General features: G+C 46.6%; 1 protein-coding gene across 2 annotated transcripts; it reads left to right on the top strand.

Annotated features, from left to right (window-relative positions):
- The first annotated feature begins 17,678 nt into the window (after positions 1 to 17,678).
- On the top strand, positions 17,679 to 46,920 carry PMP22 (peripheral myelin protein 22). Of its 2 annotated transcripts, none has more exons than XM_079798936.1 (5): positions 17,679 to 17,812; positions 22,064 to 22,175; positions 23,375 to 23,474; positions 37,244 to 37,384; positions 45,621 to 46,920. In XM_079798936.1, the coding sequence occupies exons 2-5, from the start codon at positions 22,098 to 22,100 to the stop codon at positions 45,785 to 45,787; spliced, it is 486 nt and encodes a 161-aa protein (XP_079655062.1). In that variant the 5' UTR covers positions 17,679 to 17,812; positions 22,064 to 22,097; the 3' UTR covers positions 45,788 to 46,920. The 2 variants fall into 2 exon arrangements, with proteins under 2 accessions (XP_079655062.1, XP_079655061.1); XM_079798935.1 differs by lacking the exon at positions 17,679 to 17,812 and adding an exon at positions 20,236 to 20,402.
- Positions 46,921 to 71,812: the final 24,892 nt, after the last annotated feature.

Raw genomic sequence — 71,812 nt, 5'->3', positions numbered from 1 at the left:
CAAACCTGGGACCCTTCAGTCCACAGGCCGATGTTCTATCCACTGAACGAAACCTGTTTTCCACTTTCATTTCTCTGTTTGAAGCAGGTCACATGGCTGTGCCTAGCCCCACAGGCAGCAAAGAGATGTCACACTGCCACGCACAGGGAAGGTAAAGAACTGGAAATTGGTAGAGAACCATTCTAACCATTTCCACATGCTTATTCTACTTTCTCCCTGAGCATGAATGTGTCAAAAACTATGAAACTGGTTTTACAAACATTGGGAAAATATTTGGACTCAAACCTGTTTATCCTTTTGAGAAGGCTTTGATGGTTTAGACTCTTAGATAAACATATTTAACTTAAAACTGGAAAGCAATATGTTGTACTTGTTCTTAAAAAGCATTCTCAGTAGGTATATTAAAAAGGTCATTGTGGGAAAATCGTGCAAAATTTTCATATTTTTATTTAAGTTTCTAAACAGACAAATCATTGCAGAATAGAGACAAGTACGTTCCTAGGTCTAATGAAATCTGAAAGCTCCATTGTCAGACTTCCCTTGGACTTTCCCATTGGGAAACCTACTTGCCTATCTATCACTTGTTCTACTACATGTAGATTATGGCCTATATTTGAACACAACTGAAGTCTTCGTTCCTATTTATATTTATAATGTTACTTTGAACTGTAGTATTTATGTCACTACTTACATTACACTCATACTTTGACAAACCACTTTAAAGTCATGATTATTTTTTGTGATCTGGGATTTAACACAAAAGAATGGTGACAATAAAAATGTATAAATTTTTAAAAATAATAATTTGCAAATAAAATAAAACTAAATGAATCAGGTTGGCTACATTGTACAGGATGAATATATTTAATAAACATTGACTGTAAAATATGTCCCATTTCCTACAGTCTTCAACAGGAAATGTTTTCCATTAGGTGGATGGGTCAGGAAGGTAATCTACCAGCAACTTAGGTATAGGCTATTTCTGAGGGGAGTAATCACATGGGAGGTAGTTCATATGCCCTGGAGACCCTGTATTTGGGTGACTTGGGGAAACAATATAAGCAGAACTCTGTATCCCTAGGGACAGGTAATATAAAAAACCTTACCTCTTTGATTCTCAGAAAAAGGGGGACAATCTGGAAAGGTCAAAGCTTATGATCTTCAGGAATCTGATTTTCCCTCCATGCAACCAGACAACTTCCCTCTCTATATTCTATTTCACCATGGCAGGAATAGTGGTTTGCAGGGTCATTCTCTCCTCCTCTTGGTGGTTTATATATAGGTTTTACTAAGCAACAGAGAAAGATTTTGAGGTTCATGCTTTCTTTTCAATGGGATATAGATATGTCAATTAAGAACCCACTAGTAGACATAATGAACTTCAAGTTGTCAAGAGCCCAGTGCTCACCACCCCTTTGTGAGGGGGCCCTTGAAGTGGGTAGAGAAAGGCCAGCCTGTTCTCTCGTGCAATATGCAGATGATATCTAGAGAGAAGGAGGGTTCTGAAGCTCGGGACAAGGTGGTGGTCTCTTACTTCTTGACTCTTACCCCAGAATTGAAATCTGGGAGCCCCCATTCTGAGATGCCAATGTAGATAGAGAGATAGGGCCTCGAGAAAATCCCTGACCCCACTTACTGACTAAGGATAACCAGCCAGCTTCAGGTAGCCACTGAAAATACCAGAAAGAGTATGTGGCAATGAGCACTGGTTCTAGCCCAGTGCCCTGCCCACTAGTAGACATAATGGATTTCAAATTGTCAAGAGCCAGTGCCCATTGCCCCTTTGTGAGGAGGCCCCTTGAAGTGGGTAGAAAAAGGCCAGCATCTTCTCTTCGGCACTCTTCCACAGGGAGAAAAGAGCGAAGTCTATTTGTCTATGAGTCAAAATATGAAAAGGTAGAGAAAAATACTCCTTCTGTCAGCCACCAGTATGGTTGACTGCTATGGGTTGAATGTTTGTGTCCCCAAAAGTCAAATGTTGAAACCTAACCCCCAAGAGGTATGAGGAAGTGGGACCTTTGGGAGATAATTAAGACATGATGGTAGGGCCCTCAGGAATGGGATGAGGGCCTTTAGAAATAAGGCCAGAGAGCAGCTTTGCCTCTTCCACCAAGTGAGGACATCAGGAAGCGACAGCCATCTATGAACAGTGACTGATTCTCACAGGACCCTTGGAATGTTTCACATTTCCAACCTAATGGCTCACCTAGCCTCTATTCTGTCACTTAGATGTCAAGAAGGTTAAAAAACAAGAGAAGGTGGCCCAGTAGCAGTAGGATCACCGAGTACCTCTGGAATGCTTGATGCAGTGATAAGCACCTATTGGAAGGGCCTTGGGGCAATGTTGTGTCACCACACCCCCTATGACACTTTGAATGCTTATTGTGCTTAGGGACTTTGAGAACTTTTCTAGGGCAAAGTTGAGTCTTTTTTGCTTTTCAATCTGATTATAAAACTTATTAACCATGCACGTGAAGACATACTTTTATTATTATTTCCACTTTAAACATAAGGGAAATGAGTTTGGGGTATAAAGAAGCTTCCCAAACCCTGGACCTCCTACAGGAGTTAATGCTGTGCCATCAGGTCACCCTAAAATGTGAACTTTCTCACCAGTTCACTGTCTCTGAGGATCCTCACTTCACAGTGCTTGGTCCCCGAACAGAGGATCAGCCCCGTCTGGAGCAGGATGAGGATCTGGTGTGCTCTGTTGAAAGGCTGTGCAGGACAAACACTCATTCATGGTCAAACATCTGAGTGTTTGTGTATCCAGACCTGGCCATTCCTGTGTTTGGTTCTATGAACCAAAGTATGAAAAGGTAGAGAAAAATCCTCCTTCTGTCAGGCACCAGTATGGTTGATTGCTTTGGTGTGAATGTTTGTGTCCCGCAAATTCATATGTTGAAACCTAACCCCCAAGAGGATGGTTCTGTGGGAGCACTTGAGGGCCAGTCTGTGCCAGAGAATGTGGGCCAGGGTTGCTCTCTAGTTGGTGGAAGCACCACTCCTGCTGTAAGCGCTGGAGGGCAGCTGCCCTCAGGGCAGGTCCCCAGGTGCCAGGACACAACACTCAGCTGCAGCTCACAACACGTCATCTACTGCAAGCCTCCCAGCACCTGCATGGCACCAGGGCCATTCAGCGTCCCAGGGTGTCCAGATTGGTTTGTGGAGAAGCCTGGGGTGTGACACCAGGTCCTACTGCTCTTTTCTTGGCCACAAACTCCAGCCACAGGCCACTTGTGGTCTGAGTCCTAACCCCACTCTGGGCTCATGTGAGCGAGGCTCCGTGACAAAATGATGGGGCTGCACTGGAGCCCCACCTCCGGATGGAGCAGCAGTAGAAGACCCAGCGGCAGTGATCCCGGGACAGACCATTTCACAAATGAGAGCGGTCATTAGAGTCTTAAAAAGCAAGCCGCTTATTATAAGCTTGAACTTTATCTTAGTTTGCCAGCTTGCTTACCTTTTGCTGCCTCCCAAATTTTATGAAAGCCAAATGTCTTCTCTCAGCTGTGCAATAAGATAGCAAAAGAACTCATCTTCCATACGCCTGCATTCGTTTGCAGAGAGGACACAGCAAAGTCCCACAGGCTGAGTGGCTTGAACAACAGATCTTGATTTTCTCACAGTTCTGGAGGCTGCAATCTGAGATCAAAATGTGAGCAGGGTGCTCTCCTCTGAGACCTTTCTCCATGGCTGCGGACGCTGCATTTGTCCCTGTCCTAACCTCCTCTTCTGATGAGAATAGTCGCTCTGGATGAGGGCCCAGGCTAGTGACCTCATGTTAGCTTGACCACCTCTTCACGGACCCTGTGTTCAGATCCAGCACATTCTGAAAGCCTGGGTGTTAGGACTTGAACATATGAATTTTAGGTGGACACAATTCAGTCCTAACATCCCTCCACAGAGCAGTGTGGTGGGGCTCAGCAATGAGTGAGGGAACTCCAAAGGGAAGAAACCTTGGCAGCTTCAAGTCTGGTCTCCCCTCCCCCACAAGAGAGTCTCCTTCCAGAGCAGCCTAGCAATTTCTGGCTAGAGAATTATATTTCTTTGTAGCTTATCTCTTAGACAAACTCACTTTCTTCCAAACCTTATGCCTCCCATCTCTAATTCTACCACCCCCAGCCCTCCCTCCTTTCATAGACTTCACAGCCATGGGAGAAAGCATCTTCCCAAACACAGCTCAAACCTAGTCCTCATGGCCAGTCAGCAAAGTTCAAGTTACTCCCCCACGTGGCCCCAACATGCCTTCCCATGCTTGTCTTCCACTACTCTTCTCTGGGAGCCCTCTGTTCCAGCCAACCAGAAAGCCTCCACCTCTGTCTATACCTTTATTCATAACAACCCCCTTCTTCTGTCACAATTCATCCTATTCATATGTCCCCACCATTAAATTCCACCTCCTGTATTAAGCTCTCCCTAATCAAAAAAATAAAAGCCCTCACCCTTCAGTCCCATTATCACTTGTCACTTTGTCTTTCTTGAACTACACTGATCTTGCTTTATCTTCTACTCCCATGACCCCTTGAGCACAAGGCAGCCCCGTTTCTTCACATCACTGTGAGCGCCCACTGAGCGACCTGGCCTAGAAGATCCAGTGCGAATTTAATTGAACCAGAGCTGCTGCCCCATGTCCGTGAGCCCTGACATCACTTTCAGCCTCTATACTGCTACTGCCCTCCTCTTTCGAGTCAATGTCTCCGTCCGTCCGGGCTGCTGTCACAGAATATCATAAGCTGAGTGTCTTATGAACAACAGAAACTTATTTCTCACATAAGTTTCCAACAGATTTGGAAACTTAAGGTGCCAACGGATTTGGAAATTTAAAATGTCTGAAGAAACATAAATAAATGAGTTGCAAAACAGCTGGAGGCAATGTTCCACAGCCACAGTGTGGTGCCTGTAACACAGGTCACCACGTGCTGGCGTCCTGGTAGTGCACGGAGGTTTGGAGAGTTGTTTGTCTTCCTAACCACACTTTCATTCATCAGTTCAGCTAATACCAATAAAGTGCCTATTTCATGCCAGGGACTGTACTTAGCCATAGGAATTGGAAAATAGTAAGACAAGTCCTAAGCTTCCACAGGCTTATAACCTAGGAGGAGGCACCCAATAAACAAATAAATGCAATAAAGTATAATTAGATCTATAACAACTGGGTGTGATATTCATGGTGTCCCAGTCTCTGAGAAGTCACACAGGTCTGTTACATGCAGTGATTTATTTCCAAGCATTTATTTTTAGATCAGTTTTAGGTTTACATAAAAATTGAGAAGTAACAGATTTCCCACATACTCCCTGTCCTCACACAGGCACAGCCCCTCCTCCCCCACTATCAACATCTCCCACCAGAATGGGACCTTTGTTACAATCCATAAACCTACACTGACTCATCATAATCACCCAAAGTTCATAGTTGACCCTTGGGGTTCATTCCGTGCTGTTCATTCTATGGGTTTAGACCAGTGGTCGGCAAACTCATTAGTCAACAGAGCTAAATATCAACAGTACAACGATTGAAATTTCTTTTGAGAGACAAATTTTTTAAACTTAAACTATATAGGTAGGTACATTGTTATTAACTTAATTAGGGTACTCCTAAGCTGGTCTTTGCTAAAAACTCAAGGGGCCAAAGAGCCGCATGTGGCTCGCGAGCCGCAGTTTGCCGACTACTGGTTTAGACAAATATGCGATGATGTGTATCCATCATGATAGTACCATACAGAATAGTTTCAATGTCCTAAAAATCCTCTGTGCTCTTCCTATTCATCCTCATCTCTCCCAAACCCCTGGCAACCACTCATCTTTTTATTGACTCCATAGTTCTGCCTTTTCAGAAATTGCAATCATGCAGTGTGTAGCCTTTACAGACTGGCTTCTTTCACTTATCAACATGCATTTGAGATTTTTCCATGTCATTTCATGGCTTCATAGCTCAGTTCTTTTCGTGTGCTAATTAACACCGCATGGTGTAGATGTGCTACAGTTTATTTATACATGTAGTGATTTTAATTTTGCTGAGGCACAGAATAAAATGGTTGGCTGAGAGCACGGTGTGAAATGTATGGGCAGGAACAAGTCACCAAACTGGTGAGGAGATGGCTGACTGCCCATCTTCCACATCCCAGAGAGGCTTGTTCTCTGTAGGGGCCACCAGCACAGCTGCCTTCACCATGTGATAAAATCCTGTTTCCGTTTTGTTGAGAGAAATAATCTTGAAACAAAATCCAGCTTATAGTGACAATGGTGAAAATGAGGGGACATGAAAGACCTCTAAAGAAACAATTGTCCTTCCCAGAAATCAGAAGCTTCTGAGAGAAAGGGTATATACTGTATGGGTGGACCCGATGTGGAGGACATGCTCAGAACATATCCCTGATGAACAGGAAGGCTCTGTTCCACATGAAGCATAGGCTGGTAGGGAGAAAGTCTCAGGAGAAGTTTAGGAAGATTTTGTAGCTGATTCTTGGAAGATGTCATATAATTACCATGTGATTAACGTCAAGTGATGAGAAAGACCATACTTAGTCTATGAGGGAAATACTAGTCAAAAATGAAACAAAGAGACTTCTGTTTCTGGCCAAGAAGGAATGCTAGGGACTATTTACCTCTGATCAGAAAAAGAAAAAAACAAAAAGAAAAACAAACAACAAAAAATACAGGCAAAATATACGGAAAGTGGACACTGGACATCAGACAACAAGCAGCAGTAATCTCGAGAGACAAGAAACAAATTAGGGCCCTGGCCAGTTTGGCTCAGTGGATAGTGTCGACCTGCAGACTGAAGGATGCCAGGTTCGATTCCGGTCAAGGGCACATGCCTGGGTTTTGGGCTTGATCCCCAGTGTGGGACTTGCAGGAGGCAGCCGATCAATGATTCTCTCTCATCATTGATGTCTATATCTCTCTCTCCCTCTCTGATATATATATCTACATATATGTATGAAACAAATTAGGTGAACCTTGTGTTAGCACCCAGTTTACAACGCTCAAAGAGTTTTCAGGCTCCAGGATGCAAGGAGGAACGTGGAGCCAGTCGAAGGAGACATCCCCCGAGGGGTCCTGGACTGCCAGAAGGCATAGGCTGGGCTGAGGGACCCACCCCCATCCAGTGCATGGATTTTGTGCACCAGGCCACTAGTCTATATATAAAAGAAAAAGAACATTGTAATGCTTCAAGACCCTCCCTCAGGAAGATGCTTCAAGGGACAATCCTTAAAGTACTCTGCAGTTTTTCCTGGAAATTATACCCTTTGTACTCCTAGTGTGTGCAGGTCGTTAAGAAAGTGTAGCTCAATGGAGGGGAAACAGTTGCCTGGGGCGTGGGTGCATCGTCCCACACTGGAGTGCTGTCCCACAGCCCCGGGAGCACTGCCCAGCAGCGCCTGCACCACGTCCAGGGCAGGGCTGGCCCTCAGCTCAGTGCTACCATCAGGACTGTGGCTCCCAGGTGGTTGCAGAACAATGCTTCTTACTACAACTACTTTTTCTAACCAACGAGGTGCTAAATGTTGAGTTATTATTTTTATTATTCAGCGTCTTTCCCAAGATAGGGTTCTTTTCCTGTTATTTGATATTACATTGGGGTTTGAAGAAATGCCATTCGGTTCAGCGTTCAAAGGAAAATGGTAATAGTCAGGCTCCTGCCACAGAGGAGAGTCTGGTTCCAGGCCAGGGACTGTGGGTGCCATAGGGCCAGTCTCAGCCCTCTGACAGCGGTGCTGCTTTAAGTGTGCTCCACACACGTGGCCAGAGCCAGCTCACAGCCTGTTCCCGGCTGCCGTGAGCTAAGCACAGACATTGAGAACCAGAACTTCGAAACTCTTCTAACAGGTTTATGTTTCACAAGGTCCTAGTGCAGGATCAGTGGGTGTGTGCATCTCGCATGTCTAGCAGGATCCTGTAATTGGTTGATAGATTAGGAAGAAAGACAAAAAGCAAGAAAGGGAGGGAGGGAGAGAAGGAGTGGGGAAGGGAGGAAGAGGAGGAGAGAGGGAGAGAGGGAGGGAGGGGGAAGAAAAAAGAAAGAATGATGGCATTTCACCTCTGTTAGTTTGAGAAGCCCTGCTCTGTGCTGCACCTCACACTCCATGGGTACCCAGGGCTCTTGGAGACCCACAGGCTTCTCCCTAGAACCACAAGATTCTCAGAAATACCTGAAAGTCTCCACTTGGAAGCAATTCCCACAGAACCTCAGGAATCTTCTCAGTCTCTTTCACCTCACCACTCTCCTTCCTCCAAGACGCTGCTGAGCCAATGACTGCAGTCCATCGTCCAGGCTGCCGAGCAGCAGGAGCCAGTGGAGCCAGGCTGCTGCCGCAGGGACACTGCCTTTACCCCTGGCAGAGTCCTGCCCCTGAGTATAGCGTGTTTGGTACCTAAGCCCGACTTCTAGGATTCTTAGTGTACCAGTTTCTTTTGCTGTATAACAAATCACCACAGAACATAGTGGCTTAAAAAGACAAATTATTGGTTTTCCAAATTCTGAGGGCTGGCTTAGCCTTATTTGGTGTCCCTTCTGGTCTGAGCAAGGACCAGCTGTCTAGGGGTGGTTCATGTGTCTAGTGCCTCAGCTGGGTTGGCTGGGATGGCTGAGATTGCTCTCCAGGTGGTCTGTCGGTATCCAGCAGGCCTCCCTCAGGCCTCCCTGGGCCTGTTCAGATGATGGGGCCACAAAATCCAGCAGTAAGCGGACAAGCACCAATGAGCAAGCACCATTTAAGTCTCTGCCTATGTCATACTGTTTATGTTCCATTGGCCAAAGCAGGTCACTGGGCCTGGTCCAGAGTCAAGGAGTGGAGGAATAGACTGCACCTTTTCATGAAGGAACATGAACGCTACATTGCAAAGAGGCATGCATATAGGAATAAGAAGTTTTTGTGACTATTTTTGCTTTTAATAAAGATTGAAGAGGCCAAGTGACTTTGTTTGCTCTTGGCCTACAGTAGCTGCTCAATAAATAGCTATTGAATAAATACTGTTTTAAGAGCCTTTGGTTTTTCTTCTCTTCACCTAGTTGAGGTTAAGATGTTCAAAATACCCTTCTCCCAGAGTCTGGTGTTGACTGTGGATGGCCTGGGATGCCAAAAACACTTAGTCATCTTTTGCCTACTCTGTCATCATGAAAGAAGCCAGCTAAGTCCAGGGACCTTAGTAAGACTGACTGTATGGCTTTTATAGAAGCAACCACTGGTGTAGACTGGGAACTGATGCCTCAGTGTGCAGTAGCTAACAGCCAGTTTTAGCTCTACTGTAGTATTCACACATAACACTGTGTATAGAGTAAGGGTTAGGGACCAGCTGCTGGAATTGTTGCATGAAAAACAGCTCCACCAGGCACCTGAGGGGGACATATGCACTGAGTGTTGGGCTCTGGTGGACAACCAAGTCTATGCACAGGTTAATGTGCAGGTTATTATTTTCCTTAGCTGAGCAGCCCATCATCCAGCCTCATAACCGATCTTCTCCCTCACCCTGATGGTCTGACAGTGCTTTTCCAGTTGGGGGCCCACTGGCGCTTCATGTCTATGACTTTCACCCTGGGTTCTCTGGAGGAAACTCTTCATTTGGATTATTTGAGGAAGCTGGGATGGGCAGTGTGATGATAGCTACAGAGTGCTTCTGCTTCTCTGGGGGATTGCCCATCCTCCTCTGCAGCATGAATCCCAGTAGCATCGCTGGGTCTCTGTGTACCAGCTCCAGTGCTCCTCTATGTCTTACCTCTCTCTATGGGTTTGTCAGAGGGTCTTGGGGGTGATCTAGGAAAAAAAATTGACCATAAGAAGCAGTAACAGGCAGCAAGCTTTATCAGGACACTTGGACAGGGTTGCATGAGAGGCAAGGTCCCACACAGAATGAGACTGTTCAATGGCTATGGTGAGCAGAGGGCCTACCACCCAGAAAGGAGGAAACAGAACTCCTGGAAAGAAGGGGGCCTGAGAGGGGACTACCTGTTTAGGTGATGTTGCTCAGCTGCATGGTGGGAGTCTCTGGGTCCGAGAATTCTGAAAGACTGGAGCAACTAGGGGTCTTATAACCACAAGGCTCTCTTTCATCAATGGCCAGCAGATGTGAGGTGAGGCTTGATGGGGTATGCAAAGCATACAGATTATAAATGGCTAAAAAACTTGTTTGGGCTATTTTTAAAATAATGAGATGTGTAACACTTTGAGTTAGATCCCAATGGGCTTTGACATAATGGATCTCAGCCTGCAGTGAAGAAATTAACAACATAGGGACCAATACACAGAGGCCACCTGTGAATCACTCATATAGCATTATAATTATACTAGAGGCCCGGTGCACGAAATTCGTGCATGGAGGGGGGTTGTCCCTCAGCCCAGCCTGTACCCTCTCCAATATGGGACCCCTCAAGGGATGTCCGACTGCCCGTTTAGGCCCGATCCCGGGCCTAAACGGGCAGTCGGACATCCCTCTCACAATCCAGGACTGCTGGCTCCCAACTGCTTGCCTGCCTGCCTTCCTGATTGCCCCTAACCGCTTCTGCCTGCCAGCCTGATCACGCCCTAACCACTCTGCTGCCAGCCTGTTTGCCCCCAACTTCTCTCCTCTGCTGGCCTGGTCACCCCTAACTGCCCTCTCCTACAGGGTTGATCACCTCCAACTGTCCTCCCTTGCAGGCCTGGTCCTTCTCAACTGCCCTCCCTTGCAGGCTGGGTGCCTCCCAATTGCCCTCTCCTGCTGGCCATCTTGTGGTGGCCATCTTGTGTCCACATGGGGGCAGGATCTTTGACCACATGGGGGCAGCTATATTGTGTGTTGCAGTGATGATCAATCTGTATATTACTCTTTTATTAGATAGGATAGAGGCCTGGTACAGGGGTGGGGGCCAGCTGGTTTGCCCTGAAGGGTGTCCCGGATCAGGTGGGGGTTCCCTTGGGGCATGGGGCGGCCTGAGCGAGGGGCCTGTGGTGGTTTGCAGGCCGGCCACGCCCCCTGGCAACCCAAGCGGAGGCCCTGGTATTTAGAATTTATTTTCCTTCTACAATTGAAACTTTGTAGCCTGGAGCGGAGCCAAGCCTGGGGCTCCCTCCGGCTCCCTCCGAGGCTGGCAGCCATTTCTGTTGGGGTTATAATTGAAACTTTGTTGCCTTAAAGCGGGTGGGCCCAGCTAGGGTGTGCAGAAAGCTTTGCTTCCCCTGTTTTGGGGGCAACCCTGGCCTGCTCTCTCAAGCTCCATTCTGCCGCCATTTGTTTGAATTTCTTTACCTTCTATAATTGAAACTTTGTAGCTTGAGTGGAGGCTTAGGCCTGGCAAGGGCAGGCAGAAAGCTTGGCTTCCTCAGTTACCTAGGAAACCTTGCTCTCTGTGGCTGTAGCCATCTTGGTTTGGGTTAATTTGCATGCTCGCTCTGATTGGATGGTGGGCGTGGCTTGTGGGTGTGTCGGAGGTATGGTCAATTTGCATATTTGTCTATTATTAGGTAGGATGGTCTTCAAAGACCAGGATGAGGCCACCCCCTGAGATGAATCATGGTGGTTCTCCCAAAAGGGGGATGAACATATAACAAGGGAGAGCCTGAGTAGCCATTGGGAAGGACATGGCAGAGGTGGCCTCAGACCACACCTATTCAGTTCCTTACTTAGGATCACAGTGATGACTCTCTGGCCTCTGTGGATGCTTCTCTTCCCTGCCTGGGAAACATTGCCATTTCCTCCATTTGGCTTCACCAATAGAGACCAGACTGTCAGAGCGGGAGAGGTCATGGGGAACTCCCATGTTTCCCAGGAGTTTCATGGAAATGAAGTCTTAGAGAGAATCTGAGAACAAACGCTCCAGGGTATGATAAATTTAGGAAATACTTCATAAATATGCCCCTCCTACAGGTCCACAAGCAGGTGCATGTCAATGATTTGTGGTTATATAAGAGTGAGGCCTGAAGCCATGGCAAGTAGGCCACCCTTGAGAAGGCTGTTGAAAATATCTTGCTGGGAAGGAAAATTCAAAAAAAGTCTTGAGGTCTCCCAATCATTGAGGATCTTGCAAAGTAGTGAAATTCAAATATTATAGGTATTTTGATTTCATTATGGTTGCACATTGTAATGGATGAATGAGGTGAGAAAGAGAGAGAAAGAGATTGATTATGAGAATAATGTGGTAGGTGACAGACCACTGACAATCATGTAGGGTGTTTCCCTTTGGTCAAATGGACCATAATTTTCAGTGCACTTTTACTCATCTGAACCATGTCTGATGCTCTTGGTGTGGGTTGTAGGGATTCTCAGGTTCAAAGTCACATAACTTAAATCAATGAACTGTTGGCTTATTCGGGATTCCTCAAGATCAGTAAAGGTCCAGGCCACTCCCTACCCTAAGTTTTACAGGGTATTTAAATAAGTACAAATAAACTTACCAAACTCATGGTCCATATAAATGATTACATTTTACCAGCAATATTGTAGGATGCGCAACTTAACTCCACCCTGACATGACACCTCTGTGCCTGGATGTATGACTCCATTTGGAGATGGCACAGAAGAAGAATCAGGGCCTGCCTGTGGCTCCCCATTCCACCGCCCGCCCCCCCACCCCATGCCCCAGCCATCCCTGAGGCAGACCCCATGCTTGTTCCCTCCACTTAAGCCAGAAAGCCACAGATTCGTCATGATGAAGGCATGAGGCTAAGATGTGGGGTTATTAATCACTATTATCCCCGTGATATGCTCACTTCTGTGTGAATTTATTTTCCCCCTTTTATGTTAGAACTTGAAAACACAGTGTTAAAAGAATTATTTTATACTGCATCCTCCAAGCTGTACAGCATTTCAGGGTTTGCTTTCATTTTTATCCCTGTGGAACTTGGGGTACATCTAAGACTACACATGTGATGAAGTTCAGTGGTTAAGAATGCAGGATCTTGGCCTCTGGTGTCAACGTTTACATTTGGCTACCCCACCTGCTGGCTGTGTGCCCCTGGGCACTGCATTCACCCCTTGGTGTCCTGGGGTCATGGCAGGCCACTCCTCCTGGGGTTGCTGTCTGTAACAAATGAGAGGTGTAGCACAGTGCCTGGAAGTGTCCAACAGATTACAGGTATAGGAACTTGAAACATTTTCCCAACTAACCCCATTGTAGTTCCTCATTTCACTAAATAATCGCCCTCACGTTATTTTTAATATCTACATAACATTACATCTTTCCACTGTACCAATATCTGCCCAATCATTTTCCTATTGTTTGAGAGTTAGAATGTTCATATTTTCCTTCATCAGAAAGAGTGCTACAATAAATACCTCGAGAGCCACATTTTTGCATACCCTTGACTATTTTAAGATACATTTCTACAATTTTAATTCTGAATCAAAATTCTAAGGTGATTGTGCCATGAGGCATGGGATTACCACTGGAGTTTCCTAGATTGGCTATTTCCTAGTCTTTAACAACAAAGTAAGAATACTTGACACTGGGCCCAGTGTTGGCTTGAACCTCTCAGAAGGATTTGGCCTTTGTCAGTGACCTTCCCTGGTGTTAGCTGAGGGGTCACACTTGGTAAGTGGTTCAGGGACTCAGAGATGAAGAAACATCTGCTCTCAAGTTTTATGTTAAACCACTGTTTCTCCAGGTCAGAGGGGGGTTGAGGGCTCATGGGTACAATGGTGCATTGTGGGAATTGTTCTCCCAGGTTCCCTTTCAGAATATTCATGTGGGTCTCCTCTTTGAGGGAGATTTCTGTCTCACAGCTTGGTGTGGCCTTGTCTGCCTGAATCAAGCATTTCCTTGGCTTATAGTTGCCTTTCCTGTCCTCCTCCCACAATGAGTCCAACCACTGACATTAAGCCCAGGCTGCCTTCCACAGCATTGTTGTGCCTGCTCTGAGACGCCCAGAAAATCCATCCCTTGCTGTGTGGCCAGACGGCTCACATTCCCTGCCTCAGTGAGCTTATCCCTGGCTGGAGTAGAAAAATGTCCCTTAGGAGGAAGAGTCTTAGAAGAGCTTCAGAATTTTCAATTCCAAGTACAAATGAGTTTCAGAAGCTCTCTCGCTTAAATGGTTCTTGAATCCTTCCTCTGCTAGCTCATGACGTGTCAGAGAAAGGACCGCTTTCCCCCTCCACTTGCATCTGTGGAATCTGGCTTTCCCAAGTGACACTGCATTTGGGAACAAAGAATTCTTTGTACTTCGTATTGTTCCAATGGCACAACATAACCATTCTGTGCTGGTTCTCCCCAACAGGTGAAGGAGCAAAGATGCAGTGTATCCGCAAAGGAATTTATTCATCCATGTAATGTAGGGACTGGCCAGTGCCGCGTGAGTTTGGGTGTCTCTGCTGCTCTCCACCTGTTTCTGCATTGCTCCTTGAGGACACCTTCTAGGGACTTGGAGGTCACATAACTTCAAACATGACTTTATAGAGGGACCTGCTCTTGGAAGGTAAACTGGCTCGTTCAGGTTCTTCCTTCCTCCCTTCACATCCCCTTCCCTCTCTTTCTTTTTTTCTCTCTCCTCTCTCCCTCCCTTCCTTCCTCTTTGCCATTTTTTTCCAGTTTGCTTGCTCTTTTAATAATCAGCTACTCTAACCCGAGGTCAGAAGAGTCTAGATGAGACTAGATGAGGCAATAACCTGACTTTTGAGGACCCTTCAGGCCAGCGGTGGGTGCCCCGGCTTCGCCAAGCACACCCACACCCGCTGTGGCTGCCAGGAAACAGGAAAGGCTTTGCTAGTGTAAACACTCCCAGATGCTGACCGCATGCGGTGCGCAGACGCTCCACAGACAACTGCATCCCCTGGCCAGAGGCCCAGCGGAGCCTCCCTCCGCGTGCTGGGTGGGGCCTCTGCGTCTGGAACGTTCACCGGTTTGGGAAGCAGAGAACTGGCTGCAGGTCCAGCGCTCAGTTTCTCCACATAGAAAATGGCCGCAAGGAGTCCCCGCTGAGGGAGACACCCCATGAAACGGGATTAGTAGCTGCAAATGCATTCAGAAAGGGCCGCCCCCCACTTCCCCAGTCTGCTTGGTTCCACTCCCCAAGGACAGAGGCAGCCTTGGGAAATGAAACTCACCTCTGTGCAGGACCCACGGGCACTGAGGGACACAGAGGCCTCGTGGGGCAGGATGAGGCAGGATGCGTACAAGGGGACTCACAGGACTGATGCAGTTGTGGGGGGGGGGGGTGGTTGGGACACTTCCTTGGTTTATTAACAGGAAAAGAAACGTGAATGTGTAAGTAGGTGTAATGTGTCTGGATCTTCGGTAAAAAGGAAATTAGATGGTACGGTGTCTATGGCAGCAGCATGAAAAGGGCATGGATGTGTATGACTGCATGGTGGGCTGCAAAACTTCACAGATGCCTGGTTCGAATCTGTCATTCTTTTGTCTTGAGAAACTCACTCGATGTCATGCTGTGCCTCAGTTTCCCCTTGTATAAAACAGGCCGCGGGGTATTTCATAAGGTTGTTGTGAGGATCAAATGATTGGATTCGTGCAAGAGGCTCAGCATGGCGCCTGGCACACGGTGAGTCCCAGGTAGCTGTGAGCCACTGTGGTTGTCATCACTGTCAGCTCTGACTTCGGGGTGACTTGTCGCTAACAAGCTGAAGTAGCACGGGCGGCGGAAAAGCTGGGGCGTGGGAATTCGCCAGTCTGGCTTTCCTCAAGACGTTTGCCTAATTCTCACTTTCCCCATCTAGAAGATAGGGAAGGAATGATAAGTGTGATTTGGTAAATAGCCTATTCATTATTATGGCAAGTGGCCTCGTGGGATATTCTCCATGACCCTGAGGACAGACACATTGCTCAACGCAGATGCCTTGGGTGCGGGTCCGCTGGAGGACCAGGAAGGCACTGCCTTGGTTGACTGTGGGGAGGCCTGCGTGAGTGACGACAAGGGCACCAGACCAGGTGGACGGGGCCGTGGAGTGCAGTGACCAGCTCTGGTCCTTGCAGCCTCAAGGGCGTGTCTCACAGGTCACGGCCATGCCGGCAGGCTCTCCAGGGCTTCACTCAGGAGATGGGGCAGCAAAGGAGACCCAAGGCCAGGAGAGCAGGTCCTGAAACCTGGAGCCCTGGCAGCGTGAGGAGCTCACCGGACTGGCTCTGCCTCCTCAGAAGCAAAATGCAGGTGCTTCTTCCCCTGAGCAGAGCTGTCCTTTCAGAGGTCTCCAGGCTTAATCCCATCCTGAAGGGCAGCGGCCTTCAGAGTCTCGCTGTGCAAGGCACCCTAGGAAGGGGGCTGTCTGGGAGGCCTGAAAACCATGCTCACAGGTCCCCCCAGGAGGGATTGAGTGAGGTCTTCCCCCGTCTCTCTCTCTCTCTCTCTCTCTCTCTCTCTCACACACACACACACACACACACACACACACACACAGAGCCTGATCTGTCTGGCAGGACTGTGAGCTATAACTTGCAGAACACTGCAGCCCACACTGGGCCTTGCCTCCAATGGGGCTCCACAGCAGAAGGCAGCTGGAGGGAAACCAGGAGCAGTTCAGGACTGGGAACCACAGCTGGGGAAAATAGAAATGAGTTGCCCAAAGGAAAAGGCTACCTTATTTCCTGGGGACTGGAAAGGCAGGCTGGGAGCAGATCAGGGGAGAGAGCAGCTTGGTCCCCCCACTCTTCCAGACCACCTGCACAGCCCAATACACAAAGTATCTGTGCTGAGAGCACTTCCCCAAACTCTGTGGGGTGCTCCAGACTCCGAGTCCCTAACTTAAGAGGTAGGGAGCCCTGGCCGGGCGGTTCACTTGGTTGACACGTCATCCCATACACCAAAGGTGGTGGGTTTGATTCCCAGTCAGGGTACATAACTAGGTAGCAGTTCGATCCCCAGTTGGGTCATATTCTCTGTCTCTGTCCCTGTCTCTGTCTCTGTCCCTCTCTCTCTTCCCCTTCCTCTCTCTAAACAAAAAACAATAAAACATATCCTTTAAAAAAAAAAGTGAGGAAATTGCCAGAATTTCAGGAAACTCATTCAATGAAACCAACTCCCCTTGTCCTGGAGTTTCCAACCAGGAGACCTTGCAAGAGATGGCGGGCTCTTTGGGGGCGCACAGAGGCGCAGAAGCCACAGAGAGCCTGCGAACACCATGCCTTCAGCGTGCGCCTCTTCACAGCTTTCTGATTGCTCCTCTGGCCTGTGCTGCCTGCCTGACAGGTTAGAATGTTTTCAGTAGAGGGTTGTTGCTTTTTTTCTTGAATTATCTCATGAAGGTCAACACTTTATAACAAATGACATGGAGACATTTGGTTCCTTGAGGTGATGCTATGAGAGGTGATCTGTGTAATGTCTCAGCTCCTTAAAATGATAGTTGATTAAAAATGAAATCTGTCTGCACACATATACCACTATGGACATGAGCCTTCACACAGTGTATTTCATTTTTACAGGATTCACTGGGAGGTGGGGTGGGCACTGAAAACCCAGGAGACCTTTGCTATTACACAAGCTGGCACTTCCAGTGAGAATAGCCTTGGCATCCCAGGTTTTGGGCATACAAAGAGCTCATCTTGTTGATTTCAGGTTCTGCAGGGCCTCTTAGGATCACCATGTTCTGCAAAGCACACAAAGCTGGGCACTGTCTCTTTAAATAGTAGAGGCTGAGATGCTCTCAGGCCACCATGACATATCCCAGCATTGGACCAGCCCCTGAATAACTGGAAGGACGCCTGGTTCGGCTCTCAGTGACAGGGAACACCACCAGGGAGCATCTTGGGAGCCTGGTCAGAAGCAGCGGGCTTGGTCTGCCAGCTGCAGGCCTCTCTGCTGCCCTGTGGGAGGGCCTTGCCTCTGCACCCTTAGCATTTGACTGCAAAGGAAGCCGCGTGGAGGAAGGGGTTACCCTGTTTGGCCGGGTGAGTTTTATTGCAAACTGTGCCTCTGGGTGGCGTGTACTTATTATGCTTTACAGAGTGTTTGTTGCCCAATCCCCCAGTCCCTGCAGAACGCAAATGGAAAGGATTGCAGTGGGGGGCTGCATTTGTGTTGGAATTGACTGGGGAGTCAGAGAATTTTTTAATCCTAGATTAAGAGCTGGACGTACACTCTGGCTGGGGTGGTGAGAGTGACCATCCTAGGGCATCTAGAAAGCCCAGTACATCGGTTTGAAGGGACCAGGGGGGTCCAGATGGTCTTTTCCTGATGGGAACCAGTTCTGCCTAGACACTGGCAGGTGATGTGGCATTGGTAAGCAGGTCGGAGAGAAGCTTCCACCTGTAGCTGAGCCCTGGCCCGCCCTGGGTGTGGCAGAGCTCGCTCACCCTGCACTGAGCCTCGTCCACCACTGGGAGCCCAATAGGCAGAGGACAGGAGAGGCCGTGAGGGCAGCTGGGTTCAGGTTCCACAGCCCACAGCGCGGCTGCGACCTGGTACTGATTAAAATATTGGGTTCAAAAGAAAGGAAGGTCTGAGCTGTGCCTTACAATGTGTACATTTTCTAGATGTATATTTCATTTAACAGTTTACTTGTGGGGAAAAGGGAAGAGAAAAAAATCCTGAGTTAAATATACTAATATTTGTAAAGTGCTTAGAATTGTACTGGGTACATAGTGATTGCATAAATGTTGGTTAAATAATAAGTTAAATAAAAGTCTAAGTGGCATAAAGCAAAGCAATAACTCCTAGGGCAAGCCTGAATGTAAAATGACCCGGGGAGAAAAAAAAAAAAAAAACCAACCCACACACTTCGTTTTCTTTAGTTAGTCATTCTCCTTACATATGCATTTTCAGTGGATGGGAGTTAAGAGCTATTTTAGTTCAGGGCAGTCAGACTTGCCCCTGAACTTGTTGTGAGCGTTACATGTGATGTCATAATAAGAATGGTGACAATGTGCCCTTATTATGCTTCAGATATTACGCTTGCTGCTTCACGTTTTACTATTAGTCCTGTTTGCAGAGAGAAAACAGATGCTCAGTGGACTTCAGCTGATTCCCCAAATTCACGAACCCTGAGAAAGCAGGGGAATCAGGTGTGGCTGAGCCCAGAGCCACAGTGCCTAAACATTGGACCATACCACCTCTCACAGACAAGTGTAAAGTCCTGCTAAAGTGCCTGCCATATGATGGACATTGGATACAATTTTTACTATGATTCTTTTTAAAAATCTGATAATATAACAATTTTTAAAAGATATTGCTTGAAGAATTTTTCAAATAACTTATTTTCGCATAAGAATGCATATACAATTAGCTACAATAAGCAGCTACTTTCAAATAGTAAAATAATGTGGAATGATTTGAATCATTTAAAGTGATGAGATTTTATGACAGTTCACTAGTAGGTAGGTGTGTGTGTGTGTGCGTGTGTACTGCATTATTAGGCAAAGACGCTTAACATCCACACTGGGGCTCTCTGTTCATACACCAAGGCTGGACTGCAGGAGTGTCTATTTGAGCGCATCTTTGCCACGCCCGCCCGGAAGGGCTAGTCTCTAGGCGGACCAAGTTCAGGCAGCTATGAATCAGCTGATTTCCCTGGCTGCTCTTCCCCCACCTCAAATGGCCAACTCCCCACCTCGTGGCAGGGACGCCAGCCGAGCCTGGGAGCTAAGCCAGGCAAACTTCGCTTGGAGCATACTCGGTTGTGTTCTGGTTTGCCCAGGCTAGTGGGGGGGCTGGACCCCAGGACTGGCTGTCTCATAGTTGCCAGGACTCTCCCTCAGCCCCTCTCATCCAAGCGGGGCCCATTAGATTGGTCCACTCCGATCCTAGCGCGGCCCGCGGGCAGACAGGGATAGCTCGGGAGCGCGCGGTGCAGATGTGCCCAGTTAAGACCACAGAGCAGGCCAGGTGCGCCAGGAACTGAGAGGATTGGGCATCTTCCAACGCTGAAGTGGCAGCCGCCGTCCCCCCGCGTCCCCCCCCTCCCCCCCCCCCACACACACGCCCCCGAGAGTAATCCAGCCTCGGTCCCTACGTGAACTCAGCCTGCGTGAGTGAGCCCCCCGAAACCCAGCGCTGGGCACCCGCGGGGGCGAACTCTGGCTGGCTTTTCCCACGTGGGCTGAGGGGGTGGAGGGGCCAGTTTATTGGTCAGCGCTTGGGTTCCATGAACTCGGCGGAGTGAGGGGAAGCGGAGGTGAGAAAGCTCCGCTGTCTCCTGGTTTCCAGTCAAAGTCGCAGCGGTTTTGCAGTGATTGACTTTCTCCGGAGGCGCACGGAAGACGAATAACTGTCTCTTGCCCCCACCCGCCACTTTCTGCCCTTTCTCCTCCCCGAGTCCCGCCCTCCCGCACACGCTGACCCAGGGACACACCCCACTGCGGCGACGCAGACAGGGCGTTGTTCCCGTTAAAGGGAAGGCCGGGAGCCTCCCGCCCGCCCCTGCTCGGCGCGCGAAGCCCCGCAGCGCAGCTGTCTTCGGGGACGCCCGCCGCCGGCGAGAGAACTCAGCGAGTCCGTGCCTGAGGCTGCTCTGAGGATCGGGGACCGCTATCCCTTTGGGCTGTAAGTGCTTTGGTAGGGAAAGTGGAGGAGACGGAGGAGAAACGTGGGCATCTCCCGTCGATGGTGCCAGGGAGCGCGGAGCCCGCGCAGGCTTCCGCTGGCCAGGTCCCCGAGCTTTCCGTATCGGGCGCGGGCAGACAGACCAGGGCCTGTCCCTTACGGTTCCTACGGGGTTTTTAAGGATACAGAGTGGGGTGCTGCTGACCTGTAAACCTAAGGGGCGCGGGTGTTGGGGTCGGGATATTGGGGAGGGGCGGAACAGTTTTCGCCTCGCTGGAAGGGAGCCTACGCGGGACTCATTGGCACGGCAGTGCCTGCGGTGGACATCCCGGGGTGCTGTGGTTCCCCACTTTCTAGCTGTATGCCTGAGCCTCCTCCTCTTGCCCCTCCCCGGCACTAGGAGCCACGGGATTTATTTAAACCTTCTGGGAGACATCAGAAAACCGCTCATTTCTCCCTGTACAATCCTGGGTTTCTTTCAGGGTGTTGCTTATGGAGGATGACGAAGGGGCCCGGGATTGGGTACTTTAAAACCGAGTTAGGAAACATCTCCCTGGCCCGCGACTCCGTCCTGAAATAGTCCCCAAAGACTCAACTGGTCTCCCAACTTCACCTATCCTCTAACAGGTCACCCCGCTCTCCAGTCCCCCAGGGTCCCTAAAATGAGGGGCGAGGACAGCACCGCGCGGTGGCCGCTGCAGTTCTCCTGGGACTCGACCCTTTCCCTCCGCCTCTCCTTCCCACCGACATTTGCTCCGCTCCATTAGATGGGTGGCTTAGTTCACAAAACACCCTTCAGGGTTTAAAATCGGGAAGTTAAAATTGGCTTTTTTCAGAAAAGGTTTCCCAGTCCCAGGTCTGCGTTCCCGGCTCCGCGCGCTTAGGGCCCCGAGGCGCGCAGGGCGGGCCTGCGGGGCGCCGGCCGCTGGAGGCCCCGCCCAGGGACTGCGGGGTGGGAGGGGGCGCGCGCGGCTGGCGGGAAGCGCCGGGTCCGGGGCTCGCTCCGCCTTTCTTCCCTCCCCACGCCACCCAGCTCCTCTCCCCGAACCGCCAGTGTCTCTGGCTGCTGAGCTGGGGCCAGGACGGCTCCGGGCGCGCTGGCAGAACTGAGTGGAAACTTGGAGACCAACGGAATGCGGAGCGCGCCTGGATCTGGGAAAGCGACTCCCTGCCAGGCGCTCTCCCGCCCAGCCTGCCCCTGCTGCCCCCAGGCCTCTCTCAGAAATCTGGGCGCCTAGCCCCTCGCCCCCACCTTCACTCCAAAAGGGAGCGTTGCTCTCCACTTTCTGACCCCTTCCCCAAGTCGGGCTGCCCCGGGAGGCGCCGGGGTGGGTGGAGGCGGGCTCTGGCCTCTGCTTGTCATTTTGGAAAAACCTCTCCTCCTGGACTGACTTAGCACATGTTTTTTCCAAAAGCAGAATATGTTCTGTGGAGCGGGACCCCCTCCCTGCTGAGGTTGGGCAGACATCCTACGGTCCGCTGCTGCCCCCTCTCGGCGGCCGCCGGGCATGCAGGGCCCCCATCCCGGAGGCGGCGCGGGCGCAGCGCCAGGCCCGGCATTCCGCGGCCGGGGAACCTCCCTCGCACCCCTCCCGCCCTCGCTAGAGCTCTCTGGGGCCAGTCTGCTGGGCCTCACGTCCAGCTTGTGCTCTCTCCCGCAGGCAGAAACTCCGCTGATCACAACTTGCCGCCAAAATGCTCCTCCTGCTGCTGGGTATCATTGTCCTCCACGTCGCAGTGCTCGTGCTGCTGTTCGTCTCCACGATCGTCAGTGTGAGTGCCCGGCGGGCTGGCTGGTGGGGCAGGGGCTGAGGGCATCCAGTCCTCACCCAAAGCTAGGGCCTCCTGAGGCCAGGATTTCGCCTGTGCTCCCCCACCCCCACCCCCCTAGTTCAGGACTGCTTGATTATTTGCAAGGAGAAGTCCCAGAAGTTCCCTAGCGTTTTGCAGTTTCTGGCAATCTGCGCCTCTTGGGTTGTTTTGAGAAATCCAGAGCAGATGAAGGGGTGGGAAGGAAGCAATCACTGGACTAGGTTAGCTGCCAGGCCTCTCTCTCTAAGCCCAGTAATTTCAGGGCAGATCCAGGGCCCCAGACCTTTACTTGGTAAAGTTGTTTAGCTTTTTTCCCTGATGCAGGTTTGTTGAGGATGTGGAATAATTATGAAGGTTTGCTTTTTTTCCCACATGTCATAGGTCAGATGGACAGCTTAGTTCACAGAACACCCATTAGGACTTAAAATTGGGAAGTTAAAATTGGCTTTTTTAAAAGAGTTCACAGTCCCAGGTCTGCTTTATGATGTGAACATAGCACCTTCTTAGTAAAAGAGCCCCTGTCTGAACAGGCCATCAGGGCAACGTGGGTTACAAAACCACTGAGCTCAAGTAGATAAGCTCTACACTCATTCCCTGGCTGGGAAGGTGGGCACAGACCCGGGCATCGAGGTGCTGTGGCTCTCACTTCTTCATATAAGGCAGGTCCCAGGCAGGATCTTCTTGTCTGTTTCAAAGGTTGAGAAATAATTATGTTCCGGATTTGTGAATTTTATAAGCATTTTAAAATTATTGTGCTTGATAGTCTTGTCAGGTTGGTAGGAGTTATAAATAAATAAGGAAACAGCAGAAGGTCCAGTGGAGAGGAGGCTTGAAGGCAGGTGGGCCCGGGTTGAGCCCAGGCTCCTTCTACCATAGTACACAGCTCTGCACATCATAACTTATGTGTGTGCCACTTGTCCATTTACCAAGTGCTTTTCACTGCCGCACCCTGGCCTTCCCCCTGACAGTGTCTGAGCCAGACACGCACCTCTCCCCTCTCCAGCATGACAGTGGCCTCTGGCTGGGCAGCACCGGGCAGGGCAAGGGCAGGCCAGGGGGCAGGTTGATGAGGCACCCCTTTGCTTTCCCAGGGTCTTCTCCCTCCCCTTTCTGTCACTCCTCACTGCCTCGCCTGACTTAGGATGTCCGGTTCTTTCTAGCAATGGATCGTGGCCAACGGACACACGATGGACCTCTGGCAGAACTGCAGCACGTCCTCTCTGGGCAGCGTCCGCCACTGTTTATTATCATCAACTAACGGTGAGACCGGCATTTTGCTCCCGCAAGCTTGTCTGTGGCATGTTTCCTTGTCCGGACCTGGAAGCCCTTGTTTTGGGAAAACGCAGGCTTGAAAGTTGTTGCTGGGGTTGGGTGGAATGTGACAGGGGGCCGTGAATGAAGGCAAAAGGAGAGGGGCAGTCGCTTCCCTGGCTAAGCTCCTGTCCTGACTATCATTGTACATTCTCTGTACCCACAGAATGCCCTTGAGCTCCCCGTCATCACTAAGTGTAATGCTTCTTGTGAATAAAGATCGTCCCAAGGACAGTTGGGCCAGCGTTGGTCCCCCAGTTACAAACTGTCTTGCCAAGTTTTGGGACCCGGTGATGCCATGTAGTATAAAAACCTTGGAGTGTTTCCTTGTGCAAGATGGGGTCTTGAAGCTATTTGCAAAAGCCTCAGCTGAACTCGGGAGGGTCCTTCATCAGGGAGTTTGTGTTTCTCCTCTGTTCTCAGCATCCTGGCGTGTGAGATAGAGAGTCAGGCTCACTTAGATTCAGGTTAAGGGGATAATGGCCATAGAAGCACCTGCCAGATAGCTCAAGTCCTCGGAGGCGGCAGTGCTCAGCAGGGGCTGTGTCTGGGTGTGGGAAGGCTGAGGGGAATGGATGCATTCTTTTTGGTGTCTGGGTGATGTTTAGTGGCTACGTGGACCCTGGAAGGAGCTTGTTGTTGAGGATACAGTGAGCCCGGCTCAGCATACACGTGTGTTCCATATAGAGGGAAGTAGATATAGGTATGACAGGGTGTTGCTGACACCCTGGGTTTAAATGACCAATAACATACAGGCTTCCTAGTGGCTGCCGTGACCCATAAATCCAGTATTTCTGTTGAAGACGTTATACCCGATGGAAGAAACCAGATCAGAGCAGGCAGTGAAGTAGCCAGTTTCTTGGCTGCGTTTTGTCTCCATACCCAATGGCACCTAAGCTGCCGCTGACGCCTTACAAATGCAACATCTGGAGCCTCAGTATACAGAGAAACTGCTAGAATAGTCACTTGGTGGTTTCTAGGGGGAGAACTGGCAAGGAGTAGAAACCCTGCTTTGTGCCTCCACTTTCCTGGGGGAAGAAGACCAAGGCCCCAGTCCTTGCTGAAGCGGGCAGTCCTTCCCCTTTTGTCTAAGTGTCTGAAGGATATTGGGTTAAAACCATCCTAGAAGTTGTGCAGTGAGGTTGCGTGGTGAATTGCAAGTAAATGAAATGCTCCTGCGTGCCTAAGAATCTGAGCTAGTGCCGCTTGTCCCGGAGCCACAGCGTGGGTGTGCCCGGCTCCAGGGCCGGCTGAAGTGCCCTGAAAACTCAGGATGGGCGTCTCCTCGCTCGCCACTGACACCTGGTGGTCACTGTGGAGACTCAGTCCAGAAGGCAGGCTTTCCCTGGGGCCCGGCCATGTCCCCAAGCACCGGTCCCAAGTGGCATCTGGCCATGCGGGGTTGGCATGGAATTCTGGACTCCAAGGCCCGGAAGGAGGCAGTTTGGGCAGGCCTGGGGAAACCAGCTGGGTTTCAAAAGAAGTGAGGCTGTGTAAACGGCTCACACGTCTGCAGGAAAGAGCAGTATTAGCCTCGTGGCCTGTTATTGCCCTGCGCTTGGCATCTTCTGCAGTTTGGAATGGCTGTTGTTCCACGCCAGATGCAGGTCTCAGAGAGGCACTGTCATTGCAACCAGCAAACTTCTCTCTGAACTGGCCCTTCGGTGCCAAGCTCATCCTGCGGGGTTTATGTATGACCACCGGGGTTTGCGTGTGTTTATTTATGCTGACTTTGGGGTTTCCGTGTAGTCCCGGAGCGTGGCTTCTCTGCATTCTCACCTCTCACTCGGGCATTTGGAGGAAATCTGGACACGCCCTTAAACAGACCCTGTTATTCGGACCTGGGCTGACCCACTGCATGGGGAGTTTCCCTTTCAGCCTCCCCAGTCATTGTCTCTGGTGACATCTTCCTGACTGGTCAGCTTGTGTGACAGATCCAGCTCTGACGTGGCTGAATTCTCTGGGCCTTTGCTGCTTTTTCAATTGATTTTAACAATTTCTGTGGCAGACAATATGGCAAAAAGGTATATAATTTAAAAAAAATTAGACTGTTTTCACAAATGAACTATATCCGTTGTGTCTGAACTTGCTCTTAGAATGTTTGGAACATAATTTTTATTTTACTCAAATCAAAAGTAATTTGTTACTGATAACAATTTATGCAGAATATGTTGCGTGTGTTGTCTATGAAAATACATTGGTTAACACGACTTTTTTTTTTTTTTTTTTGGAAGGGGCTCAGTTTTATGTGTGTGGGGCTGCAGCACTAACCTCTCCGGGTTGCCACTCATTTTGTTTCTTATATGAATCATGCCTCTTGCCAGGTTAACTGTATGGCGGTCAAACATCTGTGTTATATAGTTTGAAGGAGGCGTATCAGATCTTTCCCCCAAGTTGCCTCTGCATATTAGAAGTAGTTTCAGATATCTTACAAACTTCCCTCACTCCTGCCTGACTTTCCACTTTTAGAATTTATTTACATACTTTCTGACCCCACCCTGCCCCTGGCTGCAGGTAGAGGTGAGAGAGGCTTATTGGGGGCATATTCATGGTGACCTTGTAGGCAATCCAAGGCCTATGCCCTTGATGGTCCTGAGCCTCTTTGAGGAGTCAGGAGGTCAGTGTGGAGGGACGAACCACTGTGAAGGCAGCTTAGGCCAGATGCCCAAGGAGTAGGGGTTGGCAGGCAGTGCCAGGGTTCAGGGAGGAAGTGGAAGGGAAGTCTCCTGTGGGAGGTGGAATTTGATCCACCCTCCAAAGCACGGGCAGGATTTAAATAAATACAGGCAAAGAGGAGGATATTCCCTATCAAGGCAAGGACGTGACCTACAGCAAGGGGAAAGCAATGCAGGGGACGCAATTAACCAGCCGGCTCGTGTTCCCTTTAGGATTAGGATCCACAGCATACAACAGAACGGGTTCAAAGGACAGTGGATTAAATGAGATAGTGTAGTTCTCTCTCTTTTACAAAAAGTCTGAAAGCAGGCAATCCCAGGAAGAGGTTTGGCAGTTTCTTGAAGTTTTCAGGCACTCTCTTGCTTATTTCTTTGCCACCTTCTGGCTTTGGCCCTCATCCTCATGGACCTACAGGCTGCTAGAGCTCCAGCCATTTCATCCATGCTTCATGCAATAGGGTGGAGAAAGGAGAAGGAGACCGTGTCCCCTTCTGTTTTGCTGAAACATCCCGGATAGATCACATACTTGTTTCTATCTTCATTGGAACTTAGTCACACAGCCACGCCTAGTGATAAGGGAGGCTGAGAATGTAGTCATTTGGCCTTGGGAGATGCATGACTTCTCCATTCAAACACATTTTATAGCCAGCACCTCCCAGTAAGCCCCTTGAAACACTTCTCTCCTAGGCTTTGCCTGCCCCTCTCCATATCCACTCAGCCTTTTGTACAGTAGCTCTGCTGGGCCCAGGCAATTTCAGAGCAGATGTGGGATTCTTCAAATGTCCATCTCTGCTATATCTGGGGCTTCGTCAGGAGCACCCCCTTTCCGCAGGACCCCTATCAGGAACGTAGAATCCTTCCACTTCCCTCTCTCTCACCTCCCTGGTCATTAACGCAGTCTTATTCATGGTGTCTTTTGAACCTTTGTTTCCTTCCAGTCCGGACCTGTTTCCTGAACCCCAGGCCCTCATAGCCAGCTACCTACTGGGCAGCTCCTGAACCCCAGGCCCTCGTATCCAGCTACCTACTAGGCAGCTCCCCGGGAGACCTCAGAGGCAGCCCAGCCAGGCAGTGTTCACCGTCCTCCACCCCATTTACCCTTTGACATGTCTAGTATTTTGGTGGATGCTGCCCCTCTGCCAGCAAGCTGAGCATTGAGTCCGCCTTGACTCTGTTCTCAGTCATCATAGGAGCCATGGCCACTCACCCTCCCATGTGTGTGGCCCCCTCACCTGTCAGAGTTGCTGTCACAGCCTCTGAACTCCTAACCTTTCTTGCTCCCTTGTAACTCATTTTTCATATTGAATCCAGGGTGATATTAAAAAACCAAACCTAATCATAGCATCCTCGAGTTAAACCCTGTCAGAGTCCCCTTATTGGTCCTAACCTCCCGGGGACAGTCCGTGCCGAGGCCTGTAGAAACCTGACCTGTTCCTGTTTCCCATGAAAGCTCGTCGGCCGTCTTCCCTCCACTCCCCTTGGAATTCCAGCCTTCTCTGAGGTCCTTGTCATGAACTCGCTGCCTCAGGAGCCCCTTCCTCTGTTCTTTCGTTCAGAACGACTCATTGAATACCTACCATGCTCCGGTACCACTGTAGACACTGAGGATATGAGAGTAAGAACTCATGTTTTCCTGGGTGAAACAGTAAACAAACATGGGTAATTGTGGGCCCTGGTAGGAACTACAAAGAGAATGAGAGAGGGCAATGTGGTCAGGAGGAGTGGGTGGAGAGGGGGCCTCCTGGAGGAGTGACCCCTTGAGGATGACCAGGAGTTGGCCATATGGACATCTCAGAGAAGTTCCAGGTGGAGGGACCATCAAGGGCAAGGTCACTGGGAGGGAAGGAGCCTGGCAGGGTTGAGGAACAGAGGCAGAATGGCGGGAACAGAGCGAGGAGAAGGGTAGCGGGCCAGCCCCTCGGTCCTTAGACCCAAGTCAGGAGTCTGGTGCATATGGATCCATTTCTAGTTTCTACGATTTCATGTGACCTGCTCTGTCTTATATGTATTCTATCGATGTCTGTTTTATTCCAACTTAGAATAACAGTCCAGAACATTTATAAGGCAGAATGTGTCAGAAGTCTTACAAAATAGAATCATGAAACAAAAGCATTAGTTCCCTCATTCAGGGCAAGGCCAGCAAGTGTTAAACTCCCTGTCTGTCTCAGTCCAGTTCTGTGATTATTCCAGGTCAGTTTTGTGGTTTTCCTTTCCTCTGCTTCCTTACTCACTTCGAGACCTTTCATTTCATGATCAGAAAATAACTGAGGACAATATTTTACGTTAGGAAATTCGATTGAATACCAAACAGGTTCGCTCTGCCTTGATGAAGAAGTGGCGCACAGGGCGTGGCGGGCGGGCCTGTTGGGTAGCGTGTGCACAGTGGGCGGGCCTGTTGGGTAGCGTGTGCACAGTGGGCCGCCATCTAGAGACAGATGAGGCCAGTCCCTGGAGCCCCGGTTTTCAAACTGATAAGACCTGAGCAGCTGTGGCTGGGGCCTGGGATGGGGGTGCACCAAGCCTCCTCCCCAAGTCCCGAAGGTGCCCATCTTCCTGGGGTCCTCATACCACAGGTGAGTTTAAAATTTACTGGCCAGAGGTTAGCAAAGCATTTGTCTAGCATTGAGTGAACTGATGCTTTTTGTTTCGAAATCTCAGGATTATCCAGATTTTAAGTCCCAGGTATGCACGAGTGTTCTCCCGCTCTGTCTTTGGCCGTGTGGACCTGGTGTGTGGCAGCAAGGGCTGGGGGGCTGGAGTCTGGCTCCCGGCTCTGCGACTGCAAGGCACAGCCCTGGCCATGCCTGCCCCTGGCCATGCCTGCCCCTGGCCGTGCCTGCCCCTGGCCTGCCTTCGTCAGCGTCAGAGGGTCACATGGAGGCAGGACGCAGGCAGAGCTTGTCTTTAGTAAAACCCGCCTTCCATGCCCTGTCCCCACTTTCCAAGGACCCGCTTGCCTCAGAAGAGAGTTAACAAACTTTCTCATCCTGCGTTATTAGGCACATAAAATGTATTCATTCTTGAAGCATTTTCATTCTTACTAAAGAGGAGGCCTGTGCTCAACACAAAAGCATGGAGGAAAGAATTGGGCCTTCCTCCAGGGTGTCCCTGCCCCTTGCCACCTCTTGTGTACAAAGGCAGCCGCACACATGCACCCCTTTTCCCAGTGACCCCCCCCCCCCCCAGGCAGCTCTGCTCTGCCCAGAGTGTGGCCTGGGCCAGGCTCAGAAGCCGGGAGAGTGGGCCCCGTGCCTCTCCTTCCTTTCTGAGCGACAGTGACCAGCCCCTGGCCCTCGGCAGTTGTGGGCAGCAGTGGTCCGGTGCTGTGGATGGAAAATTAGGAAAAGAGAGGTCTCGCCAGTGTCGGCGCTCCCCCTCCGGGGCGCAGTGGTCTCCTGTGGTCCGTGTCCACAGCCCCGGGTCCTCTCGCTCACCCCGCCAGTGGCCTTGTCGTTCCGTCAAGGGCATTAGACCATTTCCTCGTCTGTGGCTCAGCTTTCGGTCAGAGTTTAGAAAACACGGAGGCCCTCTGCATTTATGGGTCCATGTTTGGCAATTTAACATCTTTGTGGCTCCCTGGGCCAACCCACAACCTCTGTCCAAGTAATTTTACAGGCCCTTGTGGGCTGCCGAAGCCGGCAGCAGAGGCCCAGGGGTGGGATGTGGCGTCATCATGCTGACGTTCCCACCCTCCCCGTTGCTCCTCAGGTGCCAGCAGCCAGGAGCTAATTTGGAATGTTCTCACAGAGTTTGCTTTAGAAAAAATTCAGATTGCATGCCTAGGATGTCACCCGAGTCCAGAAAGCATCCCTGTCCTATTTCAGGAGCAGGGATGGGCCGGGTGCGGCCTGAGGTGGCCGGTGTTGATTTTCGGTGAGAGAAGGTGCCTGGGAGGAAGCCTCCCGAGTGGGCAGTCGTTGGCACACACAGAAGCCCAGCGTTGGCAGGGCCCCGGGAAGTCACAGGGCCCATCCCTTCGCCCTGTCCCACCTCGCTCAGACCCCTCTGCCGCGTGCCTGTGGTGTTCATCCTACCAGTGATGGGGAACTCACTACCTGTCAAGAGAGCCCCTTTCATTTGAAGAGCTGACAATGTGGCCTACCCACTTATTCTTTGAACTGGGCACACAGAGCTGAAAGACCCTGTTCTTGGGGAGCTCACCGTTAGTTGGGGGAGACGGAGAAGTAAATAACTGTGATGGTGAGAGTGCTCTGTGTGAGACAAAGCGGGTGTGAAACAGAAAGTCGCCCCTGGGGAGAAAGCCTCCTCCTCTCCTGGTCCTGTGGACTGAGACTTAAAGCCAGAGGGACAGTCCCCTAAGGACACAGAGGGAACTGCAGGAGGTCGTGGAAAGGGCCCAGGGCCTGGGCAGGAACGGCGATGTGTCCACCAACGATGGGCTGGCCGGGGGCTGCGTGTGCTGGTGGAGGAAGGCGAGAGGGCTGGTCGCTGGGGCTTCAAGGCCGTGTTACTGAGCACAGCCGGACACCGCTGAAGGGCTTTAAACAGAACAGTGGCGGGATGTGATTGAGTTTCAAAAGCTCATTCGGACTATTACGCAGACCGTGTGGAATGTGAGCAAAGCACTTGGATTTAGACATCCTTAGCTCATGGCAGCGGTCTGGGCTGGACATTCAGATGTGGGGGCTCTTAGTCCACACGGGTGCTCCCCGTCACGGTGGGGAATAAAATTACCGGGGAGAACAGGAGAGCAGGAGCAGAGAGAGCGGGGTCCAGGAAGGGGTTGGCAGACGAGATTGGGAAGATGTGGCGGTGATGTGGGAGGAATGCCATGCGATGTGTCAATTAAGAAATTACTTGGTTGTCCAGCCGGTTCTGGTGGTCTCTGTTCCTGCGTGATGTGCTAGGTTTGGGTTTTACTCAGTTGCAGGGCTTGTCCTTAATGAGTCTAAATCCCTTTAGGGTCCCTGGACTGTTTCTGCAATTATTTGGAGACCACGGTTTTATCTCCTGGGGCCTTCCTTTCTCTAGATGATGCCTCACTCGGTCAGGGGCTCTCTGGTGCTGGGGAGATGGAGTCCCGCTGTGTGAGGATAGGATCGCCTCCGATCCCAGATCGCTCTGATCTCAGATCACTTCTGCTCTGAGGCTAGATGGGGGTTGGCTTGTGGATGCCTAGAGGATCCCAGAAATCTCTTTCCCTTTGCCGTACCCTTCCCCCCACTCCCCCCCCGCCCCCCGCCATCCTCTCTATCTTTTGTGGATTCTAAATGTAAAGAAAGGCAGTAGCATCATTTATGCACTCATTTTCAGATAGATCGTTGCACTTCTCAGCACCTCCAGTGTGTTGTCCTGGGAAACCCAGTAGCCTGGGCATCGGGAGTCCTTGCTTTAACTGCTCTACCCGACTGGACGCTGGGGCAGGGCCCTGGAGGCCTGATGGAGTGGGCTCAGAGGAGGAGGACCTGGGGTGGGTGCCACATCACATGCAGCCCAGCACCTCTTCACATGCAGGATGCAGTGGTGACGTGGGGGGATCCTGAGTGGGGCAGCCTTTGAGCTGGGCCTTGGACACGGAGTAGAACTGGAGGAGGCGTGCAGAGGAGAGCAGGGAGAGTGCTGGGGACGAGCATGTCAATGGCACACTGTGACGTGGGCAAGGGCCATATTGGGTCTAGCTCTTAATGTGCACAATGCTTGGCCCTTTTTTTATACTTTAGGACTAAAAAGGAGAGGGGGCTTAGATTATTTTTACATGGAGAATGCCTTTTAAACCCAAAGATCTTGAAAAGAACTCAGTCATTCTCTAAGTACATTCTCCTTTAAAACCTCTCATGGTCAGGCAATTAAAAGTGTCTTTCTTCTCTTCGCCATCATTTTCGATGGCCAAACCCAGCATTTCCAAGTGAGCTCTTCTTAAAAAAAAGTCTCTGATAACTAAAATTTGAAAGTTAAGCAGTCCCTCCCCCAACACTGCTTTACATTTCATTGTTCATTGTCATGTCCAAGGAGGGAGGCTAAATATTTGACCATGGAACCCACTTCCTCATTTTTTTTTTTTAATCAACTGGTGGGTAAGTCTTCCCACCACAATTCTTTGGGAAATACAGCCTAAGTGGATCCTTCTGCAGCTAGAGTTTTCCAACCAGGGAGTAAAAGGGGCCTTGACTTTCAGGTACTTCAGGTACCTGAGTGGCTGTATTGTGTTTCCTATAAATTAGATGCTGGAAAATAGTTAGTGTGCCTGTTTAGTTCCAGGGAGCCTCTTGCCTGGGAATGCAGTTAATTGAATGGTTGCGTCAGGTTTAGCCGAAACCCCTGCCTGAGCAGTTGGTGCTCACTAGCTGCCAGCCGTAGGTTCTGCCCTAGTTAACATGCCCCGTGCTCATGTGGCTTCCTCCTCGCTCTGAGCTCCAGGTCCACGTCTGTGGGCTGAAGGCCACGTAGCTTTCCACTGGGGCTCACCATCTGCAGGGGCCGCAGCAAAGCTGGCTGGAGGTCTGAACCCTATTTCAAAGCCAGCAGCTGGTCCGGATTGGGGGGGGGCTGCTGGGGTCCTGGGGGAGGACCTGCTGGGCCCCGCATGTTCCAGCGGGTGGGCGAAGCCAAGCGCAAAGGCCACATTGTTTAGGATGGAGGCCTCTTGGCAACTCAACTATTTCTGGAATGACATTCTCTCCGAGAAGTAAGGAAAAGGGAGACTTGTGTGACGGCCGTGGGCTGGGAGGTGTGAGGGTGGCGGCCAAGCCTTGTGAGTCCCGTGCCTTTGAGAACAGCCGAGCATCATGCTGATGTGTGGTGCTGCCTCTTGCAGTTGCGTTCATCCCCTCCGATGGCCTCTATCCCCACAGCTTGTTTCTCCCGTGGCCTCTTCAATTTATGTTCCAACTGTTCTCCTAACTGAGTCAGAGAGCTTTTCTGAATTGACCAGAAGGGGACTCGAGGGGAGTCGGGACAAGACGGGGTGGCTCCGTGCTGGCAATGAGAGTGCAGGACCCAGGTGCTTCATCCACCCTGGATGATGGCTCAGTTGGTTGGAGTGCCATCCCATGTACCAAAAGGCTGTGGGTTCCATTCCTGGTCAGGGCACATATCCAGGTTGTGGGTTCAACCCTGGGTCAGGGCGCGTAGGAGAAACAACCAATCCATGTTTCTGTTTCACATCGATGATTCTCTCTCTCTCTCTCTCTCTCTCTATCTCTCAAATCAATAAACATATCCTCGGGTAAGGATAAAAAAATAAATAAATAAAATGAAAGGGCTTCATCCTTTCTGGGCCCATAACTTACTGGACTGCAGGGCCCAGGCTAAGAATACAGCTGAGGGGGCAGATGTACTTCCTTCACTGCTTAGCTGCCCGTGGCAGGAATCTGACCTTGAAGTGAGCTTTGATCATGGAGCCACTCGCCCTTCCCCATGTCTCCTGGGGAGCTGGGTCTGCCTGCAGCCGTGGCCCATGCCCAGAGGCCTAAGTGCTCTTTCACCTGGCCCTCGCATGAGAACAGTAGGTCTGCAAAGCGTTTTAGGGCTTTTCATTCCTGTGCTCAGCACCAAGGATGGAGAGAAAAGGCTGCCACTGGGAATCCCACCATGTTTACGAGGCCCTGGGGAGGCTGGGAGGGTGGCGGTGGGCACTGGCTGCGTCTCTGGTAGTGACTGCGAACTTGTCCTGGGGCTTGGGTAGGTGTCTGCCCCGTGGAATTGGCCTCACAGTAGGTTTGCTCCGTATAAAACAGGTTTGCCATTGGCAGCTGTTCCATTGCATCCAACTAATAGTTATCTTCTGTACATCTGATCTGTTGGGCTATGGCAGAGGTTGGCACATGGTAGCCTGCAAATTAAAAATGTGGTCAGCGGAGCTAAGTAACAGCGCCATCCCTGTTCTAACCAGAGCACGTGAACGCCCGGGAGAGTCGGGGCTCCCATATCCTCACCTGGGACCAGGCCCCTGCGTGCCTGGAGCGTGTGGCGTCAGCTCTTCATCGCTGCCACGCTGGTCTGGGCCAGTTCCCCTGAGAGGTTCAGGCTGTGGAGCAAAGTCCTATAGACCTCGGAATCACCTTGGGGCGTCATGGGCTTCTCTTCGGGACAGTACCAACCGGGCTTTGGGATCTTTACCCAGCCTCCTGGGCGGATTGGCTGCGCTTCCTCCTGGCTCTCTGTTTACCCCTCTGCCCATCAGCAGCTTGAATGGTCAGCGGGTGAGGAAGGGAAAGTCCCTTCACTCCTCGCAGGTGGACCCAGTCCTGCCCAGGGCTCCACTAGCGCTTTGAGTTTTGGAATTCTAACTTCTTATTGACTGCCATGTCTTCTCTACCGTGTCACCTTTTAAATTGGTTTTAATTGTTTACGTATTACATGAAAATAATCTCCTCATTAAAAATAAATCAAATGATATAGGTCAAATGAAAGGCCTTCTAAACCAAATTGTCCTTCATTCTAGCTCCAGTTCCTGGGGATAACCATTGATAGGAGTTTAGCACGTCATTGCTTCCTTTTCCAATGAACACACACACATTCATGCATGTGTACCTATGTATACACATGTAGTTTTTTGGTGTGTATTTACATAATGACATAATGTTGTGTGTACACCTTATTCTTTTTTGTTAATATATTTTTATTGATTTCGGAGAAGAAGGGAGAGGGAGAGAGAGATAGAAACATCAATGATGAGAGAGAATCATTAATCAGCTGCCTCCTGAACGCCCCGCACTGGGGATCAAGCCCACAACCCAGGCATGTGCCCTTGGCCGGAATCAAACCCCGGACTCTTTAGTCCTCAGGCTGATGCTCTATCCACTGAGCCAATTAGCTAGGGCTACCTAGTTTCTTTTTGTTAATATTTTCCTGGTGCTTCTTTTGAAAATCTTTGATTTTTGACTTGTTTGATTTAGGTGTACCTCATAAGACTATACATAAGAATGATGTAATTCAAAATGAAATTCTACATCGTATAACGAATTACTTGTATCCGCTCACATATATTGTAATTGATGATGTAATTGGACATACTATCTTTATGTATGTGTTTTGCTTATTATGATTCTGGTTGAAAATCTTCCTCTTTAACTTTAGTCCCCAGGGGGTTAACCAACCAAATGGCCTGACTCAAAACAGTAGGTGTTCAACAAATGCTCATTGAATAAAAACTTCCTGATCTACTCATTCGGATCTGATTTGAGAAACAACTGTTGACAAAATATCTCAGTTGTAATGGAGATGGGACTAAAGTTCAAATTATTGGTAAACGAAGTTTCAAGAAGGATTTAGTTACATTATTTAGTCTAATAAGGGATCTTCCCTATTTATGTAGATTTAACAAAACCATGTAGGAGATTTTGAGTTTTCTCTCAATATGAGGTCTGGTAGAAGTTCCCGTTGTCATGGCAGTGGGGGTAAAGACTAAGGTGAGATCTCAGACCTGGAGAGGAAAACCAGACACCTACCACACTCCTGCGGGTGCGCATGAGGAACCCCCCCAGCAAAGCTGAGTCACAGTCTGTTTTAGTTGTGAATCTTCATTCCGTCTCAGATTTCTTTAGGTTTCTAGCTTCACCTACTGGAATGCTGGGTAATTAGTTTACTTAAAAATAATAAAGTGATGGCAACATTAGCTTTATTGCCGACGGTTCGTCAGGAGAACCACTGTGCTGGATACAGACAAACTTTTCGTTAGGGATATATAAAAATGAAGCCAGAATGGCTCAGAACCCATTCCACATCAGTTTCTTACCTTACTGGACAAAGAAATTGAAAAAATGAAAAAGCACATGTTCTGTCACAGTGAAAAGAAGGCCAATCTGCAGTCAGGCCCTCAGGGTTTGGCTGTGCCAATGGGCTCATCCAGACGTCCCCGGACATCTCTGTCTTTCAGGACAAAGGAGCTGAAGTAGTCGACCTCTCCTGTTCCTTCCAACTCTAAAGCTTCTCCTGTGCCTGGAAAATCTCATGGGAAGCTCCAGTAACAGTTAATCTATCCAGCACCTTTAAAATTCACCATGAGCTATGACTTGTAACCTAAACCAGGTTTATATCCAGTTAGGATTATAAACCCTCCACATCTCATAGCTGTGGATGCTGTGTTGCACATCAGTGTATTTTTTTCTGAGCCGCTGCACACTAGCCGGTTACTGAGCAGAGAGGATAAACCCAGGCCTCCTCCAGTTGCGTTTGCTTGGTTAGAGCCGTGATGCCCCAGCGCGTCTTTGGCACTTGGACGGAAGGACACAGGCGACAGGTGGGTGAGGCCCAGAGCAGCTCTGCTAGGTGGACGCCCTGGGTTTCCCTCTGGAGTGCAGAGCCCAGGTATGTCCACTCCTCGGTTGCTGAGATGACATTATTTGCAGTAGATGGTGAACTCCAGACCTCTTTCTTGCCTGAATTTCAGATGGAAGCCTGGAGATTTGATCTAAGGCGAGGGGGTTCCATAAAGATGCGGAAGTGTAATTCATGACCCCTGTACACATGATTTGAGCACAAACTGCTCTGTGCTGAGATTAATGATGAGGGTCAAGATTGGCCAAGAACAGATACAGCTTGGCTGAGCAAATGGGTCTTCATAGCTCTTCTCCATCAGCGTTTTCTTCCAATTTTCAACCATTTCCTTATTCCCATTCATCCCCAAGATACCTATATTCTTTGGGGAATGCTGACATTTTAAACAGTGGTTTTAAGCTATTCTTGTAATGTAGGGATTCCAGTAAGCCCTTCAAAAACCTCTGAAGTCGAGAAGAGAAAAGGCAGTGGGTGGGGCTCAGACCCTCTTTAATACTTACATACATATATGTGAGTAATACATTTGGCAGAAAGACTGGAAGGCAACTTAATACATTTTTATTTGAATTTAACTGCTAGTGGTAGGACTGTAGATATTGTCTTACAGCCCTTTCCTAAAATGTCCACAATTGACTTTTAAGAGGACAAAAGTGAATTGTCCAATTTTGCTCATAAAAGAGGGCTTGTGCAGCCTGGGAGGACTGTGCCTCTCAAGGGTCATGGTGCACCAGGCCCCATGCTCCTCGTGACAAGGCCCTCCCTTGGCCATGCTGGTGGTGCTAACCCCGTGTCTCTTCCCTCCAGAATGGCTGCAGTCTGTCCAGGCCACCATGATCCTGTCCATCATCTTCAGTGTGCTGTCCCTCTTCCTGTTCTTCTACCAGCTCTTCACCATCACCAAAGGGGGCCGATTTTACCTCACTGGGATCTTCCAGATTCTTGCTGGTAAGTGGTGACGATGAAGTGCATGCAGGAGTTGGGTCTGATCAGTTAGTAGGAGGGTGTGGCCCCGGAGTGACTGATGTTTCCTGACTCTGCTCATGGAATGGTTTTCATAAAGTACACATGTGTGTGCGTGTGTTTGTGTGTGTGCACACCTGTGCATATTCCTTAGAATCAGGGAACTACCCACTTCTTCATGGAATGGTGTGCATAGAAAATAGGAGTTAGGGTTCTGGAAGGAAGGTTTCTGATCCAACCCGACCTGTCACCAGGAAGAAAGCTGCAATATGGACCCATGATCAGAGTCCAATGCTGAGGGTATCAGTACAGCAGAGGCCAGTCCTGAGGATGGGTTCCTAGAGATTAGCTTATGCCCCAGGGAGCTCTCCGGCCTCAGCCTAGAGAATGGCCCTGACGCGCTGTTGAGAACAGCCAAGGCGTTCTCGGGTGTGTCTCTTACTCTGCGCAGCGATGAAGCCACACTAACAAACTCCTGCTCTCCTTCACTCCAGCTTCTCGGTTCCCCTGGGCTTGATTTCCTGTTGTCATTTCAGGTGTTTTCATTTTGTCACCATTGTATAACCTGCCATCATTTCCCTAACAGGGGTCCCTGACAACACACAAGATCTTTATCTCCTCCCTAAACTGCCTTCAAGTTCCCCTACTGGACAGGTTGTCCTATGCAAGAGTCCTAGAAGCCTCTAGTGTGGAGGGCGAATCTTCCGACTTTGTCTCTCTCTTCTGAACAGTGTCTTACTCTACCAATTCATCCTTTTGTCCAGTGACTGCCAATTGACTGAGTCAGCGGGACAGTGAGAGGAATAAGAGACAAATGTGGTGGGTTCTATAGCCCAAGTTAATAAATCACAGACTCCAGATGGACCAGAGGACATCTGGCTGCTGTGAGATGTTCTAGATTTTGGCCATCCGAGTAGGCAAATGGCATCTTGTTCTGGTTGGTTGTGAGAATGTCCCGGGTGCTGAGTCACCAGCTTGTGCTCAGGAGCAGCCATGTGGAGGGTTGAAAACAGCCCAGGCATTCTGGGTGGATGGATGGATGGGTGGATATAACGGCTTGCACAGGGCTGTATGGACGGACACAGCCTGAGGTTGAATGTTGATGACCTTTACTAAAAGCCAGAGAGTTACTGGAAAAAGCAAGTAACCTGGAGATCCACTTCCCATTAAATACTTAAATATAATGTTTCAATATGCACAGTATTAGGGTTTCAAAACCAAATCGTGCTTTGCACTTGCACAGTTTTATTATACCAAACCAAGCTCCTGGATTGTCACCAGCTTGGTGAAATTACTAACTACGCAGTAAGATCATCTGTAGGCATGCTAGCAGCAGAGTTATCATTACTCACTCTGTTTCCAGAGGCGATTTGCGACTTCATGGTCTGGGATTTCTTCGATTCACCATTTAAGTTTGATGGGCATTCAAACGATGATTATACCCACTGTACCAATGGATGTGTCCTCAAGATAAAGTAATATAGACCTAGGAAGCAGAAGTTTCAAAAATATTTATATTTGATCTGTACAAGCTTGTGACTCTACTGATGAATAAAGCTGGCCTTGGGGGGAGAATCACCTGAATGCTTCCACTCCCTCAGACCACAGGGACTGACTGCAGGTAGGCGCCCCTTTACATTTAGAGATGCACAATATACCAACATTGCCAAGGAGCACAAAGTCCAAGGTAGAAACTCTGCTTCCTGCATTATTTTCCCTTGGCCAATTTACAGTAGAAAATCCATGCAAATTTGCATCATTTATTATTCTTAAGGCCCCACTTATCTGTGATGAGTAAGAGCCTGCACCTTCAGAACTACTTAGACCAGTGATGGCGAACCTATGAGACGCATGTCAGCACTGACACGCGTAGCCATTTCTGATGACACGCGGCCGCATGCCGAGGATGAAACATTTGCTGCTCCTGAGGATGAAACATTTGCGACTAGAGTCTTGGAGTTACTTTTTTCCTCAAGGTGACACACTACCCGAGTTATGCTCAGTTTTTTGGCGAAGTTTGACACACCAAGCTCAAAAGGTTGCCCATCACTGACTTAGACTGAAAGCACTGGCTGAGAAGAGCCCCATCGCTGTTGCGGGGGCCCCTCCGAGCAGGCAGCCTGTCCTCTCCCGCTGAGCTAGCTCGGCTTTAAATCCTGTGACGCTGCCTCTGCAGCCACGTACTGATAAGGCCAGAGTTAACGACCATGAAGTTGCACATGCTGGCCCTGCACTGTTTTAAAGTATTTCGTTCAGCAAAAAGCTCTTAGGAGTTGAGGTTTTCTCATCTTCCGAAGTGTATTTACTGTCCATACTTGCTTCACTGCTTTGATTCACCTCTGAACCCAATGCAAGCCTTGTTAGAGCTCTATTAAAACCCCTGAATTTAAAAGCACTAAGTTGTTCTTCCTTTATCTCCTTCAAATCTGGCTGCTTATCTCTCACAAGACCCGGTTTTCAGTTATGAGTTTGTCAGTTAAGCTGTCCATATCTTGAATTAGAAATGTTGAGCCAAAATAGCAGTTGTAAGTTGTAAGTCCTATGAATGCTCTGTTCTTAACTGTTAACTCCAGCCAACAGGACCTGGAAGTTTGTCTTCTAGGAACCTCGGGTCTCTGGAATGTTGCATTTGAACCTGATGTAGGGTCTTTCCATTAAAATTGAGAACTAAACGGGTTAGAGATTTGACAGAGACTTCCTGACTCTTAATGTATGGCAACTTTAAATCAACATCACATGTCTTTCCCAATTCACAACCCATTAAGAAATCAGCAACTAGGGAGAAAAGTAGGGAAGGTTGTTGGAGTTGAGAACTGGGGACAGGCTGAGAAGTTACAGCTTAATGTTGAGGAACAGATCAGGAAAGCTGAAACAGACAAAAAACAAAAAGGGGAAAGGGGGAAGGAGGGGGAAGCAAGTAGCCCACAATCATGGAATGTAAATCGAAGTGTTCCTGCCACAGTAAGTGGGGTCCACGTAGGGCAGATGCATCCTCAAAGCCAAAAGCATTTTTAAGTGGAAGCCAGCAGACTCCCAGGTGACAGGTGCAGGCTGGATTGTCTCTGCATAGCTTCTCTTGGCGGCGGGGAGGTGGGGGCGGGAGAGGGCTAGCTGAGATCTTTACAGATCGGGCACCTTAGTGAATGGTGTGAGGAGCTCTTGGGCTGACTCAGGATTCAGGAGCTGTGTCTGCCTTGCTCCAGATTACAGCTCCGCGTGTGGTTATAGGTCTACCTGCTTTGCTGCATCATCCTTTCTCCATTTCATAATAAGCCACACGTCTCACATTTAAGAGCTGTCTTTCCTTGATTACATACTGCTTAGGTTGGCTGCTTCCTAAAGACATATCAAGCAGCGTCTTCACCTAGTTAAGTGCTTTTCGAGCTTAGCTGCACAACAGATTTGCCTTTTAGAAGAGGGGGTACTTTTTTTAAAAATCCCCGTGCTCAGATTTCATCCCTGGAGAGTCCTACGTAAGAACTCTTGGGTGGGGCCGTTCCCTGGGTGACTCTGAGGTTCCTCCAGGGTCTGAACCACAGTGTGTAGCCTTTCAACAGCCCCTAATCCCACTGCCATTTCTTCAGGGACAATTCTTCACAGACAGCTCCTCCTGTTCACAAGCCATGGATTCTTCTCTACCTCCTTCTTAGAGAAAGGCCATGCTGATCCTGTGTCTGGGTTTTGGTGTCATTCTCATTTGCAGAACCTGGAGCCACCTGGTCCCAGATAGTAGTTACCCTTGCCCTAGCTCGGTTGTGTTGGGTTGCGCTAGATGAGAAAAACATCAAGAAAGTCCTATAGGTACAGACCTGAAAAGGAGCTATGCATGTTTTTATTGACTTCACTCCTTACACCAGCCATAAGCTCTGTGCACGCCACATAAAAGAAGGCCCCGGATAACCTACTCGCTGGATGACTCATGACTGTGTTCCGTAGGCAGAATCAAACTCAGGTCACATGTGTAGTTACTGTTCATTGTCATTAAAAGGAACAGAAAACATGGGAGAAGGAGACGCCTGAGTGGGTTTTACTTGCTGCTTGTTTTGTTTCCTGTCAGGCTGATATAGGTACAGGTATAGGGCTTTAGGATGAAATGATTTGAAAGATGAATAAGAGCACAGGGCTTCCCCTGTTGTGCATGGATCAAAGGCAGCTTCAGTTGGGTACCACATTCAGCACCCTCCTTATGAGAGAGTCATTCCAGATGCTGCACTGGCTGTGCCCAAAATCTAGAATGCCGGGGGCAATGTCCTAGGCTGCAGGGCTCACGTGACTGCTGAAATGGCAACTGGGCCAGCTGCGCAGAGAAGACTTGTGTAGAGTCAAAGCTTTCAGCACGACAGACCACCCAGCCTCTTCCTGCCCCACCTTATCACCCTGAGGATGGGGCTGGGGAGACAGAGGCCCTCACTCACTCATCACACCACCACCACGAGGTGCCTTCCCCACTGGCTCCGGGTCTCACGGGCGTTCACTCTCCAGCCGGTCTCACTCTGGCTTCTGCTGCAGGCTCTCAAACGAGCTGCTTTGCAAAGGTTACCAAGGCTCACTTTTAAGTCATTGGCTGAATTCTTCCAATCCTTTCTGTACTGTTTTCTATTCACTATTTGAAACTGTTTATTCCCTTGGCTTTCACGCCATTACTGTTTTCCCAATTACCTAAGTTAACCCACCAGTCATGCCAGAACCCCCTCTCCCTCCTCCATACCCAGTTCACCCGATTCCTGCCAGCAGGTAGCATTCATAGATATTGTGTCCACTTCTTCTCTTTTACTCACTAACAGCATTGCAGCTGTGCAAGAGCCAATTCATGCAACTTTCTGTCCCCACCCCTACCTCTACTTTCCACACGGCTGTTGGGACGATCTTTCTAAAACACACATCTGAGCATCCTTTCTCCTCTGCAAAAGAGGTACTTCCCTCCTCAACTTCAACATGCCATTGAAGCCCCCTCTTTCCTGGCCTTATGAGCCCTCCGGCTTCATCTTGCACTGCTCCTCCTGTATCATGGGACACTCTTATCATCACCTGCTGGTGGTTTCCACCAAGCTCTCTGTTTTCCTTGTCTTGCTCATGCTCTTCCTGAATTCCCTTCCACCTTTCTTCACCTGGCTAACTCTTACACATCCTTTAGTCCCAGGTCAGGCACCGTCTCCCCTGTCAGGCTTCCCCAATCCCTGTTTTGGGCTCAGTGCCCATCCATGCTCTCAGAGCCTCTGGTGCATTTCTCTCACCCTCCCTTGAAGTCACAACAGACAATATTGGAAGTTTCTACTGACATGTCCGTTTTTGAACAACGCTCACCCCATGAACATGGGGGCTGGGTCTCTTTATCTAGAAGCTCTAGAATAGTGCCTGCACACAATAGGTATTCACTGCATGTTTCTTGAACCAATCAGAATAAAGATAAGGAAGTTTAGAGAATTCCCACCATCTCTTTATTCCTTTGCATTCGGCCCCTTGGTTGCTCCCTCCCAAAGTTTTGGGCTCTAATCGCTGCAGCTGCTATCATCACTAAAGGAGGCTTGAGATCTTCTCTTCAGGAGGACTCTCAAGGAAGAATTTTCTGGGAGTTGTTCAGAGTCAGCCATCCTGAGACAGGTAGAAACTCTTGTGAACTCGTGAATGGGCAGCACTTTTATGTTGTTTGGACAGGCTCTGTGTCCTTAAAATGGCCTATGCTCTCAGACTCAGGCCTCTCTCAGGGCATGTCACTACCAAAGCACAGACTGTCACCTGTGGGGAAAGCAGAGCACCTGCCAGTGTGTCAGGAGCTTCACAACCTTCACCATGGGGCCTCACCTTCACCATGGGGCCTCACCTTCATCATGGGACCTCACCTTCATCATGGGGACCTCACCTTCACCATGGGGACCTCACTTACCTTCATTATGGGGGACCTTCACTTATCTTCACCATGGGGACCTCACTTACCTTCACCATAGGGGACCTCACTTACCTTCATCATGGGGACCTCACCTTCATCATGGGGGACTTTCACTTACCTTCATCATGGGGGACTTTCACTTACCTTCATCATAGGGAACTTTCAAAAATTCATTTCCATGTACTGGCTGCTGAGAAATTGAGTCATAGTCCGCTTATGAGGAGCAATGTGTGACTTTTAGGGACTATTTTATGGCATTAACTGCTCTCGATTCCAGGGCACAACTATTGCTTTATGTATAGAAAGCCTTGTAATAACGTATTCCCTAAAATTCCAGTCTACTGACAACAATAATTATAAAGTGTGTATCCTCTCTTTGACTTTGTAAGTATCTAAGCTTGTTGCTTTTTAAAGCAAAACTTAAATTCATTTACTTCTGAGATTCCACTTGGGTAAATGTCATAAATTAAGCCATCTAGTTAGTCATCACACTTGTGTATCCTGCCTCTCTATATCCCTCTTGGTCGTTGATGGAATGTTTTCTCTTTGATGTTTTCTTTGCCAGTGAAATCTGTGTACAGCTGGTCTGCATGGCTACGATGGCATTTTCCACACCAGTGCTGGTTAGACACACCCCATTTGGAAGCCCTACCAACACAATACGCATTGTCCTGGCCTCTCAGCATTCTCTTTAACCTCCCTCTCTCCTTTGGTCATGCTTCTCTTTTTATAGCCCTGCCCTCACTGGGTAGCTAGGTTAGAGCTCAAGAGGCAACTTCAGTATTTCTTAAAGATAAGAATTAGCACTTTAGAGAGGTGAGTCATGGAGCAATGGGGGAAGATCCCTGAGGATCATGGACCTCAAGGCTAATAGTGTGTCCCCAGCAGATCAAAACTGTATCTCTAACACAGACTTGCCAGCTTCAGTTCCCCCTCTGACACAGATGTCCTCGCTGCCTCTCAGACTTTCCGTAGGTAGCGGGATCCTGGATCTGATCCCACTGTAGTTCTAAGACTATTGTGTGGCTTTCTCAACGGGGGCCAGTGGAGTAGGAGTGTTCTGCTCTGACTTGCAGAAGGACAATATTATCAGGGTAGTGAATGTGACAAATTCCAATTCTGCACTTTATTCAAACAAAGTTGCAGTGTCCCATCAAATAGCAGTGAGGTTAGATGTAGGTGGTCCAGACCATCGGGAGCTTTGGAACCGCAGGAATCCCACACGGCCTGCTGCATTCATAATAGAGTCACTCAGAGCCTTTCAAAGACCCTGCTTTCAGGGGGAAACAGAGCAGGCTTTGTGCAACTCCAGGCTGGGGTGCTGATGTCACTGGACCCCTCCCCACAGTGGGTTCTGACTGCCATGGTGGGCATGGACTATCGCATTTGAACTTACCTGCTTCACGAGGACCAAGGTGGACGTTTTCTTCTCCTTCCCACACCAAAGGGCTGCAGTGGTGGCCAGAGAGGGTGGCCTGGCCTACCTGTGTATGTGACATCGTTGTACCCTCTTTTGGATTCAAATCCAACCTTGGAGGAACCAAGAACTGTTGAAAGGGGCCCGGTGCAATGAGCTTGCCCTTGATAGTCTCCTCCCCCTGCAGCTTGTGTCCTCTTCATGTCCTGTCCTTCCTCCTTGTCTCCCCACTTTTCTTTTCATCTCCATATGTTCTGTCTGCTTGTTCATGTCTTACATGACAGTCCTGCTGAGGGGATTAGCATGGAGCCCTGCCCCTGTGCTCTGCCTGGAGCCCAACACTGTTGCCATGACACAACTCTGATAATGGTAAAGTGTCACTGCATTTTCATTGGCTCCAGGAAACGCCCCTCATTTGGAGAGTGGCCAGAGGTTTCCAGGGGCTCCCCCGCCGAACCATCCTTATAAGGAGATAGGCAGGTTTATCTTGCAACCTGAATTCTCGCTGACCACTCTGTGGTAACTGGGAATTGGTTGAGAGTTAAAGCAAGAGAAATGGGGCAGAAAAGATGGCAAAGATGATGGATGGCCTCGGTCACGTAGATTGGAAGTGGAGTGCTGATTGTTTCTCGTGTTCCTGTATCTTCAAGCCTCCTGCTGTCACTCTTGGACCCGGCAGCAGGTTCTTCCAGAGCCCTACATGCTCTCCACATGCAGTGGTCTCTGCCTCCTTGCAGCCCACGTGGGGCCTAGTGTGTGAGTGTGTGTGTGTGTGTGTGTGTGTGTGTGTGTGTGAGTGATCAGGACAGCGAGTAGTGTGGGCAAGGTTCCCAGGTCCTGTGGACCCTGTAGTCGGGGGTGGAGAGGGGTCCCCCTGTGATCTCTCCCTCACTCGGATTGTCCCTCTCTTTCCCCAGGTCTGTGTGTGATGAGCGCAGCGTCCATCTACACGGTGAGACACACAGAATGGCATGTCAACAACTCTGATTACTCCTACGGATTCACCTACATCCTGGCCTGGGTGGCCTTCCCCCTGGCTCTGCTCAGCGGGTTCATCTATGTGATCTTACGGAAACGCGACTGAGGTGCCCAGTTCATCTGAGGCTCTGGGCATACACAGGGGAGGGAGGAAGGAAACCTAAAAAAAGAAAAAAACAAACAAACAAAAAAACCAAAAAGCTAGCCGAAAACCCAAACTCAAACCAAACCAAACAGAGTGCAGTTGGGGGGTGGGGTTAGTGTGATTGAAGATGTATATAATATCTACGGTTTATAAAACCTATTTATAACACTTTTTACATATATGTACATAGTATTGTTTGCTTTATATGTTGACCATCAGCCTTGTGTTGAAACCTTAAAGAAATAGCTAAGGAACTTTACATCCTAACCATATAATCAAGCTCAGTATTATTGTTTTGTTTTTTTGTTTTTTGTTTTACCCAGAAATAAAATAACTCCATCTCGCCCCTTCCCTTTCATTTGAAAGACGATACCTCCCTCCCACTCCACCTCATTTAGAAAACCAAAGTGTGGGTAGAAAGCCCCAGTGGCCAGAAGCCCTCTCACAGTGGTGACCTGTGTTCTCACAGAGGCACATACTGCCCATGCCCACGCCCAGCCTTACGCTTGTGGACGAAACCCTCAAACTGGAGCCCTTGGCAAAATCACGGCTGTGGCTTTGGAGTGCTCACCCCTGAGGTGGGTGTCCTGGTCACAGGTCTAGATGAGAAATCAGTGACAAAAAAACCTATGAAATGGTGCTATGTATTTACCATTCCTTATTATCACTAATCTTCTAAACTACTCACTGGAAATTCAATTAACAATTTTACACCATAAAGTAGAATGGAGACTGAATAATTCTGTGTAATATAAATGGTTTATAACTGCCTTTGTACCTGGCTGGGCTGCTATCATTACTCTGATAATAAGTCATAAACACAGCTTTATCACTCCCACTTGTTCCTGCGGTCAGAGGGTCAGGACGAGTCTCTAGACCCTTGCGGCCATGAGTTTCCAGGGCTCCGCTGGGTCTAGGCTGTTCTCTGTCTCCAAGGACTGTCTGGCAATGACTTGTATTGGCCACCAACTGTAGATGTATATATGGTGCCCTTCTGATGCTAAGACTCCAGACCTCTTTGTTTTTGCTTCGCTTTTTCTGATTTTATATCAACTGTGTGGACTAAGATGCATTAAAATAAACATCAGAGTAACTCACTGATCTCTCTTGGGTTTCTGTGGGGACCTGGGTGTGAGTGTGAGTGTGAGTGTGAGGTGCATGTCGGAGTGGAGGGGAGCACTTCAGTGGAAAGGAAGTTGAGCAGTTTGGTCCCCAAAGCATAGCTTTGTACATGCCTTCCAGAGCCTGTGCAGATGTCTGCTGATTGCATAGGGCCCATAACTTCAGTGCAAACGGTAATGGTGAATGGACTGGAGTTCCTTTAGTCAGCCCCCTCTCGTACTCTGCTCTCTGATGACCGACATGGGGACCACAGCGCTACTCATGCGCTCACCTAGTGAGGAATGTTAGCATGAACAGCTCAGATCCCTACCCTTGAGAAAGAAGGGCAGTGTGATATGGCGGAAAGTCTGCATGATGGTGAGTTGAGGTCAGACTCAGATAAAACATTGGTTGGCATCAGCTGAGCTCCTAACACTGTCCTGAGGGAGAGAAAGGGTGACCATGTCATCCTCCGGGTTCTGGGCTGTGTCTCACTCGTACTTTTGCCCATTGACCTTTTATTGTGCATCTGCGATATACCAGGTTAATGATGCATTTAATACTCTTCAATATGTATTGAGCACCTATGTTGAGCCATAGGTCAAGAGCAAATAATACAATTCTCAATCTCAAAAGGTCACATTTTAGTGAGAGGCACAAGCATTATAATTGAAGAGCATAGAAATTAGGCAGCCTGGATTTCAGTCTGCCCTTTGCACCTTACCAGCTGTCTGAGGTTGGACATGTTACTTAAATGAAGATGCCAAGTCGTGTTGATGATATTGTAGAGGCCAAAAGGAGATAGTGAGTGTGAGATACTTGGCATGGTGATGGTGGATAGAAAGTATCCTATAAATTAGTGTTTATCACAAATGTTACGATAGAGGCGTGGGAGAAGATGTTGATTGTTCTGGGGAATCTCAGGATTGGGCTGCACATTAGAATCTCCATGCTGGGCCCACTCCAGATTCCGATCCCTGTGTCTGGGGGCACCCTCCCTGCTGGTGATGGCAGTGTACAGCCAGGGTGACAGCCTCTATGACTCACTGATTATGAGATTTTTATGAGCTAAGGTAGCACCTGTGAAGTACAGAGTCTGGCTCTGTAGGTCTGGGGTGGGGGTTGGGGTTCTGTGTTTCCAGGTAGAGCCTGAACCATGCTGGTGCTGCTGGTCACACCTGAGTAGCAAGGACCTAGAAGGACGCCCCTGGCAGGCTCCCCATGCTCTCCTGCCCTTGGACATGTATGATGTAGGGCTTCTTCCTTCTGAGGGTCTCCATGGTGACCGGCACACTCTGCCTCTGCCTCGGACTGATTGGTTCAGTGGCACAGATGGCCACGAAATGCACGTGAGACACAGGCGACTGAGAAGCTGGGAATCTTACTTCCAAGCTCATGCTTTGCAAATGTGTACAGGCATACCTCAGGGACTGTGGGTCAGTGCCGGACCACTGCAGTACATCGAGTCCACCGTTCTGCTGGTGAGGCTTTTGCCTTTAATTTGTAAGAAAAGACAACATCTGCGAAGTGCAATAAAATGAGGACGGCCTGCACTTGTATTTCATAAACTTTCTTTTATAGACCATAAAGAAGGACATTTCATAATGATAAAAAGCTCAATACACCAGGAAGGTGTAACAGTTGTCAACATATATGCACCTACTATTAGTACACCAAAATATATAAAGCAAAAACTGACAAAAACGAAGGGAAAATAGACAAATAATAAGTGTTGGAGACCTAAATACTCCATTCATGGGGTAAACAACTGAACAGAAAATCAACAAAGAAATAAAATACTTGAAAATCCCTCTGAAACAATTGGATTTAAAAGAAATCTGTAGAACATTCCACCTAACAACCACAGAAGATATATTCTTCTCACATGTACACAGATTCAGCCTCCAAGATATGTCACATGTAAGGCCATAGGACAAATCTCAATAAATTTAAGAGATTAAAAATAACACAAAGTTCTTTTCCCACAATAGGAAGAAATTAGGAATCAATAGCCGGGGAAAAACTGAGAAATAAATATGTGGAAATTAAATAGCACACTACTAAATAATAAGTTAAAGAAGAAATCAAAAGAAAAATCAGAAAAATACTTTGAGATAAATGAAAATGAAGAAATAACATGTCAAAACTTAGGGGAGGCAGCTAAAGCAGTGGTTAAAGTGAAATTTATAGTTATAAACGAACATTAAGAACATCTGAAATTAATCTAGCCTCCTACCTTACAACACTGGAGAAAGGAAAGCATATTAAGCTGATAGTACAAGGAAGAAATTAATAAAGTTAAGAGCAGAAACTAACAAAATGGAAAACAGAAAAAAATAGAGAAAAATCAGGGAAACCAAAAAGCTGGGTTTTTTTTGGTTTGGTTTTGTTTTAAGATAAATAATGTTGACAACTCTTTAGCTAGATTTATTGTGATATAAGAAGAAATATATATTCGGTCTTCCTCATGGATTCCAGGCACAGAGCTGAAACCCTCGTAATTTCCTGAGTGAAAAGAGAAGAGGAATTTATTGTTCATAATATGCCCCTTCCAATCACACCAAGTTTATGCTAATGAGGTGATGTTTGGAGGATGAGAGCTGGTTGCCAGAAGAATTAGCCAAGTGGAAATTAGAAAAGTTGGAAATTGAGTCCCACCTCCTGACTTGTGGAGGGGAGAAGGGCTGCAGATTCAGTTAATCACCATGGTAGTGATCTAACCCAGTGGTCGGCAAAGTCATTAGTCACCAGAACCAAATATCAACAGTACAACAATTGAAATTTATTTTGAGAGCCAAATTTTTTAAACTTAAACTATATAGGTAGGTACATTGTTATTAACCTAATTAGGGTACTCCTAAGCTGGCCTTTGCTAAAAACTCAAGGGGCCAAAGAGCCGCATGTGGCTCGCAAGCCACAATTTGCCGACCACTGATCTAACCAATCATGCCTATGTAGTGGACTCTCTGTAAAAATCCTAGTATGGGGCAGGGAGCTTCCAGGTTGGTGAACAAATCCACATGCAGGGGTGGAAGCTTCTGCACTCAAGATGCTCCCAGACCTCACCCTATGTACTTCTTCACCTGGCTGCTCACCTGTGTCCTCTATAAAGTCCTTTATAACAAATGGTAAGGAAAGTGCTTTCCTGAGTTCTCTGAGCCATTACAGCAAATTAGTGAATTGAGGTTAGTGTCCTGGGAACCCCTGACTTGGATCCAAGTTGGATGAAGTGCAGGTAACTCCAGGACCCACTACTTACAACTGTCATTTGAAGTGTGGGCAGTCTTATGGGACAGAGCCCTTAACCTGTGGGATCTACACTAACTCTGGGTAATCAGTGTAAAGAGAGAATTAAATTGTAGGACATCCAGTTGATTTCTGCAGAGAATTGAAAAATTTCTTGATGTGGAAAAAAAACCCTGCACATTTAGTATCAGAAATATTGTGATTTATGAATAGAGAATTTGTGACTAGAGAAACAGTTTTCCATTAATGAAAAAAAAAATCACCAGAATCAGAAATGATAGAGGTCACAGTATACTGACTCTAAAAAAATAAAAAAATAAAAAAAGATTGTGAAGGAATACTATGAACAATTGTATGCCAATAATTAGATAAATTAGATGAAATGACAAATTCCTAGAAAGATATAATTACAGGAAAACCTTGATATAATAGACTAATTCGGGTCCAGTAAATGTGTGCATTCACCAGTCACCTCAAGTAAACATGCACCTGGCTGTTGCGAGGCTTAGTACACCTGGGAACATCAGTGTTCAAGGGTTAAAAGTGCTGCAGAAAGTCACACCCTGAGACAGCGGAACCAATGCCACCCAGGATGCAGTGTGATCACATGCTAATCATTCTCAGAACAATGTTTACAAGCAGTGACTCTTGGATTTAAATATGTAGACTATAGTTGCAGGTACACAATATTGATTTGTGTCTGTGAAATTATGACAGTGTTGTTCCAACATATGGCCTATTCGCTAAAATTTGTTAAAAATAACAGTGAATTACTAACAAAAAAAAATAACCTGTTAACTTAATTATAAGAAAATCTTGGTTAAATGCATTTTTAAATTAACAGGATATTAATTTTCATACATAACATATGGGCAGGAAATTTTGTCCACTAAGTCCAAAGTCTGTTAAATTGAGGTCCACAAAATTGATGGTTTACTGTACAGAAACTGACTCAAGAATAAATAATCTGAATAGATCTATAACAAGTGAAGAGATTCAAATAGTTATAAAACAAAACAAAACTACCCACCCAAAATCAGATAAAGACACTACAAAGAAAGAGAATTACAGGCCAATATCTCTGATGAACATAGATGCTAAAATCTAAGCAAATTGGATCCAGCATTACATTAGAAAGATCATCACCATAACCAAGTAGGATTTATTCTGGGGATGCAAGGATGGTACAATATCTGCAAATCAATAAACATGATACATCACATAAACAAATTGAGACACAAAAATCACATAATCATATCAATTGATGAAGAAAAGGCATTTGACAAAATCCAACACCCTTTCCTGATAAAAACTCTCAGTAAAGTGGAAATAGAGGGATCATACTTCAACATAATAAAAGCCTTATATGACAAACGTACAGCCAACATCATACTCAATGGGCTAAAACTAAAACCATTTTCCCTAACCGGAACAAGACAGGGATGCCCACTCTCACCACTCCTGTTCAACATAGTACTGGAAGTGCTAGCCATAGCAATCAGACAAGAAGAAGAAATAAACGGTATCCAAATTAGAAAATAAGAAGTAAAACTGTAATTACTTGCAGATGACATGATATTGTACATAGAAAACTCTAAAAACTCCATCAAAAAACTACTAGATTTAATAAATGAATTCGGCAATGTAGCAGGATACAAAATTAAAACCCAGAAATCTGTGGCTTTTTTATACACTAATAATGAACTCACAGAAAGAGAAACAAAAAACAAACAAACAAAAACAATCCCATTTACCATTGCACAATAAAATTAAGATACCTAGGAATAAACTTAACTAAGGAGGTAAAAGACCTGTACTTGGAAAACTACAGGACACTGAAAAAAGAGATAGAGGAAGACACAAACAGATGTAAGAACATACTGTATTCATGGATTGGTAGAATTAACATAATTAAAATGTCCATACTACCCAAAGCAATCTATAGATTCAATACACTCCCCATTAAAAGACCAACAACATATTTCACAGACGTGGAGCAAACTCTCCAAAAATTCATCTGGAATAAAAAAAGACTGCGAATAGCTGCAGCAATCCTGAGAAAGAAGAATAAAGTAGGAGGGATCACAATACCAGATAAAAAGCTGTATTACAAAGCCACTGTTCTCAAAACAGCCTGGTACTGGCATAAGAACAGACATATAGACCAATGGAACTGAACAGAGTACCCAGAAACTGACCCAAACCATTATGCTCAATTAATATTTGACAAAGGAGGCAAGGGCATACAATGGAGGCAAGACAGTCTCTTCAATAAATAGTGTTGGGAAAATTGGACAGATACATGCAAAAAAATGAAACTAGACCACCAACTTACACCATACACAAAAATAAACTCAAAGTGGATAAAGGACTTAATGTAAGACAGGAAACAATAAAAATCTTAGAAGAATCCATAGGCAGCAAAATATCAGACATATGCCGTAGCAATATCTTTTCTGATACAGCTCCTAGGGCAATGGAAACCGAGGAGAAAATAAACAAATGGGACTACATCAGAATAAAAAGCTTCTGCACAGCCAAAGAAACCATCAACAAAACAAGAAAGCCCACTGCATGGGAGAACATATTTGCCAATGTTATCTATCTATATATATGAGCCAAGTGACCCAAACGATGAAACGACTGGAAAAACCAGAATGGCTGGAACGATCAGTTGCTATGACGTGCACTGTGGCGGCCAACAGGCCTGATTGAGGCCCCAATTGCCCCCCCCCCCTCACCACCCGCAACCTCCCATGACCCCTCTCCCCAGCCAGCCGGCCAACTGCCTGCAGCCCCTCCCCCACTTTGGCCTGGCCCCGATGGCCCCCATTGGGGCAGGCTGGCTGGACCCCTCCTGTGAACTAATTCGTGCACCAGGCCTCTAGTATTCGATAAGGGCCTAATCTCCAAAATTTATAAGGAACTCATACAACTTAACAAAAGGAAGATAAACAATCTAATTAAAAAATGGGCAAAGGACTTAAATAGACACTTTTCAAAAGAGGACATACAGAAGGCCAAGAGACATATGAAAACATGTTCAAAGTCATTAATCATCCAAGAGATGCAAATCAAAATGACAATGAGATGTCATCTCACACCTGTCAGAATGGCTATCATCAACAAATCAACAAATGACAAGTGTTGGCGAAGATGTGGAGAAAAAGGAACCCTCGTGCACTGCTGGTGGGAATGCAGACTGGTGCAGCCACTGTGGAAAACAGTATGGAGTTTCCTCCAAAAATTAAAAATAGAACTCCCATTTGACCCAGTAATTCCAACTTCTAGGAATATATCCCAAGAAATCAGAAACACCAATCAGAAAGGACATATGCACTCCTATGTTCATAGCAGCACAATTTACAATAGCTAAGATTTGGAAACAGCCTAAGTGCCCATCGGCAGATGAGTGGATTAAAAAAACTGTGGAAATCTACACAATTGAATACTATGCTGTTGTAAAAAAGAAAGAACTCTTACCATTTGCAACAGCTTAGATGGACATGGAGAGAATTATGCTAAGGGAAATAAGCCAGTCGGAGAAAGATAAATATCACATGATCTCACTCATTTGTGAAATATAATGAACAACATAAACTGATGGACAAAAATAGATCCAGAGACAGAGAAGCATCAAACAGACCCTCAAACTTCAGAGGGAAGGCGGGGGTGGGGGGGGGGGTAAGATATCAACCAAAGGACTTGTATGCATGCATATAAGCATAACCAATGGACACAGACACTAGGGTGGTGAGGTCATGTGCTGGGGTGTGGGGGTGGCCTGGGAGAGGTCAATGGGGGAAAAAGGAGACATATGTAATACTATATGTAATACTTTCAACAATAAAGAATTTAAATAAATAAATAAATAAATAAATAAATAAATAAATAAATAAATGAAATAAAACTACCCACAGCCCTGGCTGGTATCACTCAGTGCTTAGTGTCAGCCTGAGAACAGAAGGGTCTCAGGTCCCACTCCCAGTCAAGGGCACATACATGGGATGCAGGTTTGATCCCAGCCCCATGGTCTGTGTGAGTGTGGGAGGCAACCAATCTATGTGTCTCTCTCCCATGGATGTTTTTCTCTCTCTATTACTTTCTCCCCACCTTCCTTCCCTCCACTCCTTCCTTCCACTGTCTCTAAAAATCAATGGGAAAAAATCCTCCAGTGAGGATTAGCAAAAAATAAAAATAAAATAATATTAATAATAATACTAAACTACCCACAAAGAAAAGCCCCAGCCCAGATGGCTTCACCACCAAATTCTACCACATATTAAAAAAAAATAGTTAATACCAATTCTTCACAAACACTTTCAAAAAATAGAAGAGTGAAGGAATGCTTCTGACTTTTTATATAAGGCCAATATTATCCTCACCTAAACCAAAAACATCACAAAAAAATGAAAACTACAGACCAACAAATATTCTGGAACTAAAATATTCTCAAAAATACTAGCAAACCAATTCCAGCAACATAATAAAAAATCACAATGCTCCACAAACTAATTGCATTTATCCTAGAAACACAAGATTGTCTCAACATCAGAAAATCAATTAATGTCATACATCATATCAACAAAATAGAGAATAAAAATCAGGTGGTATCTCAATAGACTCAGAAAAAAAAATTTGACAAATCTCAAATCTTTCGTGATAGAAAACATTTGACAAACTAGGCATAAGGAAAAGATCATCTAGGAGTTCCAAAATGGCAGCAGCGAAGTCAGTGGAAGTTACACTGACACTCTTCCAGGACCAAACTGGAATTACAACTAAAACACAGAAAAACCATCCTGAATAATCAACCAAAGACTAGCTGGAGAGAATCCTGATAACCAAGGACGGAAAGTGGAGACCCCATAGAGACTGGTACAAAGTGCAGAGGCTTGAGAGGGCTGGCCGGACTCCTACAAGCAGCAGCTGAAGTTCCAGAGAGAGAGATATCAGCCATGGGGGGTTTCCACTGAGGTCTAAACTTCAAGCTGGGCTTTGGAGCTCAGAGCACCAGGACTAAGGAAGGTACTCACATAACATCTGGCTGTGAAAAGTAGTGGGGTTGCTGTCTGCCAGGGAGAGAAGGCTGGAAATGCAGGCACCCTCTTAAAGGGCCAATGCACAAAATTTCATGTGCAGCCACTCACCTTGGGCTCCCATAGAGGGAAGGCAGAGTGGTCTAGAGCTGTGTGAGGAGAATCCAGAGTGGCTGGGTGGGAGGTGATCAACCAAAGAACTTGAGTGCATATATGCATAATCCATGGACACAGGCAATAGGGCGGTGAAGGCAGGGGGTGGGGGTAGTGGGAGTGGGCTAGAAGGGGTCAATGGGGGCAGGGAAGAGGGACATATGTAATACTTTCAACAGTAAAGATTTCTTATGAAGAGAAAACAGTTCTAGACTCAATAGCTGTTTGAAGTCTGGCTTAGGGACTGCCTAAAGTAAACCCTCCCTTAAAGGGCTTTCACTGATTGAGTCAGGCTCACTGGGGTAATCTTTCTTGAGCCAACTGATTAGGAACATTAATCACATCTGCAAAATCCCTTTACTGTAGCACCTGATTAGTGTTTGATTGAATAACTGGGAGAAGGTATGTGTATGTCACAAAAAGACTACTGTTCTTCCTTCTGTCCTTGTAGTTTATTGTAGCCAACTTGACACATCAAACACCATCACAGTGAGTGGGTAAAAAAGCTGTGGCACATTTACACCAGGGAACACTATGCAGCAGTAAAAGAGAAGGATCTCTTACCCTTTAAGACAGCATTGAGTGACCTGGAGAGTATCATGCTAAGTGAAATAAGCTGGTCAGGAAAAGACAAGTATCACATGATTGCTCTCATATGTGGCATCTAATGAACAAAATAAATTGATGAACAAAATAGATCCAGAGGCATAGAACAGATTGAAATCTCAGATGGAGAGTGGGGGTGGGTGGATGGGTGGGAAGAGATCAACCAAAAAACTTGTATGCATATATGCATAACCCATGGACACAGACAATAGAACAATGTCCAACCAATTGAGCCACACCGGCCAGGGTTTTTTGAATAACTTTTTATATACTGTTGGTTGATAGATACTTTCTTGAACCTGGATCATAGATAATACCAGAATTTATTCAGGTTACAACTCTCAAATGAGGATCTTAGGCCTTAGGGTCCTCACTGACACGTTTGTGTCTTTCGGAGCTTTGAAGAGTTTTCAGGGCTTTAGTGGATGTTTAGAGGCTTGTGAGGCTATGATGCTTTTCAGAATCTCTGCTTCGTCCTTTCCCTCCAGGGAAGAAAGGGCTGAACAAAATATGACAAGTCCTGCCTTTTGTAGTCACTGGAGTTGGCATCATCCTTCTACATTATACAAACACCTCTTAGGACTAAGTCTCTACCATTCATGCAAGCTGTATGTGACCTGGGCCCTACATGCCTCTTAAACTTCACTTTCTGCCACCATTGCTTTTAATCTTTCTATGCCATGGGTCTTACTGTTCCCCAAAATACCAAACACCCTTCTCCCTCAGGGCCGCTCCACTTGCTGTTCCTTCCACCTACTTTGTGGCATTCTCCAGCATCTCCCAGCTTTATGCTGTCACCTCCAAAGAGAGATGTTCCTTGAGAAAGACTGTTTAAAATAGTTTCTCCATCTGCTTCATTCTTCTTCATAGTTAACATTTACTACTGACATTTTATTTATTCATACTAGTGGGCCGGTGCACAAAATTCATGCACGGGAGGGGTGTACGGGAGAGGTGTCCCTCAGCCTGGCCTGAACCCTCTCCAGTCTGGGACCCCTTGGGGAATGTCCGACTGCCAGTTTAGGCCCAATCCCTGTGGGCCTAAACTGGCAGTTGGACATCCCTCTCACAATTTGGGACTGCTGGCTCCTGACTGCTCACCTGCCTGCCTGCCTGATTGCCCCTAACCACTCTGCCTGCTGGCCTGATCAACTCCAACTTACCCTCTGCTGGCCTGCTCACCTCCACCTGTCCCCCTGCCAGCCTGCCAGCCTGCTTGCCCCCAACTGCCCCTCCCTGCTAGCCTGCTCGCCCCCAACTGCCCCCCTTTCTGGCCTGCTCACCTCCACCTGTCCCCCTGCCAGCCTGCTTGCCCCCAACTGCCCCTCCCTGCTAGCCTGCTCGCCCCCAACTGCCCCTCTTTCTGGCCTGCTCACCCCCAACTGCTCCTCCTGCTGGTCTGCTTGCCCCCAACTGCCCCCCCTTGCTGGCCTGCTTGCCCCCAACTGCCCCCCCTGCCAGCCTGCTTGCCCCCAACTGCCACTCCCCGCTGGCCAGCTTGCCCCTGCTGCTGGCCTGCTCGCCCCCACCTGCCCCCCCCCCCCCGCCAGCCTGCTTGCCCCCAACTGCCCCTCCCTGCTAGCCTGCTCGCCCCCAACTGCCCTCCCCTGCCAGCCTGATCACTCCTAACTACCTCTGCCTCAACCCCACCACCATGGCTTTGTCCGGAAGGACATCTGGAAGGTCTTCCCGGAAGGTCTCCTGGTCTAATTAGCATATTATCCTTTTATTAGTATAGATATGTATGTATTTGGTTCTCTCTATTTCACTTGAACAAACCTCTCTAAAGTCATTACCTTGGTGTGTTTATGGCTGCATTCTAAGGGCATAAAACAATGCTTAATAAATACTTGTTGAGTGAATGAATGATAAACAACAATGGGTCATGTTTCTCACTTAACCAAGTTGCCAGCATCCACTGCCGGGGTACAGAACTCAGTGTAGGATAACTATATGAAAAAAATAGAAGACATTTAAGCATCTAGGCTCTTAGAAAGGTTACAGACAAATAGAATTGGGTAGACAGATGCATACCCAGAATCTCTGTGGCATAACTTACAATTTGATCAAAGTTCAAAATGACGTGGTTGCATCCCAAAGTGAGAAATAATAGTGTCACCCGCCATTTATTTAGTGCCTTCCTGTGCAGTGCTGGAGTGTTGCCACACATTGTTTCTTTGATGCTGCATGTGAAATTGATATGAAAATCTGAACTTACAAAACAGGTCAATTAAGGGGGACTATTTGCATTACAAAAGAATTCTTTGTGGTACAAAAGGATTAGTTCAGGGTTCCTTTAAATAGCATCTCTACTAGTGTATTAAAGTGTTTATTTATAGGTCATTAACTGCTTGACCAAGATGCCTCAGGGCAGAGCAACTAAAAGACAACTGGTCAGGAGGCCCTACCAGTGGAAGATCAATTAAATTTGAAGACAAAATGTCTTTGATGTGATGCATGAAGACAATGGGGAAAGGGGGTTCACTTGCTCAAATGTGTTTTATCACATCTATTGAATGAACTGCATACCTATGTGCTTCTATTGATGCTGGACCAAGGCAGATGTGTTTTCTGCTCTGTGTGGCTAACTCTGATGTGTCCAGGGTCATAGCTATGTTTGGCCTCCTTTTGGTTGTACTTTAATTAAGAGGTGAAATTATTAAAGTGGCAGATGTTTCTGGCCTGAGGACCTGGGCCCAGTTATATCAAGCAGATGGTCCCAAGCAAGATAGCATCCTTTAATGAAGAAGCATTTGCAATTCATGAGCATTCATGATGTCCATTTCTCTTACTCCTGATGTTCTGCTTGTCAGGGGTCCCATTGTGTGGCCAGAGAGCATGATGGATTAGGCAAACCCCTTCTGGTTTGGGGTGTAGTCTTGTGCTCATGAAAATTAAAAGTATTATCTCCCAGAAGATCAAGAGATCCGGCTCTCCAGAGTGGAGCCTTCTGCCCTCCCTCTTATCTGCCTGATGATCTGCTTGAGAGTCATCATCTATGTCACAGGCCTGACCCATGATATGACTTTGCCTCAAGGACCCAGAGCTGTGAACAAACTTACTAGCTCCTCCATCTGATTTATAAACTCTCACCTTGGAATTGACCCTGGTCAGATCTGGGGTTCACGTTGATGCTTTGCCAGGAAGACTGGCAGGTAGAGAGGCTCAGGAAAGACTCAGACAAACTATTTTGGCTAGACACTAGAAAACTTAAATTCCGCTTCTGATGACCAAGGGCAAGTCTGTCTGTCCGTCTGTCTCTCTCTCTCTCTCTCTCTCTCTCACACACACACACACACACACACACACACACACACACACACACACACAATCTGTGAATCATGGTTTCTTCATTTTTATTTATTCAGTGAAGTAAATTGTTATTAAGGATCTACTCTAGGCAAGTCAGCTGAGCAAGGGAAGTAATCAAATTTGCCTTCTTTATCCCACAACAGAACAGTATAGGAAGGTTCATTACTTTTTTTCCCTAATTCCCACATGTCTCACATGCCTCTAATGGAGGATGTGCCATTGCTTTAATAAAAACTTCTCAAGTAAAAGAAAAGCATCCATTAAATATGACATCAGTTGCAGACATCCCAATATAAAGGTTTTAAAATGCAAAAAGAAAGAAAGAAGTGTGTCAAAATTAAGAAGAAAATGCTATAAAAGTCAGGGATTTTCATGAAACCCAAATGTGGCTATGCAGTATTGTAACCCTGTTGTGTTAATATGACTTCACTATATTCTCATTCTTGTGATGTAAATTAAGTGGTGGAAGAGGGAGAGAAGGAGGGCAAGTAATGGTGGCGAAAGGGCTTTAGAATTCATTTAGAAACTCTGCGGGGGGAGGGGGTGTTTATCTGTAAAACTGAATATACATCAACCTCCAGAGTCACTGTGAGAATTAAATGTAATAGCAAAAGATGATTGCAAAATTAAATTAGGTCCCTGACACCTAATATGTGCTCAGTAAATATTAATTTCATCCAGCCCTCCACTTCTCATTATCTTGTTTATTCATAGTGAGTGATTGATAGCTAGAGTAGGAAGTATGGAGTGGGGCATATAATTCAAATAAATCAGATAGAATATAAGAAGATTATTTTATGAAAATGCTTAGTGATGGTAAGAGAAATCAGCTTATATAATGGTCAGACTACTTTGACTGTGACTGTCAGAAATCTAGATGGAGGGTAGCTTAAATAAGATAGGGAGTCTATTAGCATTTGTTACTGGAAAGTCCAAGGACACATATCTGGCATCAGGAACTGTGAGATAATGAAAAATATACACTGAGTGGCCAGATTATTATGATCTCTGAACGCACAATAATCTGGCCACTCAGTGTGTATATATATATATATATATACATATATATATATATATATATATATCCCAGTGCATAAATTCATGCATGGGTGGGGGGGTCTGGGCAGCCTGGCCAGGGGGAGGGAACATGGACGGTTGGCCGCCCTACCTGCTGGTTGAACTCCTGGTCGAGGGGACAATTTGAATATTAGCCTTTTATTATATACTAGAGGCCCGGTGCACAAAATTCGTGCACGGAGGCGGGTTGTCCCTCAGCCCAGCCTGTACCCTATCCAATCTGAGACCCCTGGAGGGATGTCCAACTGCCACCAGGATCGGGCCTAAATGGGCAGTCGGACATCCCTCTCACAATCCAGGACTGCTGACTCCCAACTGCTTGCCTGCCTGCCTTCCTGATTGCCCCTAACCACTTCTGCCTGTCAGCCTGATCACCCCCTAACCACTCTGCTGCCAGCCTGTTTGCCCCCAACTTCTTTCCTCTGCCGGCCTGGTCACCCCTAACTGCCCTCTCCTGCAGGGTTGATCACCTCCAACTGCCCTCTCCTGCTGGCCATCTTGTGGTGGCCATCTTGTGTCCACATGGGGGCAGGATCTTTGACCACATGGGGGCAGCTATATTGTGTGTTGCAGTGATGATCAATCTGCATAGTACTCTTTTATTAGATAGGATAGAGGCCTGGTACAGGGGTGGGGGCCAGCTGGTTTGCCCTGAAGGGTGTCCCTGATCAGGGTGGGGTTCCTTTGGGGCGTGGGGCGGCCTGAGCAAGGGGCCTGTGGTGGTTTGAAGGCCGGCCATGCCCTCTGGCAACCCAAGCGGAAGCCAAGGTATCTGGAATTTATTTCCCTTCTACAATTGAAACTTTGTAGCCTGGAGCGGAGCCAAGCCTGGGGTTCCCTCCTCGGCCGGCAGCCATTTCTGTTGGGGTTATAATTGAAACTTTGTAGCCTTAAGTGGAGGCCTGGGCCCGGCCATGGTGTGAGGAAAGTTTGGCTTCCTCTGTTGCCAGGGGCAACCCTGGCCTGCTCTCTCAAGCTCCATTCTGCCGCCATTTCTGTTTGAATTTGTTTACCTTCTATAATTGAAACTTTGTAGCTTGAGTGGAGGCTTAGGCCTGACAAGGGCAGGTGGAAAGCTTGGCTTCCTCTGTTACCTAGGAAACCTTGCTCTCTGTGGCTGTAGCCATCTTGGTTGGGTTAATTTGCATACTCACTCTGATTGGATGGTGGGCGTGGCTTGTGGGTGTGTTGGAGGTATGGTCAATTTGCATATTTGTCTAATATTAGGTAGGAGGGTATACACTGAGTGGCCAGATTATTATGCATTCAGAGATCATAATAATCTGGCCACTCAGTGTATATTGCCCTCTGCTCCTAGTTCCTGGCACAGAGCTCCTAAAACTCTGTTAATTTCCTGGGACATAGGAAGGTCCTTTGTTCCACTGAGGCAACTTTGGATGGCTCTGAGATGGGTGCTGGTCACAGGAAAGACCACACCCTATTAGATTAGAAGCCTGGACGTTTTAGTCCCACCTTCTATTCTCCAGGGAAGGGAGAGGGGCTGGAAATGGAGTTAATGATTGGTCATGCCTGTATGTGGTGTTCCATAAAATGCCAACAGTAGGGGGTTCAGTGAGCTTCCAGGTTGGTGAGCACATCCACTCCAGGAGGTGACCCATCCCAACTCCATGGAGAGAGAGAAACTCCTGTGCTTGGGACCCTTCCAGATCATTTGTCCCTCTTCCTCTATCTGTTCATCTTTATTCTTTATCATATCCTTTAATAAACTGGTAAATATAAGCATTTCTCTGAGTTCTATGAGCTTCTCTAGCAAATTAATTGAGCCTGAAGAGGGGGTCATGGGAACCTCTGATTTGTAGCCAAGTCAGATTTACACTGGGGGTAACCGGGGAACCTACAACTTGCAAATGGCATCTGAAGCAGGGGAGTCTGGTATCTAAGGCTATCTCCAGGTGGACAGTGTCAGAATGGAGTTAAATTGTAGGACACCAGCTGCAGTCACAGAGAATTGCTTGGTGGGGGAAACCCTCACACACAGTGTCAGAAGTGTAACTATGGTGATCAGTGAGAGCCAAGGAGACACAGGAGGAAGACTGTCGTTTCTCAACACAGGTGCACATGGTAACAGCGTTATCCTCATCAGGATGCTGCCTCTCTCCTCATCCCTGGAAGTTCTTGCCTGTGGTTGGACGTTTCTCAGATGGGCTTCCTCCACATGGCTACAGGACAGCCTCCAGCACTCCCAGCCTGTATGGTTCTGGAGCCCCAGATGCGAGAAGAAGAGGAGCATCCTGTTGATAACTCCTGCAAGGCCAAGATCTGGGGAAGACTCTGAATGGACAAACCTGGATCATGTGTCAGTCTCTGGACCAGTGTGGGTGGGGACTAAAAATCTAATTGGCCAGGCCTGCATCACAGGTCCACTTCTGTAGTAGTCAGAATGGGGTTAGCTACACTAAACCACATGGCCAAAGGATGAAGGTATGGTTTCCTGAGGAAGGGGTCAGACAAATTCACAGGTGCACTTTAAAAGATTATAAGTGAGTAAAGATGATGGCTTGATCACATATATGTAATTCTTTATGTGCATCATTAAGCCTCAATTTTTTAATTATCAAATTTACTTAAAAATAAGGAAAAATTTGTACCCACATAGCATGAAACCATAGTCTTAGAAACCTCAAAGTACATTTGCTCAATATCCAATTGTTTTAAGAGAATGTTCCACCAATCTGTTTCACATATGAAGAAAGCTCATTTAAGAAGTAAGTGCAAACCTCTTTGATACCTTCTAACTTAGATGAGAGACGGCTGGTAAAGAGGGTGAACACTGGGTTTGGTGGTCACAGGGGATGGGCTGGGATGCAAACTTCAGCTACACGTTCAGGGAAAGCACCTGGTGTGGAAGATCACACCGCAGAAAGAGCCCTGTGGTGCTCTCTCCAGCCACGCCTCTGGCGCAGTCCTGGCCAAGAGGATGCAGCGGAGCTACCACGCGAGTCCTGACAAAAGAGTTGTGTTTTTGAGGGTTTGGGATTGTTGGTCACAAAACTTCCAACTACTCACAACAAACTGAAAGAGGAATTCTATAAGGGAGAAAACACCCTTATTTTTTTCACACTCTTGGGTCTCTGATCTGACAAAGTGACAGTAGAGTAAATTTAAGCAGTTTCTTTTTCCCAGAAGGGCTAAAGATTAAAAAGGAAATTCCTGGAAAAATCATCTCTGTTCTAAATACTAGATCAATACCCTTTGACAGGTTGGGAGAAAAAAGCCCACATAAATCACAATCATTGAAAGGACATAGTTGTTCAAGAAAAGAAGCAATATGATATAAAGCAAAGCTCTCCTTTGAAACAAAATTACTCTATAAAATGAAGAGAACTTAGGGGAAAAAAACCTCTTCCAACTGGTATTTTAATAAGATTCATGATGACATTGCATCTATAAAATGTGAGTTATTAAAACAATGCAAGATTGTCTGAGGATGAAACCACTGTCAAATTTAAAACTTGAAGGTAGTAAACATTTTGATTTGTGCTGAAAATCATCAGATTTAGAAGGCATGAATTTGAAGACATGAAAATAAAGAAAAAATAGATTAGTGCTACAGGGTTCTGGTCTAGGAGAGTTTACATATATTTTTCCCTATTAAACAGCCATCTGTTTCAGAAGATTTCTTGCAATAAAAATTTTACACTATCCGTTTCTTGAGCAGACAAGTGGGCCTGGCTGATGCTAGAAAATTAGGACCTCAGTTTTAGGCCTAGGAGGCAGGAAAGATTGAAGGGGCCCATGGAGGATCCTGAGAAAACTGTGAAGTACTGTAGAACCAAACGTCTTTGAACTCTAACTCATCAGTGTTAGAGTTGGCCCAGCTGAATTCCAGGATGCAAACTTAGGTGCCAGGTAGATATCTTACTGACCAAGTCAGCAGCCAGCTGTGCATCGTATTTCCTCAGGACACCAGGTCAGTGGGTACTAAATGTTACCATGGCTAACCCATATCAAATTTGTCAACAAGGCAATAAACTTCTATGGCCCTGAGCCACGCTGGACCATAGGTGAGAAGCCACGGACTGGGGAGCATCTTCAGCCCCCTTCCTGCAGCCCTTCCCATCTGAATCATTCCTGCTGTCACCTGCTTTCTTTCCTGCTGAGAGGTAAAATGGTCCAAGAAGAGGTTGAGTTTTTCTCCTTGAGAATTCTTTGTTAATTCAGAATATTCTAAATTAAGTGAATAACATTAAAGATATTGTTTCATTAAAAAATGGCATGAAGTGATTTTTTTGCATTTTAACTGTATTAAAATAAAAATAAAGTATCAAAATATAACATAATGTAAAATATAGATTTCAAATGGAAAGATTTGTGTCAGGAAACAATTTACATATGATACAGTACCATCAAATGACATTTTGAGTTGTAGTTTTATTGCATTGGTATTTTTTAGATATATTCTTCTCTCTACCACTCCCCCTTTTGACATATTAATATAAGATTGCCAACCTCTTGGGGGGAAGAATTGAAATTATATGCTTCTCACTTGTAGGTTTCTCTTTTTAAATAAAAAGATGGTGATGGTAGAAGGCAAACTTAAAAAAAACACACCTCTATTTGGAAAAATAAGTTAACTTTGGTGGCAATTATTGCCTATGGATTCAGTAGACCTATCCCACCTCTTCTGTTTATCTTCTCATGAAGTGTCTGGCAGCCTTCTTAGGGTCATGGGCCATGGTGCTCTCTCCCATGTTCTGGGCTACACACCACCTAGACTGAAAGAGAATGTTTTCTTATGGAGGCAATTGCTCACTTTCCTTTCTAATTTCAGACTCCCATGTATCCTTATGTATGTGTACATATAATTATTTTAAATATATTTTTAGTTGTAGAATTTCCATTTGGCTCTATTATTACTGTTGATATATTTCTGCTAAAAAATACTATCTCTAAATGCATTGTGAGTGTATTTTCATTTACTCCCAAGAGCTTAGTTATAATGGGGGTTTAAAATTCTAACTCATACACCTGGGTCATCTTGGAGTAATATCTATTGATTGTTTTGTCTCAAGAATAACTCACATTTTCTTCTTTATTTATGTCAAATATTTTGAAATGTATTCTGGACATTATAAATATTATATTGTAAAAACTCTGGATTTTTTTTATATTCCTCTGAAGAGGATTGATTTCTGTTTGCTCGTTTTAGTGGGCAATTCATTTGGTAGGACTAAAAGTACAGATTGTGTCCCTTGGACAACAGCTCAAATTTCAGTTCGGTTATTTTGTTCTTGGTAAGCTAGTTGGAGTCTGTCCATACATGTGTGGTTCAGAAATTAGCCTGAAATTTAATCCAAGTACATACACAGAATTTGTGGCTCTCTCCTCTGGCTCTGTCCTTTCTAAAGTTCCTTTCTAACTTTCTAGTGGTTGTGGTTTCCTCAAACTCTTCCAGCTCTTTCAGCCAAACTCTTTCCGCTTTTGAGGCAGGTTTTTCATTAAAGCTTTGGCCATCTCCACATGGTAAAGGTTGGGGCCTGTTTTCAGACTAAATGTTTTAAAAATGGGAAACATCCAGTGTTATTCTAATTTGTCAAATGTCAAGTCCCTTCCAAAATATGCCTACTTTTAGTCTCTCTCCAGTGCCTTAAAACAATGTTTTAAAATATTTATTTTTAAAATTTTGTCCAGAGTTTATGGTTGTAATCTTCAGGAGGATTGGTCTAATAAAAAATTATTTAGCACCCAGCTGGCATGGCCCAGTTGACCTATGAACCAGGTCACTGTTCAATTCCTGGTCAGGGCACATGCCTGTGTTGTGGGCTGAATCCCCAGTAGGGGACATACAGGAGGCAGCCAACCGATGATTCTCTCTCATCATTGATATTTCTATCTCTCCCCCTCCCTTTCTCTTTGAAATCAATAAAAAATATATTTTTAAAAAATCAGTCAGCCATATCAGAAAGGGACACCATTTCTACAACCTATATATATAAAAGCCCAGCGACCAAACACTGAACAACCAAACGACCAGTTGACCGGTTGCTATGACATGCACTGACCACCAGGGGGCAGACACTCAATGCAGGAGCTGCCCCGTGGTGGTCAGTGTGCTCCCACAGCAGGAGCACCACTCAGCACCAGATGGGCACCAGAAGCTGGGCTCAGGGCTGGCAAGGGCAGCTGCAGTGGTGCAAGCCTCTCCCACCTCCATGGCAGAGCACTACCAAGTGGTGGTGGCAGGTGTGGCAGGTCCTGGATGAGTGGGAGTGGCGCGGTGCCCAGACCCACTACTACATCCCTCAGGGATGTTGGACTGCAGGTTTCGACCCGATCCCTGCAGGCCGGCCTGGGATAGGGCTGAAAAGAGCAGTCTGACATCCCCCAAGGGGTCCCAGATTGCAAGAGGGAGCAGGCTAGGCTGAGGGACCCCACCAGTGCACAAATTTGTGCACTGGGCCTCTAGTTACATAATATGTGTGGAATCAGTCTTCTTAGTTTCAAACAACTAAAACCATTTTAGCAAGTTCTAGCAGGCCACACACACACAAAAAAATTGAACAATATCAATGTATTAGTTTGCTAGGGCTACTATAATAAAATACCACAGACTAGGTGGACTAAACAACAGAAATTTATTTCTTGCATTTTTGGGTCTGGAAGTGCAAGATCAAGGTATTAGCAGGGTTTGTTTCTTCTGAGGCTTCGCTCCTTGGCTTGCAGGTGGCTGTCTTCATTGTCTTTTGTATGTACAGAGCATCCTTAGTTTCTCTCTGGTATCCTAATTGCTTCTTATAAAAACATCAGTGATATTGGATTAGGGCTCAGCCTAATTCCCTCATTTTAACTTAATCATTCTTTTTAAGGCCTTATTTTTCAAATGTAGTCACATTCTGAGGGACTGAGGGTTAGGGCTTCAATGAGTGAATTTTGGGGTGTAACACAATTCAACCCTTAATAATAGGCTACCTCACCAGAATGAAGCTATGGAGTCAGCAACAGCTACCAGTTTAAACCACGTGTGAGCATGTCCATGAGCACAGCATCACTTCTCCTGTTGAGCATAGAGACATCAACTTGTTTTTACAGCTGGGCCTGGGATACAACCTCCAATGTAGCAGACAGAATTGTCAAAAAAAGGACCAACATATAGACATATTCTGTTGAAATTTTTAAGTTTAGAAAATAGCCTTCATGAATTAAAGGAAAATGTTCTCATTAATTCTGAAGGAAAAAAGATGTTTGTCATCAGCCTTCTCAGCAACATTAAATGTTTTAGAAAGTTTTAAAGGACATTGCTTGTGAACCAAATAATTCCCATCAATGTAATGTCACATACATACCAACAATACTGTTCCCATACATTTTCTAAAAATATTGTCAAGCACTATTTTTACAACTCAGTGGGAGAGTGAATAATAATAAGGAATTTTAGAATGGGGGAGAAGTATTACAAATGAAATGAGAACAGGAAAATAGATAAGCCAATTATTATAAAACTGCAAAAGTGTGAAAAGTAATTCTTCAATGAGAAGCTACATAATTTAGAAATTAAATTTACTAGAAAAATTATCACCTAAAACATTAGGATCATCACAGACTGAGATATGTGGATCTGGAGGGGAGGGTAGAAGTAAACACAAATTGCATTTCTCACCTTATTCAAGAACGAATCATTTCAATGTTAGTAAATAGCAAAAAAATAAATTCTTTAAAAAATTTGAATAACATTAAGTAATATGTAGAAAATTATTTAGAAGTTACTACCAGTAGAATAATAAAAGTTTGTGTAACACCCAAATAATTTGTAAGTAAAGAAAAAGAACAACATTATATACTAAAGGAAAAGAAAACAACTGCAAAGTAAACAATGACACATAAAGATTAAAATAAGAGATGAGGTCATGTAAATAGAATAAAGCAGAGCAAGAATGTTCATAACAGATGGAGTTGAAATCAGGTCAAAGGACAATAAAGGAAAAAGAAGTGTTGTTTTTTTTTTTTGTTTATAAAAGAATCACTGCGCAATAAAGATAATGACATCATAAAATTTTATGTGCCAAATGGCATCACAATGAAATATATAAAGCAAGAATAGTTAAAAGCACAATGAGAAATTTACAATCCTGGAGTAAGAGTTTGAAAACCACAGACAGGTCAGATAGCCAAAATTTCAAAGAGATACATTTAAAGATGTAGAACTTTCTCTCCTTCAAACAGAGACTATTCAACAAATATCCATGGAACAGTTATAAAAGTTTATCACATATATTTTTTAAGTGAACTATGTGAACATCAAAAAAATACATGCATTGCATATTTGTTATCATGAAAATAATGAAAACAAAAACAAAAACACCACACTTGTAAATCCTTTGCTAAGTAAGAAACAGAACATTACCCAGAAGCTCTCTGTTTTCTCCTATTATTTTCCCCAAAATTACTTCTTCCAAATAATTATTTTCCTGAATCTGCTTATTATTCTCTTGCTTATCTGAACAGTTTTATCAAATATGTATATATCCTTCACAATTGTGAACATAGACTCATATGGTAAGAAGTCTTCTGCAATTTGCTCCTCATCATGTTTTTGAGGTTCTTTGAGGTAAATTTGAATAGCTGCATCTCATTCATTGGCATTTGAATAATAGTTTGTTGTGAATGTGCCATAGTTTATTAGCCATTCTTCTGGCCAGTTTTATTGCAATTGTTGGGCGTGTGTTTTTTCCAGTTTTTACCAGATCTGCTCTGAGTATCCTCACACATGTCAATTGGCTCATGTGCACAAGTTCTCTGTGGTGGTGCCTTTCAAACTCTAGAGTCCAACTTGTTGGTAAGTGATTACATCGATTTTGTGAGCTGCAAAGAGTATTTTAAAAAATAAATTAATTAACTTTTAAATAAGAAAACATACACACACAAACACACACACACACACACACACACACACACACACACACACACACAATCAACACAATAAGAAAAAACAACATTAGGAGTGAGACAGGGAAGGTGACCACAGATTCTGAGTAGATTAAGACAGGTAAAGACGAGTGTAAAAAATTTCATGCTCATATATTTAAACTGAAAGAAGTAGATGCTCTTTTAGGAAATATCAGTTACCAAACTTGACGAAAGAAGAAGAAACCTAAACAAAGTAATAAACATGAGAAAAATTTTCAACATTTGTCAAAGAAATATGCCATCCCTCAAATGCTAGGCCAAGAGGGCACTAAAAATTAGTTCACTGACCTTCAAAGACTAGAAAATTATTGCTACATTTAATGTGTTTCAGAGCACAGATAAAAACAGAAGACTCTCCAGTTCATTTTACTAAGTTAACTTAACCACAGGCATCAGCCAGTTCCTCAGCAGAAAATTGATGTCGCACTCACCTAGGGTAACTTGAAGTGTTTAATAAGGTGTGGGAAGGTTGGTGCTGCAGTCCTATTACCAACTCATGGTTTGAAGGGGCAGGGGAAAAGGTAGTTGTCAGAACCTAGTGGGAGGCCTGACTGGAGCTCGGATATTTGCTCGAGGGTCCCAGACAGCTTCCCTCGACTGTTCAGGGAAGGGCTGGGAGAATGGATGCCCTCACCTCATTTTCCTTCCACCCTTCAATTTTCTTCCTGGGTCCCTCATTGGCCAAACCCAACTGGAAGCCGTACGGTCTATGTAGCCAGCCTCCAAGGGCAGAGAGCAGGTGAAAGATGGAGGTGTCTCTGAAGGGGCAAATGGAGGCCATAAGGTACACCATGGTGCCACAGTGTCTGGGTACAACATGAAAAGGATTGCACAAAGAATATAAGCAGAGAGCAATCTAACCTCTGAATACAGATGCAAAAATATTGAAATAGAATATTAGCATATTAAATTCAGAACTTTATTATGATACTAAATAATGCTTTGGTAAATAACAAATCATACTTTGGTATTTAATGGGGTGTTTTTCCAATTCTTCATGTTTTAAGGAACATTTCCACAACTTCCCTCCTCATTCTCTTCTTCTCAAGGGAGGAGAAATGACTTACTTGAATGATGAGTGCTGAAGAGGATGCCAAGCCTGCTGGATCTCTTGGGAACCAGGCTGTGCTCAGATGTAAGCCTCCTCGGCTTCTCCACAGGATAACATCACAGGGAGCACCTCCATGCTTCAGCCCGACCAGTGACCAGGGGGCCAAATTGTTAAATTCAGGTGATCAAGCCCATTTGGTTGTCTAGTCCACATCTTCCAATCCAGGTTTTTTTGTTTGTTTGTTTTTAATCAGTAATCAAGCTAATACATATGTTCATCTGATTCCTATGTCTTTTATTCATTCTGTACTTGGAAAGAAAAAAATGAACATGTTAATTTATTGGCCTTTAAGAATGCCAATACCACTTACTCTCTTAGTGCAGACACTGCCACTGTCATCACCATCAAACAGCCATACATCCATGGGACTCTATAAATATGGCTTCTGGGTAGGGAAGAACCAGGGAGAACAAAGAATTCACTGTTTTTTTAGCTCTGAAAAGCCTTTATAAAGATATCTAAAACACAGATCTAAAAGCCATGACTCTTCAGCAAAAAAGAACAAAGCTTTGACTTCTTAGAAACGTGGCTGTGAGTAGAGGAATCAGACACGAAATGTATACTATCTATTGGAGTGTGGGAAGGATTGGCAATGAAATTAGAGTCTTTTCTCTGCCCACAATAAGGAAAGCCATCAAACATAGGGTAAGAAAGGAAGATTGAGAAACTATTTGAGGTTGGAGGTGATATTGAAAAATGGAAATTCTTGGCGAATCTTAGAGGAGGAGATTCCCAGAGCTGAAGGGGGATGCCAGAGCAGAAGATGCATTTTCAGGCCCCAAGTGGAATCACTTGTGCTAAGTCCCTTATCAACAAATGAAGACCAAATTACAGTTTTGGGCCTCCCAGAAATGGAACCTTAAGCCAGTCAATCAGGAATAGCGTGGCCAGCACTAGTGAGGTCATCTGCCTGAGAGACCCACGTTTTTTTGCCAGTATAACTTCATGTCCTGTTCCCTTCTGCCCATAACTGTCTTTCACATCGTACAGCTCCTCAGAGCTCTTATCTTTAGACTAGAGGCCCGATGCATGAAAATTCATGCAAGAGTAGGCCTTCCTTCCCCCAGCTGCTGGCACTGGCTTCCCTCTGGCACCTGTGACCCGGGCTTCCCTCCTCCAGCTGCAGAAAGGTACCCGGGGCCGGCCTGGCTTCCCTTGGGCCGCCCGCAGGCACCTGGGACCTGGGCTAGCTTCCCTCCGGTCCCGGCTTTGTGAGGAAGGACATCTGGAATGACATCCGGTGTAATTATCATATTACATTTTTATTATTATAGATGGGATGCTACCTGATTCATAAAGTGTTGAATAAAATCAGTAAGGTCTTTAAAACTTGTTCAGTTGAATTTTGTTCTTTTTATCAGGCCTAAGTCCAGACAACAAAAGAAAACAAAACATGGATGTTAGTTGCATTGGCTG

The sequence above is a fragment of the Cnephaeus nilssonii genome (genome assembly GCF_951640355.1).
Source record: "Cnephaeus nilssonii genome assembly, chromosome: 19".
NCBI lineage: Eukaryota > Metazoa > Chordata > Mammalia > Chiroptera > Vespertilionidae > Cnephaeus > Cnephaeus nilssonii.
The sequence above is the reverse complement of the archived record's forward strand: the minus strand, read 5'-3'. Positions and strand labels throughout refer to the sequence as shown.

What these genes read in the sequence shown, in the direction of transcription:
- PMP22 (XM_079798936.1), top strand. Translation starts at nt 22,098, where the DNA reads ATGCTCCTCCTGCTGCTGGGTATCATTGTCCTCCACGTCGCAGTGCTC. An exon ending in TTTATTATCATCAACTAACG is followed by an intron (nt 23,475 to 37,243) that starts GTGAGACCGGCA and finishes TCTTCCCTCCAG; the next exon opens with AATGGCTGCAGTCTGTCCAG. An exon ending in GATCTTCCAGATTCTTGCTG is followed by an intron (nt 37,385 to 45,620) that starts GTAAGTGGTGAC and finishes CTCTTTCCCCAG; the next exon opens with GTCTGTGTGTGATGAGCGCA.